Below are 72089 nucleotides of genomic sequence, written 5' to 3'. Positions count from 1 at the left end.
GGATAAAAGCCTTTCAGATTATGTGTACTCACACTACTTCTAGGGCTGATGTCCCCCTTCACTAGAATATCTCTTAAGCTTTTTCCCTTTCTATAGGTTACAGAAGGTCGGTCCCCTATCTTTGGACCTATGATATTATCACTTTTCAGAACACTCCAGTTATCAACCAACACTTTACTCACTTTTCTTCATTAAAAGTGGTAATTAGTCTTGTGATTGATTCTGTCTCTGTTTTGAGAATTCTAGGTTCTAGGGTACTTTCTCTTGTTCTTTCACTGACTTTAATGACTGCCTTGGTAAGAACCCATTCCGAATAGCCTCTCTCTCGGAATCTATTGAGCATGGTGGTTTTTTCTAACTCATAAAGGTTCTCATCGCTACAATTGCGTTTTGCTCTTATGAGCTCCCCATAGGGTATGCTCCATTTGAGACTTTCAGGGTGGGCACTTTGGGCGTGTAGGAGGCTGTTACCAGCAGTCTCTTTCCTGTACAATCTGGTTGTGAGACGACCATCTTGTACTATTACTTTGGTGTCCAAAAATTCTATACTTTCAGTGCTGGTATTCAGAGTGAGTTTGATGTTATATGGGTTCTCATTGAGTTTCTTGACAAAATTCTGGGCTTCCGCCTGGGACCCGTTCCACACTATGAATAAATCATCTATGTAACGGATCCATGTCCTGACCTTACTAAATTCTAAACTGAGCAGGTTGTCTTTACGAATCTCCTCCTCCCTCTTACCGAGAAACAGATTTGCCAAGCTCGGCGCAAAGCTAGAACCCATGGCGGTCCCACGCACCTGCTTGTAGAGATCACCATTAAACATAAAGATGTTACTATTTAAACACATCCTCAGCATCTCTACAAGCATGTGCGTGTGTTCTAGATACAATATATCCCTCGCCTGCATATAGTGGAGGCATGCTGTTATACCCTGCTGGTGGTCAATTATAGTATAGAGTGAGCTCACATCCATGGTCATGAGTGTGAGCCCCTCCTCCCATGTTATGGTAGAGATTTTATTCAAAAAATCCTTAGTGTCCTCAATATGTGAAGGCAGCGCATTGACGTAATCTCGTAAAAAATGGTCAATGTATTTAGAGATATTTTCATTGACACTGCCTATTGAGGAAACTATAGGTCTTCCTGGTGGTCAGTTAGTCAAAGGGGAGATCCCTGGAGTCGACTAATCGACTGATCACTATTGGCCTTTCCTGTTAGAGGAGAAAAGGTCACAATATGCCGTGGGTGTTTGGACAAACATAAAAATAGGTTTCCACAAAGAAAAAGTCTCGTTTACAATCTAAATTTATTAAAATTACAATCGATTAAACAATAAAAAACAGAATGAATTCATACACTTTTTACAATACAGTTTTAAAATCCAAGATAAGGTACCTTGGAAAGATAAAAAAATTATTTAGCAATGTTACACAAACACAATATTACGGTACACGATAAATGAGGAAACAGTCAAAATATGTTCACAGAAAATAGACAACAAACTAAACATAATCACAAAAAACCCCTCATGTATAAGTGGCCCTCTCGATATCTATGCCACTGTATTTCACCAGATCCAATGGCCTTAAACAATTTAGTTACTATAAAGCTTTAGTGGAAAGATGAAATACCCATCTAAAGTTTTACCCGGCCCTAACTGGATTCTTTTAAACAAAACAAACAGTGCGTCGACGCGTTTCGGTGCTTTTCACTTGATTTTGTGGCACCTTCCTCAGGACTTCGTTTTTTCTGGGGTTTCGGTGACGGATGGGTACACCGTATCTGTGGATATATTAGGAGAGATGTACGAAATCAGTTATCGTGCATAAAACCTGTTTCTCATTCTCTATGTGGGGTAAAGTGCTAAATTAACAAATACCCAGTCTGACTTCGCATTCTTAGTTCTAACTGCCATTGTTGTCTAGACAATAAGTAATGCCTGGCGCCGATCGGCTTAGTCAGAAAATACATTTGGTCACTCATTGGTACATACAACGGCTCAATTTTGTTCGCATTGTCCACTGCTATTCCTGTGGGACAATCCCTTTTGCCAAGAAACAATCAGGCAACTCACATATGAATCCCTCCGATTCTTTTTCATTGTGGAAAACCTTCTGATGCAGTGGGGATTGATAAGCCCTGGGACCTAGGGAGGTAGATCAATATCACTTCTCACCCTTGCAGTCGTGTGGGGAACTTTCCACAGTGGGGTCTGTTTGAAGATTTACTTCAGCTTCCACAGATATTGTTCTTGGAGCCTTCTGTCAAATAACCAAAACTTCTATTAGGGATAAGATGGAATCTCCTATACCATACTAACTAGGAGGTTCTCTACGTTCTCATATTTACCTCTCTCCTACATATGGAGCTCCTTGTTATGGGGTTCCTTAATTTTGAGGTTGTCAGGCGTTTGCTCACTTGTCGTGTATCTGTAGTATTAAAGTACATTACATCTTTTTACTATACTATTACTTAAATACACCTTTGCTCTAATCCAAACGTTTTATAATGATAGTATCTTACCTCATATATTTTTAAAACGTTCTTAGAACGGGCATACAAAGTCGTTGGTCTACTCCAGAACTGGATGTGTTCTGTTGAATAAAGACAAGTATCATATCGTCATGTGTTTTTTATGCTTTGGATACTGCAAGATATTCTGCTCTTAGCTTTGTTGGTAACCCTGTGATTTGACTGGCACCTTTCTGTTATTCATATCCTAGTACTTGCTTTTATTAATTTCCATCTCACCTACTTGGTACCCATAGTGCTCTTATTCCTATTTGGTACCCGTAGTACCCAAATTCCTATTTGTAGCCCCTAATTTCTGCTATTTGGATGGACCATATCTTTGTGAAAGTAATTAGCTCTTCCTGTCCCACTAGGGTTTGAGTCTATAACTCTAAGTGTTCAATAAGAAGAGGATTCCAAGCGATGTTCCCACTCCATGCCATTAAAATGTGTGGGGCTAAAGATATCCCCTGTTCAAGCTACCTACAGGGCATTATATCCTGTCTTTTAAGTTGTATTCTAAGTGGATCCCCCTACTCACAAGGACATAGGGGCTTGCTCTGCACTTACCGGATTAGCGCTGTTGTCGTGCTTCTGCCTCGTTCCTTCACTCGCTCTAGTGTGTGGTGTTTGGTGAGTGTATTTATATCTACCCTTAATTGATCAAGTGCTCGCACCTATCCAGAAAGAGCGCTGTTGACGCACTTCCTGGTGGTCTCCTAGGATCTTTGTGTACCTTCGGCAGAAGGTATAGAATGGGTAACTTGGGGTAATCTTTATTGAGAAAGCAGTACTCATGCCATGTAATAAGCCCTTCATTCTGCCATTTCTCTAAATTCTCCCATGTGTTGGTAATACATTGGTTATATTCAATAGTGTTACTTTTGCAGTAGTAGTTAACATCATTGAGTTGTTGGTGAGCTTCAGCAATATACATCTCACGTCCCCAAAGGACTATATTTCCCCCTTTATCAGAGGGTCTGATGACAATCGTATCATCTTCTGCTAATGATAAGATAAAATCTCTTTGTGACTTTGTGAGATTAAAATTGTGTTTGGTGCTATTGGCAGTTTTATGTTTCTGTTTTATAAGCTCTTTAGTCACTACCTCATGAAAGGTATCTATACTGTCATGAGGCATGATGGGACAAAAGACAGATTTTGGTCTGAAGTTTGTATGGGCTGCCATATCCGTTCTCAATCCATCTGGAGTATGTGATCCCAAGTTACTACTATCTTCTCTCGGTACATCTCCTATGTCAAATACAGTATGTAGCATCCCGTTATCACCCACTGTGAGTTGTATTGGTTCAGACAACTCAGCCCCCCTATCTGGTGGTTTTCTATTGTACATTGAGTGCCATTTTTTTAATTTCAATTTTCTTACGAATTAAAAAATGTCCACTCGAGTATTGGAATAGTTAAACAGCTCAGTCGGACAAAATGACAATCCTAAGCATAGTGTACTTTTATCAGAGTCACTTAAGAGTCTATCAGAGAGATTAATTATGGTTCTGTTTACCGTATTAATATCCATCATTGTTTTCCCTTTTTGGAGCCACCACGTTTGTTTCCCACGGGCTTTTTGTTTGCTGTTTCTTTGCTTTGCTTTGAGGCGTCTCCTTTTGGAACGCCCTGCCTCTTGGTCTTCCTCTTGCTCAACCTCGTTTTTGCATCCTCTGTGGTGTGGTGTTCCTGACTTGAGTTTGTTCCTTGATTCGACGGGACCTGAGGACCCTGAATTCGTCTAAAAAAGTGGCCTGTTTTTTAGTGACCACTATGTCAGATACTGAACTTGTTCTTTGAATAGACCCATCCGTATCAGAATTAGTAGCTGATAATTGTTCTTGTTGATCTTCTCCATTTGCTGCTGGGGATACTTCCTCATTTTTGTCTGTTTGTTGTCTATATAAATGATCGTATTTTGGGCTATACGTAAGGATCCTGCCACTCTCATAGTCTCCACAGTCTCTGTGTAGTTTTCTTTGTTTTCTGTACTTTATGTCATCTTCATATTTTTTCAGTCTACCTTTCAGTTTTTCCCGAAATTTGGTAATCGTGTCTCCTTCCAAGCTTCTTTGTAATTCTTCTTCTATTTCTTTTAGTTCCAATAGAATTTTTTCTCGGTCCTCCCACGCATATTTTATTAAGATACAAAGCATATTTTTTGACCTGTTTGATGAATTAGCTGCCCAATCTTGTAGCATTTGCGTATTCATTGCTTCATGTGAGGGGGTGATATAAATTTGCAGGCCCCGTGGGACCATTTCTTTGTCCACATAGTCCTGTAATGAAATGGCCTCCCACCATTTTGATGTTTCTTGCTTTTTTAATTTCTCATATCTTTTGAATAACACACTCAATGTATCACTTTCTGGTTTTTCTGTTGTAACTTTCACTCCTGTTACTTTGCCAGGGGCTCTGGCAAATAACGTTAATGCCTCTTTGCATCTGGCACCCTCTTCTTCCATGTTATTGTTTGATCTTTGAAGTCTGTACTAAAGCTCGTGTTGCTATTGTTTGCACGTTTGCGGAGCACTACGATCAGCTGCAGCAAGCTCGCAGCTAGATCTTTGTCTTTTTGGTGTTATTACCCTCTTTCCCCACTTAATGTAAGTGGTTCCTGATGCCACAATGATGTTAGTTGGGACGCTGGTTTGTAGAGCTTAAAAGGGGTTACGGGAAACTGAAAGTTTAATTCACAGCGGGACACTCCCTCGCTTTTGCGCGTTGCTGTTCACTTTTCCCGGGTACATCAAGTCGCAGCCCTAAGCACACGGAAAAGGTTTGCCTCACCACCCGGCACAACCGCGCTGAGAGATTAGCGAGAACCATGAAGTTCATCCGTTTCCCTCTGCAGCCGTGCCCGATATAGAGCTTACCTTGGTGCTGTCTGGGTGCTTCAGGCTCCACTCGTATTTCCAAATGTCCCGTTAGAAATCCACCAATATTATGTGGCCGGCATCTCATTCATCCGAAATTGTCCATAAACAGAAAGGGATCATTCTTGAATGATTCCCGTTGTCAGGTGGTGCATGTGCCGGCAGAACCCCAACGCCGGTAACGTTTGCACAAAATTCCAAAGTTCCTCAAAAGGATTTAATGCACACTCAGAGAGAGGGTAGAAAACACCAAGTTTTTTCTTTGGTAATCGCTACGGGTTTCGAGACCCACTGGTCTCTTGATCACACGATATTTTTTGTCTACCGCTTTGTGAATAAATAACGTTTTCATACATACCAAGTGATTGATTGAGTAAACACAAAAGAGGCATTGCATAAACCTACTGTGACTGAAAGGAAAGTGGCCATCTTGGAATGGAGTCTCTAAAGCACAAAGCATATTGTAGCATACATTCTTTAACAATATATTATGTGTTGTATAGTTTCATGTTGTATTTGTTTCATACTTGAAGAAAATTATACATAAGAGTGCAAGAAAAAACGAGTTTCCTCATTTTTTACATTTTTGCATATTATATACAACAGTTACGGGAAAAACATTTTTTAAGGATGTTTGACCCCCTTGTGTCCCTATAAATTAGGTAATATAGCCATATATATATGTGTGTGTGTGTACCAATAACATAAAATCTAATGATAAAAACATTCTATTATAAATTAAAACATTAAACAATTTAAAAATCTTCAAACTTAAATTTCCCACTCCAGTGAGTGCAACTAGGGAAAGTGTTGGATATCGGAGGGTTATATATTACAATTCCCCCTCGAGTGAGTGCAGCAGTAGGGAATAGCGGAGGGGTAAAAATTACTATTTCCACTCTAGTGGGTGCAACAGTAGTGAAAGTGTTGCATAGTGGCGGGTTAAATTTTACTATTCCCTCTCCAATAAATGTAAAAGTAAGAAAAGTGTGGATAGCGAAGGGGTAAAATTACTATTCCCACTCCAGTGAGTGCAACATTAGGAAAAGTGTTAGATAGCGGAGGGGTAAAAATTACTATTCCCACTCCAGTGAGTGCAACAGTAGAGAAAGTGTTGGATGGTGGAAGGGTAAAATTACTATTCCCACTCCAGTGAGTGTAACAGTAGGGAAAGTGTTGGATAGTGGCGGAATAACATTTACTATTCCCACTCCAATAATTGTAAAAGTAGGGAAAATGTTGGATAGCGGTGGGGTAAAAATTAATATTCCCAATCCAGTGAGGGAACCAGAAGGGAAAGTGCTGGATTTCAGAGTAGTAACAATTAATATTCTCACTCCAGTCAGGTCAAAATTAAAAACAAACAAAATGTTAACAATAAAAATATTAAAAAAACAAAATAAATAAAAAAATATATACATGTTTTAGAAAGTTCAAATACAAATATATTTAATATTAACGAAATCAAAACAAATATTATAATGTTAAATATTTATAACAAATACCTACAAATATTATATTAAATAAAATAAAAAACAATTTCCAAACAAATAAATATGTTTTATTAAAAATTATTTCGAAACAAAAACAATAATTATTACATAAATAATGTTTTCTATTTCCTACTCTATAACACCACACAATTCAAAACATACATGTACATTTAAAAAAAAATTACTTCCTCAACTAACTTAATTAATTACTAATTAAAGAAATATTAATAATAAATAAGACTCGTAAAATGTATTTACATTCCCACACTTTACCCCTACAATCCCCACAACCTACAGTTAAAATGACACTATAAAAAACTAATTACACAATTAAAACATATTTACAATTAAAAAACTAATAATATTTTGTAAATAATTCAATATAAATGAGTTAATTAATATTACAGGTCAACTAATTTTTAATTAATTAAACAAAAATTACTTACCAAACTTTACTCCTATAAACCCCACAACCCATACCTAAAATTGAATACAAAAATTCCACATTTAATTTTAAATGAAATATTTAATATTAATTAACGACCAAGTATTAATTAAACACAAATTACTTCCCACCCGTTACACCATAAACACCACAACACACACGTAAAAAGAATAACATAATTACCATAATTAATCATCAATTAATTAGTTAATATAAATTAACAACTAATTATTAATTAATTAAACATAAAATGCTTCCCACCCTTTACCCCTCTAAACCCCACAACCCGTACCTAAAGATAATTACACAATTTCTGTAATTCATTTTCTATCAAATAAATAATAATCCATTAAAAATAAATGACTTCCCACCCTTTACCCCTATGAACCCTGCAACCCGCTCCTAAAATTCATAACACAATTTCCATAATTCATTTTCAATTAATTAATATTAATTAACAACCAATTACTAATTATTACAAATAAATTACTTCCCACAATTAATGCTATAAAATCTAAATTAAATAAATAAAATAAATCCTTAATGTATTATAATTATAATTAAATTACTTCACACCCTGTTTCCCTATAAACCCACAACCCGCAACGGAACTAAAAAATGCAAAATATAACTGAAATAAAATTCATAACTACTTACAATTTAACACACATATTAAAAACATGAACAATACTTATACAAAAAGCATGCATCACATACATTTAACATATAAACTAAAATACATACCAATAATAAAAAATCGATATTTGAAACATCTATGTTTTTGCAAATAATATTAATGACATCTATATTTTTTTAATGATGATTGTTACCTAAAATGTGATATTCTTGACAACGATATTCTTGCTGTTGATGTTTCTGAATTACAATATTTCCAACTCGATATTCTGTCTCAGCACCCAACCACATGCTTTGGCTGTGTGCAGGAGGTGATTGGATGCCCCTTGATGGTAGGTATGGTAATACTATCTTGCTTTACATTATAGGGAAAAAAAGAAATTTACTGAAAAGGCCAAAGGTTAAAGTAAATGAATAATTAGATTTGGTAATAATATCTAATTTCACTTTATATAAAAAAAAATCACTGACAATTTCTTTTTAAAGTGACACTGTTAAGTGAAAATGTCAATCATGTTATCATGTTTTAAATGCAAAAAAAACACTGAAATTCACCACTTATAGTTTATTGAGTTGACTATAACTTGTGCATCACAATGCCCTGTTATGAAGTAGAGTATTTCAGAAACAGTATTAAGTACAAAGTGGTGAAGAACCATATAAACCATAAATTACTATTTATACAAAAAGGCTCCCAGAATTAAACTAAGGGGAATATTTAACAGTTTTGTGATGCAGGGCAGCGCAGCGTGTCACCATGTTGTGCTGCCCTGTGCCAAATTGAAAGGATAGGAATGTGCGGCATTTATCCAAAACGGTGCATTTCTGTCCTTTTCCCTGGCTCTGCCGCCTTTTTGGCAGCCTAGTGCCAACACAGGCACTCTTGCACCATGGTACAAGGGTGCCTGTGTTGTAGGTATGATTTGTTTGTGCAGGAAGGGGCACCTTCGTGGACAAAAACAATCCTGAGAGGCTTTTTCCTCTTTTTATGTGTGTTGCATTCTGCAGGACATATAGACAGAGGGAACGAGGAAAAATAAACCTATTTCTCCTTGTCACACAGCGCCTGGGGAAGCATATATTTTTGCCTCATTGTGAGGTTTACCAGGTTTTGTAAATCTGCAAATGCATCAAAAACCAATGGAGTTGTGTGGGAACACCCTTGCAACTTTGATGGAATGCCTCCCTTGCACAGAGTAATGTATCACAGCGATGTGCACTCTGATGCATTACTACAGATTTTTTAAGCCATCCAGAGCCACAAAAAGTGGCTTTGCATGCCTTTAAAAATATGACAAGGTTTTCATTGCTCATAAACGAGAATGCGTAGTGCAAGAGCGATGCAAACTGGGTCATAAAACATGGCCCTAAGGGTCTTCTATACGCAGCTTTCAGGCTGTACTGACGACTGTGTAGAGAGCCAAACTCATGTGGCAATTAACCAAACATGAGTTGCCAAGCCAGTGCTGCTGACAGCCTTTGCCCTGTTATATGTGCGGTCATAAGCAGAGAATGGCAGGGCCAAGAATGTGCTTCTGTGGTTGTTCGGTCACCAAAAGAAGTTCAGCAACTTTTTCAAAACTTTTGATCCAGTGTGCCAGACTTTCAATGGAGCCAACTGCAAAAAGTATCCGCCTGGCCGTTCCAGGAGGTTGGGTTGAATTTCAGGCTTGTCTCACACATTGAAGAGTTTTTCCTCAGAAAAACGACAAAGCCAATTTTCATATTGGGATGTAGAAACTTTTTCAAACTTTCCTACTTTCAGGCGCTAGAATGGCCATTCTATCTGATGTAGTTGATCTGCTATCCATCGCTGTCGGCCTCATATTGCACCTAGGTCCCGGTCTGCCGCGACCATTGACCACAATATGGCTTTGTTTTACTTGCCATTATTGTCACTTAGATCTGTAAAAAATCCTATCTAAAGTTTCCCTAAATTAATTTTTGTCATATTGTTGTTGTTTTGTTTATTCAATGTGTTTCTACTTTTGGAAATTGGAGTTGTCTTTTTATTGTGTTGTGCTTTCAACTTGATAGATAGTCACATTATTACTTGTGGGGGACGTCAGTCCACCTCACTTAATAAACTACTTTCTCACACTAAGACTAATTCAGGCCTCATCACATAATTATGTTTCATCCTACCTATGACACTCAGTGAAAAAGAAACTGCTGGTTTTTTCAAGTGACTTTTTTGATGCTTTTGCCATTCATGACGAACAACGTTTGCAAGCAATTTTTGTTTTTCCAGCAGAGCAACAGCTCAAATGCCTCCTCTGTAAGTAGCTTAGTTATACTAGGACTCATGTCAATCAAGGGCAAGGGAGATTAATGGGTTCAGACACACTCCTACACAGTCTCGTATAACTGTTAACCCTGAAAATAGGTGATGGAGCTGCTGTCACCACAGAGAAGAAGGGCAAAATATGAACAACTGGAAAAATGTCTCCTGTTTTGGCGTTTACTGAGGTTCAACGGTGATAATTTATATCTGCCCTGCATGTAATGTTGTAAGTGTTTTTTTCTGATAGCAATGCAGACTTGGTCAAACGTCAAAATCCTCTGGGGAAGCCTCCTATTTCTGTGTAACAGAGATAGATAATTGCAGACAATTGGGTTCAACTTTATATTCATCATTTAAGATAACATTTGAACTCAGTGGGCTTATTCAAATGATGGTGATTGAATGTATTTTATTGTCAATGAAGGCTGAATGGCTCACACGAAACGTGATGCATATTATTTGGCTTGCCTTGTAAACAGATAGTGCTGATTAGAGATGCAAAAACATGACATTTATGATTCCTTTTCCTATTTGATTAATTAGCAGTTATACAGAACCTGCAACTATACAAACAAAAAAACAATAAAGGCAGCAGCATGAGTCCTCCCAATATCTCTGCAATTATGGAACCCATATGCTCAGAGCCATAAAGTGAATCGTAGCATAACATATGGAGTACAAAGGCAAAAGCACATTGGGGGCTTTGGACGAGAACTAACATAGAAGGCAAGATTTCCAAGTGAAACATAAAATGGGAGGCTCCAAGAACTCCCAGCGTGCGCGTGGCTCTTGCATATTATATGCAAAGCACCACTATAACCTTCGGAGTATTTCGGTTTTACCAGCAATGAATGTTATTCAGGACCCCTTCATGCATTGACTAAGCTACAGCAAACCCGACAACCGACACCACACACACCTCAAAAACCCTCTGCATGTCAGGGTCATTTGTGTATAGTTTTTCACAAACAAACTCTTTTTTAGGAATAATAGAATATAGAAATCTGGTGCATTAGAAACATGGTCCACCCTTGACATTCAAAGCAGATTTTTCAAAATATCATGCTAGGAAGCCCAGCAAGACATTTTGCTGCACTGCACTGCATTGCATGAAACGGAGAGGGCAGGAATGCGCCATATTAAAAAATATATGGTGCATTCCTGTGTTCTCCTAGCCCTGCACCACTATATGCTGGCAACTGCCAATGCAGCCAGGAGCCTGCGTTGTAGGCAGGATAGTTTTTGTCCAGGCAAGGACACTTTCCTGCACAAAAACAATCCTCTGAGGTTTTTTCTTCTTTCTGTTTGTGCTGTAAAATACAGCACACATAGAGAAGGAAATGAGGAAAAATAAACAAATTTCTTCTCATTACTCATCCCCTAGTAAGGCATAGCATTTCTTACTGGTAATGCACCAATATCTATCTGTGGATGCCAGTAGCAGTCGGCAGTAGGTGTTTCTGTAGGGCGGTGACGTGGGCAGGGGCAGGGGTGGGTGGGTGGTAGTAATGTATTGATTACAGAGTTTTACAGGTAAGTAAACATTTAAATAAATAAAACAAATTTCGTTGCGCGCACTGCATCACATTTGGTGATGCAGTGCACGCAACAAAATTCGTTCTATTTATTTAAATGTTTACTTACCTGTAAAACTCAGTAATCCATACATTACTACCCCCCACCCTGCCTCTCCCCCTGCCCACGTCACCGCCCTACGGAAACACCTACTGCCGACCGCTACTGGTGGATGCATTGGAACATCCAGGCTCCACCCATGGAATGCCTTCCTGAGGCAGAGTAACATAAGGCAGCAACTTGCACTGCTTTGCGTTACGCCATATTTATCAAGTCACGTGATGCCACACATGGTGGACCTGCGTGGCTTGGTAAATCTCATTCTAGGTTTTGTGTTTCTCTGTATCCCCCTTCTGTGGCGCAAGGGAGGTGAAAAACCTTTAATAAATATATCCCTCAGCTCTACAGAAAAAGTAATCTGTTACTTTAAGGGGCAAATTTTCAGCCTAGAGCTGACCACCAGGCAGTCACAGATCTCTAAACACAGCAGGGCAGTCCTCCACCATAGAGAGACAGAGGCCACAGCCGCCAGCAACAAAAGCTGGGATACTTGCTTAAACTTTAATGACATCTATATCCAAATCCTCATGTGAGACTTTTAGACACATGCAAAAAAAAAACTTGATCCATTTCAACCCAATTGCAACTGTGCTTTAAATGTGTGGGATTGGGTTTCCATGAGGAGATATGCTCAAGACAACATTTTGTTTTTGATGATCGACTTCCAACTTGCAAGAAAAAATCAAAATGCACAATGTTTACATTTTGCATCGTCCTGCCTCACAGAGCCACTTCAGTATACTTAACACCTTTTTGTCTGCAAACAGTTCTTGACCTTCATCTGTGCACAACTAACACTCCCTTATCGTGTCTCATTGACTAAAGGAGCCCTGTGCTGTAAACAAACACCCCAAGACGATGCACTTATCCATTCTGCACAATGACAGGAATCCTTCGGTGGCCTGTCGTTGTTAGTGCTTCTAGGCTAAAAATAAAAATCACGTGGCAACACTGAAATGAGTTTCCTTTTACTTGTTTTTTACTTTGCAAATGTTAACAGCTCCATAGTTGCTAATGCACAGGAATACATGAGCCAGACAAATGGATGTATTTCCTATGGTGCCTTGAGTTAAATAATATTTGACATGTTTACATTTATTTCTGAAGCACTAGACGGCATCAGGGAGCACTACGTTTTGTGTAGGAAATCCTCTCCAGTGCTTTGATCAAGAAAAATATGTGACTATTCCATTATTCTGCATAACCGATCTACACTCATCACCCATATCCACATGCATATTGTCAAATACAAATAGTTGCTTCAAGGCACTTTTATGGCTTACTATTATTATATATGCCAAGAAGGTGGTGCTTCCCTCGCCTCAAATTGCATTAACCAAAAAAAAGGGTCACTAAGCAACACTTTCAAAGTACCTAACCTTTTTTGACATAGACACATTGTGATGTAAGTAAGGGAATTACATTTCTAAGAAATCGAAAACAATCACGGGTATAAAGAGATCCGATGAGAGTTATTTCAGAAAAAAAACATATGAGTGTCCCAGAGCACTTCTATCAATTTTCAGTATTTGAGGGAAGGCATCCTATTAGGGGACCACAGCTAGGGGTCATAGTTCAGTAGAGGGGATGACTCGTCCCCTCATGTATAGGTGAGCAAAGCACATCTGGTAAATATTCAGACAGCTCTACTAGTAGAAATCCTTAACCCGACAGACTGCCCACCAGTGGGACACCAAAAGTGATGGGTCCTTACCAGCGGGTTCATTGCTCTACCCTGCCTCCCGTGAGGTACCACTTGCTGACAGTTACCTCTGCTGTTAATGATTTAGCTGAGAGGTGTTCATGAAAACACAACTTTTGTGTTTTCATGAAAAATGCCAGTGTGCAGCTCAGCCCACTCTTCCTCGTCTTAAGCTCAGCCCTCTCTGCCTCGTCTTCACACTCCTGATGACAGGTGGAGGATGGGGGCTAAGGGAGCTGAGGCAAAATCATCAAGCTACAGAGTGTCGCTTACAAAGATTACTCTGTGGGTGTATGACTGGATTGTGCATGTGAGAGGTGTAGTTCAACGATGATCCCCTCACACATACACAATCCATTTAATTTAGCTGACATACTGCGGAACAGTATGTCTGCTAAAATGTGACTGTCAGGGCTTACATCAGTTTATCCCTGAGGCAGGAGACACACAATATAATTCTGGGCTTATGGCTGCACCGAAGGTAACATGCTGATGTTGGCCTATTGAAGATAATGGGAAGGAATCATTCTTGGTAGGGGGCCCCAGTGAAAAAATGCTTCATACTGGAGGATATTCTTGGCATGGAGGACCCGTGGCAAAATGCTGGCACTCGGACATTTGAGGTAATTCTTGGCATAAGGGTGGGCACCTAAAAAAGAAAATGGTGACCTTGAAATAGTGGAAGTATTCCAGGGTATACTGGGGCACCTACAGGAAAATGATGGGGATGGCATACTAGAGGTAATTATTTGCCTTACAGGGGGCAGCCATGGCATGTTGGAAGTAGCAAACCCCGGTAAAATCCTGGCTCTGGAAAAAAGTAGTAAAAAAATCCGTTTATTTAAGCCAATTGTTTACGAAACAATACTATACACACAATACATAGCCATAAAACGATTTACACATTAAAACCCCCACCACTCCACAAAGCCGATAAACATCTATGGAGTGGAGTGGTGTGGCTCACTGGTTAGAGGCAGCAGACCCGTAAGCAGAGAACGGCCAGGGACCAGGGTTCAATTCCCAATGCGGCAGGGTTGTGGACCAGGGTCAAAACTGACTCGATAATTCTCACCTCGGTGCCTACTCTAACCAGGGAACACACTCGGCAACTCTGGGCATTAAGCTTGCCTCATCTCTACAACGGCCCCCCACAGACGCCGGGGATGCCTGGTTTCACCTTGGAGATACCCAGAAAGGGACCATCTCACAGGGAAAACCAAGACGGGGTCTTCAGCGCCAGGATACTCCATGGAGTCGCAGTGCGCTTTACAAGTACATCCACATTTACATTTACATCTACCCACAGTACACGTGACATCCCAAAAAATCATATTATATACAAGTCTCATTGCCTCGGCCCTTGTGATAGTTCCATGTTTTCTCAAAATAAAATTTAAAAATACAACATTTTAAGGATAAGGGGGCAGATTTACAAGCCCCTTGCGCCTCATTTACGCCGGCGTTGCGTCACTTTTGTGACGCAGCGGCAGCGCAAATCCTGCTCCATGGTGCAGGGGTACTTACAACGTGACGCATCTGGGAGATGCGTCACGTTGTAATGCCCTGCGCCACATGTAGGCGTTCCAGTGCAGGGGGGGCGTTCCGGCGCAGGAACGCCTCCTAAAAGTGGCTGAGTCAAATCTACAAGATTTCACTAAGTCACTTTTAGGCCCATGCTGCGTCAAAACCCTGCGCCTGCCTGAAGCAGGCATAAGGATTGATGCAGCATTAACTAGATAGGGCCCCCAGAGCATTGCTGGAGCTGCGTTGCGCTTGCGACGCAACTCCAGCAATGCGTCACTTTTACGGCACAGATGCGTCACGCATCTGTGCCGTTTTTGCACCATGGTGCGCCGCATTATAAATGCGGCGCATCCATGATGGCGGAGCTGTGGCGCACAATAACTGGCGCATCCCTGCTGATTTGCAGGGATGCGCCAGTTATTGTAAATATGCCCCGTAGTACCTAGATACCAACCTACCCCTTTCCCTGCGATCTCTTTTTGAAAGTGGCAGTGGTTCCCCCACTTTATAGCTCTGCATTTTAAATAGGCCTGTCTGTTTTACTAGCTGACCGCCTACCCACCTTGCCCAGCTCAGCTAGCTGATGCCTTTTTCATTGGCTCACAGCATCAACACTTTTGTGTTGTTTGTTTCCCCTCCGTTTGTGCCAGAAACGTAGTCAAAGTGTCGATACTATAATATTCCAAGATATTTGCTTGATATCCAATCTAATAGCCTGGAGCATGGAGGACAAAGGGAGATCAAGGAATTTTGTAAGACAAACTCCTTCCAGTTTCTCCCAGTCTTGCCTGTAGCAAAGGCTCTGAAATAATGGAGTAATTTTTGACATACTCACCACTCATGAGATACCCGTGGCTAAGTGCTGACATTGAGCATATTGCAAGTAATTCTTAACATACGGGAAAAGCTCAAGCCAAATCTTGAAAAACAAATGGGGTGAACTCCTGGCAAGTATTACGCCCTCACCAATTTCAAAGATCACCCGCCGTACACGGGCACCAGGTCATAGCAGTAGTTCTACGTAGAGTAGGGTGGATGTCTTCAGATTTCCCTGCCTGGGACCATATTGCAAGACAAGAGGATGCCAGTTCAGGAACCCAGTGGCACTCGAGCAATTTGAGAAATCCCCCTACATTTCAGGGCCATCGATTCATTTTTTTTACATAAGCAAACTCCAACTTTGGGAGGTTGTCAGTGTAAAACAATCAAAAATGCAGAGCAAGTACAAATCTGGCAACCAATACCACTGAGCCTGGAGCTACCTGTGTGGCTGGGGGATGGTGTCTCAGGGCTTTGGGGATACGCCCCTCCCTTTTTGTGATCTTCCAATTTAAACATTTACCAAAACAAACTCTAGAATACAACTTTTTTTACAGCTTTTTCCCTGCTCCTAAACCAATTAAAATGCAAGCACTTTCGCAAGCCCTCCCCTGCACCTGCATCAGCATCTGAGCTTGTGGCTGACACTGGACTGCAGTAAGGTTTATTGTGGTTCAGAGAGGAGCAAAACACACACAATTAACTATTTATTCCCGTTTTTGAACTTCAAAACTGAGAGTGGTGAGGCATTTGGGCACCTTTTAATACTGTACCCCACCATACTGCCAATTGAGGGAACAGATTTGCACCTGAATTGTAATGGGTTGCCCTACTAAATATTGACCTGCAGAATATCTCAGTACAAGAATATCAAGGTGACAAAATATGGAATGGTAAGTGCATTTAGGGAAGTACATATTTACTAATATTAACTCCACATCCACATTTCTTGGAGATTTATATATCACCAAGGTACATATGTGTAGAGTTTGGAATAGACAATCTATACTTATCTATCAATATTTTGGCTTTTATATTTTTCAATCGATATTCTGGTTTCGATATTCAGAGTGCACATCAAGGGCAACACTAACTCCAGGTCAGTGGTAAATACTCCACAAGTACATCACGTGACTTGGGGTGAATATTGATACCATAGCTATGATGATCAATAAAGCTGGAATCAATTAAATACTACACATCCTGATTGCTGCCTCCTAACCATTGCATCAGGGTATTACCCCTTGTTACCAAGGACCAATAAATGAGTGCTTTGGAACAGGCTAGGCACAGGTAAGAGCAGTGTAGCGGGGTGGGGGGAAGTCGACAGATGACGGGGTGGGGGGGAGTCGACAGATGGCGGGATCGGTAAAATTAGATTAAATAAATAAAACCACTTACCTTGCTCTTGCTGCATCATCGCTCTTACGTGTTACGGGCCACGCCTGCTTTGGAAGCGAAAACAATATGACCAAAGTCGGCTATCCTCAATATTACCCAAAAGTTCAGCCTGTCGCCACACTCTACAATTAAATATATCTTTCCTGTTTCAACTGAGGAGGGAATATTAAATACAATTACTGCATATCAATTATTTGCGCCAATATGACATGACGCGTGCACCTGAAGAGAAAGCATGCAAACCATTGAAGACATTGCTAAGTGTTTCTGCCAAAAAGCTGCCGCAGGTGCTCGCAGCCGGGAGTGTGTTTGCAATAATATGATCACGCAGTTACTCTTGTATAATTATTCTGTTCTGTACATTGAGACGGCTGTGTCCAATCAATTTTTCAAAAACGCGTCAAGCTATTATAACAATTAGGCTCACCTGAAACAACCCTCATGAAGTACAAAAGTTCATCTATCTTCCAAAGCTGTACCAGGAATTTTACTTGTCACATGGAAAAGTAAAGAGAAATGACATGAAACTGAACAGCAGCTTTGACTTATTGTCCTTTTATGCTGAATATCCCTTTCCTTTTACTTTGCTTCGGCGATGCACAAATCCATCTCTCAGCATTAAGGTGACATGAAATCAAAGCACGAGTGTTAGAGTTTAAATCAGAGTGACAGGCCGAGAGAGGGGGAGGAGAGATGGAGGCGAAATCTTAGTTAATGCATGACATAGCTTTGCAGATCATTAAATTACTATGAACTAGGCAGGCACACACAATGCCCTGGAAAGATATTAATGCAGCAGGAGGGATCCAGAAAAATCAGCATGGATGTAATCCAAGTATCCCAGGTTTACTAGAATGAGGATTTTTGTAGCTAGAGTCAACAAAGGGCAGAATGCCAAAAATACTCAGGGTATATTTGTGCAAAGGCTTTCTGTACCCTAGCGCCATGCAAGGGGACGCAGTGCACTGCAAAATCTAGAATGAGATTTACCAAGCCCCACATGGCCACCTTGCGTGGCACTGCATGACTTGTTAAATCAGTACTTCGTCCCAGGGAGGCGTTCAATGGGTAAGCGTGGGTGTTCTCACACATCCACACGTGGAATTTGGTGGATTCCCAGATTTACCAAGTGTGGTAGACCTGGTAATGCTTCACAATGGTACAGTTTCCCGGAGGAGGCACAACAAAGAGAAATATCTTTATTTCTCCACTTTATTCCCTATTTCTATGTGTGCTGTATGCGGCACACATAAAAAGAGGAAAAAGTCTCCAAAGATTTTTTTGGTGCAGAAAGGTGTCCCTTCCTTAACAAAAACAATCCTGCCTACAACACAGGCACCCTTACACCATGGCGCATGGATGTGTACATTAACCCTATGATTCGCATAGTGCAGCAGCGCAAGGGCAAGAAAGAAATGCGCCATTTAATTTTAAATATGGACCATTCCTGCCCTCTTCCTGTCATGCAATGCAGCACAGAATGGTGTCTTGCAGCATTGCATTACAAGTCATTTTGAAAAATCTGTCCCTCTGTGTCAAACTAATAAGTTTTATTTGCCCTCTGCCTGAGATGCTGAGCAATATGCAGAAAGGTGAGCATATCTTTCGTAAGTTAGGGTCTGGTGGCAACTTTTCGTTATGGTAAAAATCTTACCTTCCTGCTTTGCAAACAATTCCAACCATGTACAACTATTGCAGGATCAAAAGAGCCACAGGAGAATTGTCTTGTTACAATCAGTTGGCAAGTGCCAGTACAAAAATTCAGTTGTGTACGTGCTCACATAATTCAAGCTAAGAAGAAAAATCCTGAATATTGATGCCATCAAAGTTCTACAAACACCTACTTGTCCTACAGATAGTAAGTTGCACCCAAAATAAGGAGGCTGATTTACATGAGTAAGTTACACTTCTGCGTAAGTGTACACTGTGTTGTCAGTTCACTACTTTCAGTAGACACAAAATCCAAAGACCCATTTCACAAAGGCAAACTTCAACTTTTGTGTAAGTTTACAACTGTTTGCTATTCACAAAGGGATTTATGAGTAGTATCTTTGAGAGTGTGGAGTCCCCACACATTAAAAGTCCTATCTGTTTTGTGCAGAGACTTCCCACTCGTAAATGTACTACTCATGAAGTCCCTTTATAAAAAGCAAGCAATCATTAACTTACACAAAATGTAAGTTTACATTTTTAAATCAGGCCCTGAATCTAAACTTACTACAAAAGTAAAGTGTAAGTTACATGTCTCCACCCCTAGATAATGCAATTGGATATCTCTTGTGTGAGTGGGTGATGCCCCTCCCTACACCTCTCCCTAAACTCTGTTACTCTGCTAATCCATTCCCCTTTAGTAATAAGCCTGCCTCTTTTCCGGCCCACTCCTTCCAGTCCCTCCAACATTTACTATTAAAACGTATAGTTGTTGTTAAAAATTGGGTTGTTGGTTGACTGGGGTGTGAACCTTAGTCAAACAGCAGCCACAATCCTAATCAGGGTAAGTGTCAGGCAACCTTACTTTAACCTTTGCTCACCCACTGGTAGCTTGGCACAGAGTAGTCAGGCTTAATTTGGAGGCAATATGTAAAGCATTTTTGCAAAACTTCGAACAGTAAAACAGTGAAAACACCCCACAAAAAGATTCCACACCTTTCAAAATATTATCTCATTTTTTTTTTTTTTTTAAAACAAGACCACAACTACAAAAGTTAAATTGATAGAACTCAAGATATTGAATTTCAAAGTTTTTAGGTGAAAATAGTGTAAAGAAGCAAAAAACACTATTTTGGATATCTGGTCAAGCTGAATTGGGAAAAAGTCAAAAGTTCAGGCCGACCACGATAGAGCATGGACTGGATACCGGGCCCCAGCGAGGCCCGCTGAACAAAAGGTCCTTAATCCTGGGTGTATTGACTCCGAGGATGGGCGATACAGTTGAGGTGATGTGTGGGCTATGATCCTCACAGTGACGACGATGCACTGGTCCTTAGTCACACAGCAGTGGCAGTGCTTCAGCTCTGATGAGCTAGGATTCAGAGGCTTTATTGCCATCATCGAGTCTGTTGCCAATGTAGATGCAAGGACAGTGGTGGTTGTGAAGGCGATGCGTTTGTGCCGATCCATGCAGCAGAGGTGATGCATCAGTTCTGATCCACGCAGCAGAGGCAATGCATCAGTTCTGATCTACACAGTGACAGCAATGTGTCAGTTTGCCAGTTTGACATCGGTTGCATCTGTTCCACTGGAACAAGCATCTCAGGCCCACTTTCAAGGGTCCAGGACTATGGTGGAGCCACTTGGCAGGCAATAAGCGGTACAAAAGGGGGTGGCGATGGATGGAGCATCTGAATCAATCAAACACTCACACCCAGTCAAAAGATCTGGGTTTAATCCATCACCGTTCTTTAGCCCACTCTGCCACCCCAGTTCAGACATGGCTATATGCAAATCAGTCTGACCCTGTGCCTCATGGGAACAGTCCAGCCCGAACTGCCAAGCCATGCCTTCCCTGGACCAGAAACAAGCTTCCGAGGACCGGTTTCTGGCATTCCACCCGTCTTCAGCCCGGCTTGCTTGAATCCAGTGGCAAAGTGAGCAAGGGACTCATGTCTGAGCATACCCTGCCACACTTATGGCGGCCAAAAGCGGTACAAAAGGGGGTGGTGATGGACAGAGCATCTGAATCAATCAAACACTCACACCCAGTCAAAAGATCTGGGTTTAATCCATCACTGTTCTTTAGCCCACTCTGCCACCCCAGTTCAGACATGGCTATATGCAAATCAGTCTGACCCTGTGCCTCATGGGAACAGTCCAGCCCGAACTGCCAAGCTATGCCTTCTCTGGACCGGAAACAAGCTTCCGAGGACAGGTTTCTGGCATTCCAGCCGTCTTCAGCCCGGCTTGCTTGAATCCAGTGGCAAAGTGAGCAAGGGACTCATGTCTGAGCATACCCTGCCACACTTATGGCGGCCAAAAGCGGTACAAAAGGGGGTGGTGATGGACGGAGCATCTGAATCAATCAAACATTCACACCCAGTCAAAAGATCCGGGTTTAATCTATCACCGTTCTTTAGCCCACTCTGCCACCCCAGTTCAGACATGGCTATATGCAAATCAGTCTGACCCTGTGCCTCTTTGGAACAGTCCAGCCTGAACTGCCATGCCATGCCTTCCCTGGACCGGAAACAAGCTTCCGAGGACCGGTTTCTGGCATTCCAGCCGTCTTCAGCCCGGCTTGCTTGAATCCAGTGGCAAAGTGGGCAAGGGACTCACATCTGAGCATACCCTGCCACACTTATGGCGGCCAAAAGCGGTACAAAAGGGTGTGGTGATGGACGGAGCATCTGAATCAATCAAACACTCACACCCAGTCAAAAGATCTGGGTTTAATCCATCACCGTTCTTTAGCCCACTCTGTCACCCCAGTTCAGACATGGCTATATGCAAATCAGTCTGACCCGGTGCCTCATGGGAACAGTCCAGCCCGAACTGCCAAGCCATGCCTTCCCTGGACCGGAAACAAGCTTCCAAGGACCGGTTTCTGGCATTCCAGCTGTCTTCAGCCCGGCTTGCTTGAATCCAGTGGCAAAGTGAGCAAGGGACTCATGTCTGAGCATACCCTGTCACACTTATGGTGGCCAAAAGCGGTATAAAAGGGGGTGGTGATGGACGGAGCATCTGAATCAATCAAACACTCACACCCAGTCAAAAGATCTTGGCAGGCAATACTCACAGGTGGCAGAGTCTAAGTGCAGAAGCAGGGTGATTGGAAGTCTTTTTTGTTCCTGTGAGCTCAGATCAGGAGGCCAGCTAGTTAGGCCATGGAGTCTCTTTGGCTTCAAGTGATGCAGATACACTTCTTTTCACCCAGGCAGAGGATAAGCTGGAAGTGCAGCAGCAGCAGTCCAGCACAGTGGCAGTCCTTCGGCAGCCAGCAGTCCTTCTTCCTGGCAGAGTATTCACAGGGCCCAAAGTGTACTGAAGTGGTGGTGTAAGATGTTCAGTATTTATACTCAGTTGTGACTTTGAACTGTGGGATACTTCAAAGACATACCTTTGATGTGCCCAGAGGTCCTCCATTCCTGCCCTGGCTCCAGTCTCACTACATGGGGGTATGAACCTATTTGTGTGGTAACAGGAACCCTGGCTATTTAGGTATAAGGGAGGCTGAGTCCAGCTCCTCCCTCCCATCAGGTCACATCTAAGCTCCCATTGTGTGTGGCTGTCTAGGGGAAATACACTAAGCCCAACTGTCACACACCCCAGACATGTGATCAGAGACAGGCAGCAGACATCAAATGGCCAAAGTAAGAAATTGCTAACTTTCTGAAAGTTAAGTAACCGAAGGAGGTTTGGGCCAATTGTTTGTCAGCAAGGCTAGGCCATAATTATGAAACAACTAAGAAAATGCCAGAACTGACATCACTACTTGACAAGAAATTATTTGTGATTATGTGGTGCCGAAACCTAATCAGCGTGATCAAGGTTTTTTTTTCACTAATAGTCAAAACATTTTGATCTTTTGTTTGTGATACTGCCATAAACATTCAAACATCAAAGACAAATCACATCAACACATGGTGGAAATTTTTTACCTAAAGCACATTCTAACACAAAGTGAAATACAAACAACAATATAAACAATAAAAACTAAGGAATACATCAATATGCCCCAGTTCTAAAATTTAACAGTACCAACAAGGCTCAATTGATTGAGCTAATAATCTGGGCTCACTTTGAAAATCTATGCACCGGGGGTTTAATCATTCCATAATACTTATTGCCTTGAAAAGAGAAGGGGACCCAAACAAGTGCCTCAAATTACACTAAAGGGATCCTTATAAGACTCCCAATATTTTTTTTTGAAGGAGGACTCCCTGGTGATTTGATAATTGTCAATGCATTTCGAATCCTAGTAGATTTAAGGGTTCTTGTCAGGACATCCAACTGTAGGACATCTTTTTTCTTCAATTCCGTCATCGCTGGCTAAATTATACCTGATTCATTAGAGGGACTTTTCGTTTGTAAAACATATGCTGTTTTTTTTAGAAATCAGCAACAACTTTAGCTTTTATTGTCCAAATAGCGGATTGAAATTAGTTTCCTATTTCCGAGACGGCAACTTTTCTTTTTGCTCATTTTGTAAACATTTACACCCATTAGCTGGACATAGTCTGTAAAATAATTTAGGTAGAGAAGTACTATGGTAGTTACTCGCCACTATGTAAACTACAAAGCAAAGTAACACACCAATTGAATGAAGCCATCAGTGATGTCATTAACAATGTCATTTGAGATGTTATGAGTGGTGTCATGAATGATGTTATAGAACAGGAGTGATGTAATATGTGAGGTCATAAGCAGTGCCATGCGGGGGCGCAAACTATAATTAGCACTGCTAACTACAACTGTTGAATTGCTGTGTTTTTTCAATCAAAACGTTAATATTGTCACTGACATATTCACCGAACTATAATGTCACTTTAAAGTTCTTTTTTTTGTCAATTTACAAGTTTTTTTAAAATCAAAAACAGATCTTTTTATCACATCTAACTATAATGTTACTTTAACCTTTGGTTTTTGTAGTGAATTTGTATGTTTTTTTAACTTAAAGTAATATTTTATTACCATATGGAAAGCCAATCCACTCTTTGCACAGCCTTTGGCCAGAGGACCATATATTTTTTAAAGGGAAGGGGTCCATGTGCCCCCTTCCCCAAACCTTTTTAGGCCCTGGGGACCCCATCCCCCAAGACCACTACATAATTTACAGGGGAGGGGCCTGCATGGCCCCCTTCCCTGAGACTTCATATGCCCTAGGTGACCCCACCCCCCACAGCCTTTTTAAATGAAAGGGGAGCTTTGTTAGGGCCTGGGATCCCATTCCCCAGGGCCCTTTTCTGAAAATGAGCAATGTAAGGCCCTGATGACTTCATATCCTCGTGGGACGGTTATTTTAATTGAAGAAGAGTTGGCCATGTGTCCCATATCCTTGAGCCTTCTTAAACCTTGGGTACCCTATCACCAAGGTCCCTTTTTTAAGTGAAAGGGATAGGGTCATGTGGCTCTACTTCCCAAGCCTTGTTAGGCCCTAGGGACCCCATCCCCCAGGGCCCTTTTTTAAAATGAAACAGGAGGGGGCCATGCGGCCCCCCCATGAGCCTTGTTAGGCCCTGTGGCACCCTTCCTCCAGGGCTTGTTGTTTGAGTTAAAGTGGAGGGGCAACATTTGGCCCCTCTCCCAAGCCTTTTTAAAACCCAGGGACCCTATACACCAGGGACAGCACTGTAAAACCTAGGTGTGCTGGTGTCCACCCAGGGCACCCATCATATACTCATTGGGGGCTTTGGAGGAAGCCCCAAGTGTCCACGGCCCCAGCTGGCTCACATCATGCAGCAGAAGCTGGCATTGCGCCAACCCGGTGGGAGCAGCTACTAATGCTGCTCCCTCTCGACAAGAGCCATATTCTGATATGTTTGCCTGCACCCATCAGTGTGGGCAGGAAAATGGATAAAAAGTCCCTTTGCTCCCAGTCGTTGGGAGCATTTTTAAAGCTCCCGCCAGCTAGGTGCAGACTTTGTGTTTACTCCTGTTTGGTGGGCGATGTAAAAAATGCGCCTGCCAAGTGGGAGCAAAAGCAGGGTTTCCGGTCCATGCCAATGCAGTCAGTGAAACCACAGTCTCCAGGGAGTGGGATCCCTGGGACCCAGCATATTAACTTGCCTTTGGGATGGGGTCCACAAAGCCATTGATGGACTATGGAAGGGGTTTGCAGTTTAGGCTGTAGCTGTGTCTAAAGTTGCTAGGGGAAAATGGATGGGGAAAAGACGTTTTAGGACCTTCTTTTTCTCTCTCTGCCCCTGCTTGATGGATCACAATGAAACATTCCTTGTGCCAACTAGGATTAGAACATTTTGGAAAGTTTCTGGGAGATTCGTCAAACGGTCCCAAAGTTATTAGCAACACAAACATTTCAGGCCCAGGGACCCCATCCCCTTAGGCCCAGCGTGGGCTGGGAAACATGTGTTTACTCTTGCTTAGTGGGAGCAATTTCAAAGCTCCCTCCAAGTGAGAGCAAACATGAAGTCCACTCCCAGCTGGCAGGATCTGTAAAAATGCTCCCGCCAATGGTGAAAAGACTTCAGATCTGCTTTGCTGCCTTTAGTGATGCAGGCAGGGAAACATATCTGAATATTGCTCCGGGCTGCAGTGAGAAGCATTTTTACCTGCTTCCTGGAGCAGAAGCAATACAGCTTCCGTTGGATGTAGGGAGGCAGCTGGGGCAGTGGGGTCCTTGGAGCACCCACCATAGCCCCCTACCAGGATATGATGGGTACCAGGGCACCCAAACCTTTGTTGTCTGGGCCCTGGGGGCTGGGGTCCCTGGTGTAGATATTGGTCTGGGGAGGAGGGGGCAAGGGGAGCGGCAGAGAGAAGCAGCACCCTCTTGTGCTGCACGTGGTGGTGTTTGCACTGATTTTAGTGTGAGACAAACACCTGGCCCTAAAAAAAACTGAGTGAACGGCATGTCATAATGCACTCCACTGCTTGCGGTACTCTGCGTAGCGCAGTGTATTTTTTTGTCACTTTGCAGAATTTAGCCTAGTGGACTCTGCAAACTCCGTCCAGGCCCAATCTCTACAAGCCAGTTTGGTTGAGGGTAGTAGGGTGTGATGAACTTGTAGGTTACATTATATTCATCCCACATGGACTTCATGTACACTGACATGAAGTTGGTGCCTTTGTCAGACACAATTTCTTTGGGGAACCACACTGAGGTAAAAATCCTCATCAGGGCCCTGGCCACAGCAGGTGCAGTCATCAGTCTCAGAGGGATGGCTTCTGTTTACCGTGTGGTGAGACCAGGAGGAACCTGTTGTCTAAAGCTGTCTTGAGGTCCAAGGAACCAACAATTTTGATGCCTACCCTTTCAAAGAGAATGCCAGTGAGAAGCAAGGAAACCAGGGGAGCCTTAAGCTTTCCCCATACGTTCCCGCTGACCTGGCAGTTGGGACAGGACCTACAGAACGTGTATGAGGCTGTCTTCATCCATGTAAAGAGCCAACCCCAGTAGGAAGGCCCTGTAACAGTAAGAGACCACCAGACCATGGGCTGCCCCATGTCCAGGAACCTTAGGCTCACTCTATAGGAGGTCAATCTCCCAATTGATAAGGTGACCTCCAGTGGTATCACCTGCTTGCTGGGGCCTGATCTTGCCACCTCAAGCCCTCTATAGTTGGACACTCTTTCTGCACCATGCAGAATTTCTCCCTGGTGGACCCCCTCTCAACTCGGTAACCAGCAAACTCAGGTAAATCCCCCTGGGTTGGCAGTTTCCTCCATGATAGGTTTAGGGGACGTCTGCCACAGGCACACCATAAAATTGGACTGCGGGAACTTCAGAGGCTGGTTTCCCGCTCCCCTTTCCTTTCCACTTCTTGGCAACTGCCTGGACCATTTTTCCCAGATTCAGGCTTAATTGAGTCCCCTCTTGAACAGTCGTGGAGCTTGTTGTCATACAGACCCATTCCGACAGCCTAACATCACCAAGTGTGACCAGAACTCCAATACCTTCCAAACAGTGTGCTGTAGGTCATTGGCCAACAGACAATCTACAGACATGGCAACGCTCAAAATTACTTTTAGAGAAACTAAGACCACCCACTCAAAGGGAAACAGAGCCACTAGGTAGTGACTCTCTTAGTTGTCTGTACTATGACCTCATGGAATGTATTAGGGAGGAATTGCTCTGAAGACACCAGATGATGCCTCACAGTAGTCAGGCTGGCTCCTGCGTCTCTCAGAGCCTCCACCCTGTGCCCGTTGTCATGACCCATTGCCTATACATAGAAGTATTTGAAAAAAATTGGCTTTTGCTACAATCCCTCTATCCCCTAGGGACACTACGGTAACTTCTGCTCACTCTTTAAAGCTGACTGCGACCACCTTCTCCCCAAGCACTGCATTAGCGATCACAGGAGTCTTCCGACCAGTGTGGGGCTGTGCCCTCCTGGGACATTTGTTGGCACATTTGTGAGAGGCTTGTATCGCAATTTCACCACGCAATGTGGTAAATGTGCATCGCAAACCTCTAAGGCAGATTTATGAAGCCATGCAAAACCACTTTGTGTGGCTCTGAGCGGTCTCATAAATCTGGAGTAACGTAACACAGAGCAAATCACTTCATTGTGGTACTCTGCCCAGGGTAGGCATTCTATTCTCAGTCTGGTGGGTGTTCCCATGCATCTCACATGGACTTTGACACATTCCCAGAAGGACTTGTTGGGAACCTGGGAATGGCCAGAATCTTACTCCTTCCCAGGAGAGGCATAACAAGGAGAAATATCTTTATTTTTCCTGTTTTTTTCTCTGCCTATGTGTGCTGCATTTGGCATAGATGAAAAAACCTGTCAAGATTGTTGTTGGGCAGGAAGGTGCCCCTCCTTCCTGCACTAAAACAATCCTGCCTACAACACAGGCACACTTGCACCATGGTGCAAGGTTGCCTGCATTGGAGATACGCTGCCAAACTGGCACCAGCACAAGGGAAAAGGACATGAATGCGCTGTATTAGATACAAATTGTGCAATCCTGCACTTTTCCTCTGAAACAGGGCAATGCAGCAATGTGAGTTGCTGCGCTGCACCACAAAAGTTATAAATATGCCCCTTGGTGTCTTTCTTGGAGTGCCGATATTTGTAAAACTCAGTACTCTGGAGGAACTAAACTCACTGCCACTGTCTATTTCTCATAAATCCCTTTTCTTTAAGGCTCAGACTGGGACAGGTTGCTGTTGTTCCCATGGGACCCTTAGAGAGCTCCTTATTTTTACGTTTTTCTCCTCCCTCTTTCTTGTAATTGGACTCCTGACCACCCTTCTGGTAATTCCCCACAGATACCTTTTTGGACACTCTGGTCCTGACCCAGAGGTCCTCCTCCTCACCAAGCTTCCTGAAATCAATAAGCTTACTATCAATCAGGTGCTGCCACATTTCTGTAAAACAGATATTGAATATGTGCTCTTTCTGTTTCAAATTAAACAACCCAATAAAATCATCAACTTTGCTGCCCACACCCAAACATTCAGTGCCTTTCTGGCATAATAAGGCATCACTATCCTGGTTCTCCATCGTTTGGTTATTTCCAAATCTATCCTTGTACTTCCAAACTTGAAGACAATGATTGTTGTTTTTGTTAGAATGTACATCATCTGGTCCACAACCTCCATGGTAAACAAGGTAAATATCCTCACTATAGGCATGTGTTTCCAACGAGATTCCCGCCAACACTCTTCTGGGATCCTGTACATCTTAAGGGCCACCCCAGAGCAAAAAACCTTTCGCCAGTGCCATTCCCTACCACATAGCTGGTCATCAGATCAGTGGGTTTGTGAACCTTCTTGAGCCCTCTAGATGTTGCGGGTAGGCAGCTATCATTGTTGCTGGACTCTGCTTGCTTAGCTCTTATGTCCAGCACTCTCGTACTCAATTCATGAGCCAGAAGGAAGTTCTTCTCTCTATTTCTCTTTTTGCCTCAACCTTCTCCTTCTGTGCTTCCCATTTGAGCCTGGCCATTTACATTTCAAATTCCCCTTCAGCTTTCCTCTCTGCCAGCTCCTTTGGGGACAGACCCCGTGGAGACACATTGCTCTCCACTCTGGCAGGGAGTTCCAATTCGGGAGACAAGTCACAACCGCCTCCCCCAAATGCGGCATCTCATGGCTAGCATCCATGTCCTGCTCCTCCATTTCACCATCTCCATCCTGGCCTTCTGTTACTGTCAGAAACTGGTAAGCCTCTGCCCAGGCTGTTAGAGCTGACTGAAGCTCCAATAGTTTGGTGTCTTTCTTGGTTGAAAGTCTCTTTTCCTTACAGAACTGATTAAGCTCAACTACATTATAGCTCTCAAGCTCATGAGATCGAATACCCAAGGGGTCAGTTAATTGTATTAAAATGGAAGGTTTGGGCATGGCAAAAGGGTTATTTTGCCAGGTCAAATGGCAGTTTAAATATGCACACAGGCGGCAATGGCAGGCTTGAGACATGTTCATAAAGCTTCTTCAGTGGGTGGCATAATAAGGGCAGCAGGCCCACTAATAGCATTTAATTTACAGGGTCTGGGTACAGTCTTTACCACTTCACTAGGGATTTGCAAGTACATTGAAGTACATTCCATGCCCTGCATCGCAAAATGCGATGCAGTGCGTGCTACGAAATTTGTTTTATTAATTAAATTGTTTACTTACCTGCAATCATCCAGATTCCGGTGTTTATCACCCCCCACCCTGTCCCTCCCCCACCCCGCCTGCCTGCCCCACCGCAACTCCCTCCCCGGGCCGCGTCTGGGAATTTGTAATATGCTCAGCAGCACTGCACTAGTCCCTCTCTGAATATTGCAATGCCCTTCCGCCGTGCCACCGCCAGGAAATCGCTATTCCTTGTTGCAGCCAGTGGGCCACAGAGAGTGTTAATCCGGGTGTCAGACCACCGCCACCGTGCGTCTGGAGGCCCATCGACCACCATACTCATAATCAGGCTTAAGTTCTTCTCGACAGCTGGTATGAGGAGGTGATGTTTTAGGTCTCGGCCAGATGAAGCGCATGCGCTGGTCTGGCCGAGACATTTAGTAGGGCTTTTAAAAGTGAAACATTCCCAGCGATCAGCTTGCTAGAATGCGCACAAGAGTGCACGTGCATGCACGTAATAGGAAGCTGGTCGCCGGCAAGGTAGCACTTGCGGTGACGCGCATGAACACCACTCGCATCATTCCTGCCATGACACGCGATGCTGCGCGCGCATCCCTTGTTACTCATGTGAGTGTTCCTTCCTGTGTGCCCTCTCTATCTAGGCAACCCAGAGCCATTGCCCTCCATATTTTACATAATTTTTTCTACTTCCTGCCATTCTTTTTGCGCTGCCTGTATACCAATGTGAGTCTTTCCCCATCGTTTGCGCGCCCCTTCTATACACGCATCCTGTAGTTAGTGTACTCCCTGCCCAGGAGCCACGAGGGGTCTGGACTTCCCCACTCGCCATGTTCATCAATGACTGCATTTGGGGAGCCCGTACCTGAACAACCTACTCTATGGACTTCATTTACCTATGCCTCTGATTGGGCCCGAGTTACTTCGCTTTTTATGGGCCTCACTTTGTGTTAGGAAGCATATCCTGCCCCTTGCGGAGCCCGTATGAGAGCGACCCATCTCCTTCATATCCATACCCATTTACAGATGTCACGACTCATGGGCATGGCTGTTTTGAAGGAGTCATTCTTTCACACACACGGACAGCGGACCCAGTCACTTCCTTGTCTAAACTTAACACACACAGAAATGGAGCAAATGTCGAACGTTTTTAGCCTAGCTTCTGTGAATGAATACATTGGAGCTACAACCTTCCTCAGACTAGTAACAAACTCCAATAAAAGCATACTGACTGATGACTCCCCATAACTTAGGGCTTGCTCTCAAACAATGACATTCGGGACTTACTAGGTCGTTAGTGTGCTGGATTAGCTTAGTTGCATGGTCACACGTATTTCACCATAATTTTGTAAGTCCGCAATATCGGCATCTTTAGCAGAGAGCAGTATCTTCTCAGGAGAAGTTTTCGCTGTGCAGTCGCCCCTTGGCCAGTCAGTCATGTCGTGCAAGGGCGAGGCTCCCCCAGCATTTCGCATCCCTTTCTCCCGAAACTGCTGCATCCTACTTTTATTCCTTATGAACTTCCCAATCGCCAAGACGCGGCCAAGACTGCCTCGCTGCACCGGTGACTGTCCTTCCAGTACGGCATTGCCGTACATAACTCAGCTCCTCCCCGCCTAGACAGGATCGGACCAACCGTGCAGCTAACGTACAGGGCGATCTGCGGGCCATAAAGACAAGAGACTATGGCAGTGGTTCCCAATCTGTGCGCCGTGGCACCCCAGTGCGCCGTCAAAGCTAGTCTGGGGCGCCGCACACAGTTTGGGAAAGTACATGAGTTTGTCTGTTAATCTAAAGCACAGAGCTCTAGTTTCACTCCCTCAACTGAAAAACATTTCAGTCCGTAGTTTGCAGTTAAAATGTCAAAGCCAAGTTATTTATGATGCTCAGGGCTCACTTGTTTTCTCTGAAAAAAATGAATTAATTCACAAATACAAGTTTCATGCTAAGTTATAAAAACATACACAGGCTATCTGAAGTGTTCAAAATTCATAAAAGGGAGGTATGACATCTGTAGTAATCAATGAAAGTTGATGTTCAAGTTCATTGAGATTGCAGAAGAAGAAGTGAATATTTTGGTTGTTATTTCTCTAAAAATAAATGAACATTTCCATAAGCAACTGTCACAGATAAGAAGTAGAAGACCAAAGCAAATTGAATTGGTTGGAAGCAGAAGTTCAAACTCAAAGGTCAGAAACTAAAGTGCAAAAACCATGAACCAAAGGTCAGAACAAATGCCCATAAATAAACTAATGTCACTGATAAAACAGAACAGTCCTAAACCAAAAGAATCAAATTCCAAAAATGTGGCCAAACCAAGGTGACAGGAAAAACATTGGTAAAGACAGTGTGTGGTGGGAGATGCCTGGGAGGGACACATCTGGGACCCAGGGAGGAGCTGGCACAGCACTGATATTATCGTCATCTTGGAGCTGAGAGAGAGGCTCAAGCAGCATGCTCCCAGCATCGCAGAGCCCAGAAAGATTCTGAGAGTGCATTACTGGAAAGTAGGAGCAGCCTGCGGTGCATCAATGGGAGCCCTGAGCTCTGAGCCCTGAGCTCTCCTGGCAGGTACCAGGCCCTCTCCAGGGGGCATGGACACACAGTCAGAAGGCATGATGATAACGCAGAGGAGACCAGAACACATAGTCAGGAGGCTAGGACACACAGGCAGTAGGCAAAAACAGCCTGAGGCATGAGGACAGAGACAAGATGCAAGTACACACAGACAGAAGACATGAGATAGAAAGCATGCATGAGAACACAAAGTCTAGAGTTAGGAAGGAGCAGACAGGTGAAGTCCACAAAACACACTCCTAAAGAGGACAGAGTGAAAAGGTAGCAAGCCAGACAAGGGTTTACCTGGGGTCATCAGACTGGAGGCAATAATATGCAAAAACAGAAAAAACTAGACAGCAGATGCACCGAGGGTCTGAAATAACATTCCTGTACCTATCAGGGCCTCACAAACCCTGCTCAGGAATTACCTGTCCTAAAGACACACCTCTTCAAAGAGCACTACATAACAATGCAGTAACAGTTCACTTCTCCAACAACCAAGTGTCCCTCCAATCAGTTGTTGATATTGCATGGGGCTCAGTAGTGGAGTGGATATGATTGCATCTATGATTCTAATACATTCATCAGCTTCATCCCAGTCATTTTCAGGGAGAAAAATGAAAATACTCCTGAGGCTGGGCTTACATCCCCCACCCGTCCCCAAAAATGTAAAAGAATGGGGAGCCGTGGCCAATGCCCAATAGGTCAAGGGAGCCGCAGGTCGAAGAAGTTTGGGAACCACTGGACTATGGTATTGGAGCTGCACGATTACTGGGCATTTAGGTGAGTTCCAGATCACGGTTATGCTGCCAATCACACATCTTACTGGCCACCGCCGCCCGATAGTTCTCTCCGGCACCCCACTCCATTATTGTACACAGGTGGTTATTGGGTTATCGTGTGTTCATGTTATCAGCAATATAGTAAACATGTTTTTTGTGCACCTATACCAGTTTTTTTCTGCATGGCACTCGCTTGTTTTAGAACTTCTACCAGAACTTTGCAGTCAGCCTGCCCGCTCCCCGCCCTCGTTTCCACCCCCGCAGCCACCCTCCGTGGTCTTGCTGCCTCTTCCCGAGTCCCACCTCGTTGCTTGCTCCCTTCCCATTGCAAAAAACACAGTTGATGGACAGAATGTAGAACAATGTCATACATTCACCCCATGTCATTCGCTGTCCCCTTCCTGTGTAGTTCATTTCCCAGTCCATACTTGATTGTTTATCTAAAAAATGAACGAAAAGATAAGCGTATAAACGCTACTTTTGGACACAATAAATATCAGAGGTACAGATTTTATTTTTGGGAACTCCAACCAGTGCATTGCAGTTAGTCTTCCCTCTCCCTGTTTGCCCTGCTCCTCCCTCCCTCCCTCTGTGGTATTGTTTTTCTGCACGGCGCCTGCTCGTTTTAATATGCCCTTAGATTACGCTGAAATTAGTAGAAGGTTGCTCGTGGCTGTCGGCAATCACCGTGCAAGCACACTTACTTCAAAAAAGGCTGGGCTGACAGATACTTGCGCTTTCTGCAGCGCCAATGCTGAGAACTTTTATCAACTTTAAAAGCCTAGTGAAGCACAAAGACGTCTAAGAAATGAAGGGCACACAAGATTGGCGCACTCCTTAAATTTAAATTAAATGTGTTTCCTTCCAAGGCCTCAAAGGTGAAATGTGAAAAGGGCCGTATGCAAGAACGTGAAATATTCATCCACTTTTTATTAAAGTGTAAACCCTTTATGCTTGTATAGTGCATAAACATCTTTAAAAAGACATGTTTACTGTACCTAGCGTACCTGGAAGTTGTAATGTTATACTTGCTGTTTTTGGAAAGGGATAATACAGAAAGGGTTAATAATTATATAGATGTTACTATGTAATGGTACTATGGGCCTAGAGGCCCATAGGACTGAATGGAAAGACATTCTTAATTTGCAATTCACCATTAGAAATTCGCAAATTAAGAATGCAATTTCAAGGGTGCAGGGGTGTCCAAAGGACACCCTGTTGCACCCCTGAAATCTGCTTAGAAGTACATTTTGCACACTCACATGCCCCAAGGGCATGTGTGTGTGTAAAATGGAACTTTGAAAAATGCACTTTAGTGCATTTTTCAAAGTGTTCGCAAATTACCATGAAGGTCAACTTCATGGTAATTTGCTCCCCTTATTTGCGAATTCGCACATTTTTAAAGTATGATGCATTGCATTTAAGGAATCTCAATTTGAGATTCTTTAAATGCAATCGCAATTTAAGGAATCGTAATTTTGCGATTTCTTAAATTGTGAAAATTACAAAAATGTTAATGCATCCCAAAAATTGGAATTGCATTCGCAAACGGCCGAATTTTGTGATTCGCACTATTTGCGAATGCAATCTCCAATGATGCATGTGCCCCTTGGTCTCTTAAGTGTGCAAGTTATGACTAAGTAAGAAAACCATTTGCCATTATCATTTAAGAATACAGTATTTCTAGTAACCGTGACATCATGGCAAATGATAGATAGCCAGTAGCGTAAAGACTCCCCTTGAAGAAACTGTCTCACGCACCAATGATAACTCATTCAGTCACAGCACTCAACCAAGTTGTTCCTCAATGCACTACAGACCCTCTTCCCCTCAGCAAGTACCACCAAGGTTAAAAGTTCTACAAAGCTTTAAGGTCATATATGTGTACCAACAATTGCATCAAATCAACATGGAGCATATCAGACTTTCATGTCTCAATACGGTAAAAACTATTACATATCACATAAACATAAAAAGTAGTTCATTGCTTAAACCCCGCCCCCCCCAATACGGCGCAACAGAGGACCCACAAATTGTATTTTAAACATTTTGAGCGCTGCCATTTAATGTTCTCCCTTCTAACAGACTGTACCTCTCTAGCGCTCCAAAGTGGTCAGCCAATGGAGTATTAGTGATATACTGATCTGTAATTAAACTTGAATGCAGCCTTCAAGTCTCGTGATCAAATCCTGGAGGGATCGCATATCATTTATTTTGTTCTGAGATGATTAAAGAGGGCCATTGAGTTGGCATTGTGTGCAATAACAGGTTTTTAATAATCCTTTAATAAAATAATTTATCTGCGTATTCGGTTATTTTGTAAACCGCCAACATCCCGTCTTCCAGCCACTTCAAGCACTTGAACATCCGTGTTCAATAACTACGTAAGCTCAGACCAGAAAGTAATTTGGTTAGAAATTCACTGACCTCGCAGCCTCGAAGTGGCCACATTATCTTTTTTATTTGTTCTATTGTATGCACTTATTGTTTTTTTATTGCTGTGGTGAACACGTCCATTTGACGTATGAGGTCAAACGGGACAGCTTATGATGTCCATCGTAGGGCGCACTCAACTTAACTCTATCTAATGGTACACGAACAGGGAATGCTTCTCCCGGCTCCCCATCTTTGCTCGCACAAACTCAACTCACTACTTCCTTGTGTCACCTTAGCAAGACACGCCCCCTCCTAAATATGCAACTGTAAACATGTCACCACATCACAAACTGCATCTTTCACTATGTTTACGTTTGCACTGAGAGGCTGGTTACTGATAAAGCCAATAATATCTCATTGTTTTCATGATCATGGTCGGCATTATCAGCTTGGTTTAGCTGCTGGGATAATTACTCCTGCACAATTGGTATCATGTGCTCACCCCATACACAAAACACACCGTGTAAATAGTGTATTGTGAGCCCAGTGCAGCCAGACACAGCTTGTAAACAGTGCATTATCATAGGGTGATCTTAGTGCTGTCAGGCTTAGGCAACACACACTGGAATAGTGCACCCTGACACACGCACACACTGTAAAACAAGCATTGGCATAGCCAATAGGTCGCGCCTTTCGGACCTTATAAGTGTTTAGCCATGGAACAGTTGATGTTGTTGCACCAAGGATATTGTGCTGGTTAACAAAACACTTGTAAGGTCCCAAAGACGAGACCTATTGGCTATGCCAATGCTTGTTTATTTTGGACCACCCTCTCTATGCTAGATACACATGATCATGGGTGTACATTTGTATGTACCCATGTGTAGGCTGAGTGAATGAGACTACTGTATGAATCAACCAGGTATCTACACATGGGTAGTCTGTCTCAGATGGGACCTTTAATTAACTTATTATTGCCTCTGCAGGACTTGAATTTCAACTGGTCATCCAAAAAGAGATATCATTTTTTTTTACTATAGTGTGAGTCGGTGGTGGTTTTATGTATTAACAATGTTGGTGTAAACTGAGCCAACCTATTAACTTTGAATTGGTTCAACACAGCGAAAAGGTTTAGATTTCATTATGTTCTAATATATTATTATTTTGGCCATATTTTCACTCATTCATGGACTTTGGTGGTTGCATTATTTTACTGAGCGACCCCTAAATGAGATTAATGCTTCGAAGTACCCTACTGGGACAAGGTATTGCTCTCTTGTCAGAACCTGGATCAAAGCGTCCCCAAGAAATTAGGCCAATATGGAAAGAATGACCCTCCTCTCAGGAGAGAAAGATTTATTTATTTATTTATTTATTTATTTAAAAGGTTTTATATAGCGCTACTGGACCCAAGAGTATCAGAGCGCTTTACAGACAGATAAACAAGATAAACATCTTGAAACAAAATAAAACAAAATTACTGAGTGAATAAAAACTAGCATGGGATAAGGCATTTCAGTTAGACGAGGTAATTGAGGAAAGAGAGTAATTAAGGGATGGGTAAGGGAGATGGGGACGGTTAAGAGATATGAGAGAAAATGAGGACTGAATCAATATAGAGACGCTAGGTACCCCAATATTTGTTGAGAAGAAGCACCTTGAGTCTTTTTTTGAAGAGAGGGTAGGAGGGGTTGCAGCGAAGATCTTTCGGGAGAGAGTTCCAAATCGTAGGGGCATTACCAGAGAATGCACGTGATTGAGTCTTTGTACATTTGAGTCTCGGGGGAATGAGGACGAGGGCGTTAGTACTTGGAGAAGTGTGGCTCAATGGTTAGAGCGGCAGACCCTGATGCAGAGGTCTGGCCCGGGACCAGGGTTCGATTCCCGCCTCGGCGGGTCTTGGGCTCAATTTCCCCGGACCTGATATTTCTCGCCTCGGTGCCTAGTCTAATCATGGGTCCCACTCTGTGACTCTGGGCAATAGCTTGCTTAATCTCCACAACGGCCCCAGCAGCGCTGTGGATGCCTGGCTTCACCTTGGGGGTGCCCAGGAGTGGACATTTCACAGGAAAGCCAGGATGGGTTCCGCAGCGGTATGAATACAGCGCTACGAGGCCTCCGGGTAGAAGTGCGCTATATAAAAAAAAAATACAAACTTCTCAAGGACCTGGAGCAACCAGCTTTTTGCAGTTTGTCTGAGAGGTAAGAAGGGGTGTTTTGGTGAAGGGCTTTGTGAGTAATACATGCCATCTTGAAGGTGGATCTACCTTCGTTTGGGAGCCAGTTAAGGTTTTTGAGGATAGGAGAAATGTGATCAAATTGTTTACAATCAGAGATAAGTCTGGCAGCCAGGTTGAGGACCGATTTAATCGGGGCAAGGTGGATTGTTGGGGTGCCTACAAGGGTGGCGTTGCCATAGTCAATTCTGGAAAGTACAAGAGATTGGACAACAATTTTGAAGTCCTCCGCAGGAATGAAAGGTTTGATTTTTTTAAGGTGGAGAAGGGAGAATAGAGCACCTTTAGCAGCATTTTTAATGTGAGGGATGAGAGTAAGATTCTTATCAATGCTGATGCCCAAGGATTTGACAGAGTTAGAGGTGGAGAGGGAGCAGTTGAGAGCATTGATATCATTGATCCAGAGTTGAATAGGCAGAGAACTGTTTTTGGGAGTGAAAATGATGACTTCAGTTTTTTTGGGATTCAGTTTGAGATGATTAAGATGGAACCAGACTTGGACTTTATTCAAGGCATCATTGAGGAGAAGGATGTCATGGTGGGATTTGATCTTGTAGTATAGTTGTGTGTTGTCAGCATAGAGGTGGTAACTGATATTAGCTTGTTTAAGAATAATGGTGAGTGGTTCCATGAATAGATTAAATAGGGCTGGGGAAAGGATAGAGCCTTGAGGGACCCCAAGTGAGACAGGTTGGGTTTGGAGAGGCAGTGACTGAGTTTAATTTGTTGGTATCTGTGTTGGAGATATGCGGTGAACCATTGGTGTACAATGCCCTCGAACCCAAACCGTTCTTTGAGAGTATTAAGAAGGGTGGGATGGTGGACAGTATCGAACGCAGCAGAGAGGTCGAGGAGAATAAGGAGGGAGGATTTACCTTTGTCAAGAGAGCGATGAATATAATCAGTGATACTGGCCATGGCAGTTTCATTGCTGCATCCTTTTCTAAAGCCAGATTGGAAAACGTCGAGGAGATTGAAGGAAGTAATATGTTTGTCTAACTGGGAAAGAACACATTTTTCAAGGGCTTTGGAGAGGAAGGGAAGATGAGAGGGCGTAGGTTGTTCAAGTCTTTAGGATCAGCGGTGGGGTTTTTGAGGATGGGAGAGATTTGACCTAGTTGAAGGGATGCTGGGACACAACCAGTGGCAAGGGAGGAGTTGATGATACTGGTCCAGGTGGGGGCAATGATGTGTTTGAGTTCCTGAACCAACTGGGCAGGGAGAGGGTCATTGGTGTGTGAAGATGGTTTGAGTTTAGACATGATATTAAGGACAGTAGATTCAGATACTGGGCAAAATTCCTTCCAGGAGGCATTGTTTTTGGTAAAGGTGCCCATAAAGATAGAGTCAGGGTGGAGTAGAGTAGGGAGGGGTAGAGAGGGATGGAGTAGAGTAGGGAGGGGTAGAGAGGGGTCGTGGCATGGAGGGGCAGAGGAGCAAGGTGAAGTAGGAATGTTAGGGAGGTGTTGTTGGCTAAGGGAAGATTGGGATGGGAGAGGAGGAGAAGAGAAGGATAGTTCAATCGAGTTTACTTTATTCGAAAAGAAGCTGGCGATTTCCTCGCATCTTTCAACAGTGGCTGTTATTCTAGGGGGGCCAGAGGAAGTTTGTTTTTTCACAATGCTGAAGAGTTCTCTGGGACAGTTTTTAGCCTGGTCAAGTTGTGAGCGGAGGAAGGAGGCTTTTTCAGCGAAGATGTGCTTCTTGTATTTGGATCTGGCGTTTCTAAGGAGTAACAGGTTATCAGGAGAGGGGTGATTCCTCCATGAGCGTTCAGACTGTCTGAGGGCCCGTCTTTCATTATTAAGGTCGGAATTAAACCAGGATTTGGGAGGTATTTTTTTTTTGTGTTTAAGTTCGATTGGGGCGATTTGGTCAAGCGCTTGAAGGATAGAATTATTGTAATGTTCAGTAAGGTCATTGGTGCTGTGAGAGGTGGGGGGGAGGAGTAAACAGGTTTTGATAGCGGATTCCAACTCGCCAGGAGGAATAAGGTGAAGATTACCAGTATGTTTCAAGGGTAAAGTGCCGGTAGGGGTGGGGAGAGTAATAGAGCAGTTCAAAGTGAAGAGGATAAGGTGATGATCAGACCAATCGACTGGAAGAATCGTTGAGAGAGAGGCCAGATCCTTGCTTGTCATAATAGCATCAAGGGTGGCGCCTTTAGAGTGAGTCGGGGATTGGCAGAGTTGAGTCAGGTCAGTAATGTCCATGATATCTTTAAAGCGGATGACAGACGGGTCGTCGTTATTATTCCAGTGGATGTTATAGTCGCCAAGAAAGAGGTTCTTGGAGTGAGTGAACAAAGATTGAGTGATAAGATCAGACAGCTCATCGGTGAAGGGGATGGGATTGCCGGGGGGATGATAGATAGTATGTAAACGGATGGTGGGGGAGCCAGGGGCAGTGAGATCAACACAAAGGTATTCAAAAGAAGAAGGATCCTGGAAATGAACTAGCATGAGATTAAGTTCCTTTTTGAAAATTAGGGCAAGGCCACCTCCTATTTGCTTTACTCTGTCTTTTCTAATGATGGAGTATCCAGGAGGAATGAGCAAATCAAGGATAGGAGTCGAGTGGGGGTTGAGCCAGGTTTCCGTAAGGAATGCAATGTCTATGTTTTCATTGAGAATGGTTTCTGTAATATCAGTCGCATGGCAAGATGCGGATCGGCAGTTAATCAACATGCAATAGAGGGGCGAGGAGTCAGGGTATTGAGTGGGGGGATCAGGGAGGATAGAGGTTAGTTGTTGAGGGGGTCTAGGTGATGTCGGGAAAAGGGGGAGTCGACTCGTTCCTAGGAGGACAGGAATAGTAGACTGCGGGAAAGGGGGCCTAGAGGACGAAGAGGGAAGGGGGGATACAGGAAGGTTCGGGGATAAGTTAACCTCCAGGCATATTGGGTATGCAACATGTTGAGCAGAGGATATCTTGGAGGCCGTGTAGGGTTTAGGTGTATTGGAAGGGTCAATGGGTTTGGGTGGGGTCAGGGAGTTTGTAGGGAGGAGGGCTCCAAGAGAGAAGTACTCGGTGTTACCAGTACTAGGGGAGCTGATGTGTGAAGATACGCTGTTTAATGAAGGGACAGATGTACGTGCATGATCAGAAGAGTGGGCTTTAGTAAGGAGTGAGACTTCAGATCTGAGGGAGGAGAGTTCTAAAACAAGGGACGAAAGGAGAAGTTCAACATTAAGGAGTGATAGTGTAAGAAGAGAGGATTGGAGTGGGTCAAACGTTTTTGGGAGGAGTGAGGAGTAGGTGTTTGGATTAGGGAGAGGAAGGGGGGGTAAACAGGGGGGGGAGAAGGGGGTTATGATGGGAGGGAGGTTTCGTATTGGGGAGGGGAGGGATCGAGGAGATAGGAGTGGTTAGGGCATTGGGTTCAGTAAGATCGTTAGTTAAATGAGGGGGAGGGATAGTACAGGATGTGGATGTAGATGTATTGAGGGTTGCAGGAGAGGTCAAGGGCGTGTGAGAGGGAGTGGTCAGCGGAGGAGATGTGAGAGATACTATGGGAGTATGGGGGGTGATTACATGAGGGGGGAGAGGATATAGAGCATCCAAGGGCTGGGTGTTACTGGAGTCAGAAGTGGAGAGGTATATGGACAAAGGTGTATTGATGAGAAGAGGGGGTGTAGGGGGGTCCGTCAGAGAGGTTGGAGGAGGCGAGAGAGAGTTGTAAAAAGAGGAGGATGGAGGCGTTTTGTTCAGTGGGAGATCACAAGGAATGTGGTGTTCGGTAGAGCTTAAAGACTGCGGGGTAGTAGGGGAAACAGGAGAGGGCATGCAGGTAACAGGAGTATCAAGCAGGTTTGAAGGTTTAAGAGAAGTGAGTGGAGTAGACCTAATTTGAGAGAGGCAGAGGTAGGGTGTAGGGGTGGGGGGCAAGGAAGGAAGAGGGTGGTGCAGGGGGATTGAGGGGAGGGGGAGCGGAGAAGTAGGGTAGGGAGTCAATGATGGAAGAGGGCAGTGCTGGGGGATGGAGGGGTGGGGGAGCAGAGAAGTAGGGTTGGGAGTCAAGGATGTAGGATGGAGGGGAAGGGACAGTGGGGGGTAGGGGGTGAGAGGGGCAGAAAAACTAGGTGATTGGGAGATAAGGGTGTTGATATCGTTTATATAGTTAGGAGTCGGGGTGGTTAGTAGTGATTGAGAGAGAACATCAAGGATAGTGGAAGAAGTGGGGGAGGCAGTAAGTAGAGATAAGGGGAAGCGAGGGTATAGGGAGTCAGAGCTGGTGATAAAGCAGTCAACTAGGGGGGACAATTGCGGTTGAGTGAGGGCAACAGGGCTGGGTGGAAGAATGGGTGAGTTAGAGAGGAGGGAACGTGAGGGTGGGGGGAGTATGGTGTCGAAACTAGTACCGGTATTGAGAGTTCGAGTAGACAGTATAGGTTGGGAGTAGGGGTCACTATAGAGAGAGGTTGAAGGAAGATCATAGAGAAGAGTTAGTGGGGTAGGAGACAGGGGGGAGATAATGGAACTGGGGGATGGGGGGAGGGAGGGGGGGGTTCAGGGACTGATCGAGGGATTGTGATAAGGCACTAAAGTGGAGTTCGAAGATTTAGAGGTGATTTTCTGACGCTTGGATGAGAATCTTACCAGTTTTGAAGATGGAAATATCAATATGCATCAAGACATGGCTTTTCCCGTAACCTTGTTCACTTGATCGCCCCCTTAACCTCGTCTAGACCACTGTTTCGTCCTCGTTCTTACCTCTCTATATTTCCCCCTGTGGAGCTACTCTCTGTTTAGCGCCAGGATGCCTGCAAGGCGACAGCCGCGATCTATAAATGTTTTAAATAAATAAATAAATAAATAAAAATAAATATTTCCAGGAAAGGAAGAGGAGGGGTGGTGGAGAGTTTTATACCGTACGGAATATTGCGAGAGTTAGTGATAGGGAGGTGCTGAAGAAATAGGCTTTTCCATTTCGAAGGGCGTTTAGAGAAGAAGATGTAGTTGGTGATTGAGGAGGAGTTAAGTGTGTTGTGGTAATCGGCAAATAAGGTTTCAGGGTTATAGACTGAGGAGCTTGTGTTTGAAGTTTTTCTTACCATGTTTGGTGAGATGGGAAGGGTAGAGGATAGACCAGGAATTGGGGCCAATTTTCGAGATAGGTGATACTGAGGAAGAGGGGGAAAGAGAGAGGGGAGGCATGATTAGGAGAGAATGGAGAGAGCAAGGAAGCACACAGATTAAAACATAAGATAAGTCAGAACAGGAAAAAGGAAAGGCGGAAAAAGGAAGAGATATATTAAGCCAAATCAACAGTTACAGGGAAATGGGGGAGAGCACAAAAAGAGAACAATAAATGGGGCGACAACAAAACAGCTCAAATAAACAACAACAAAAGACAGCAAAGTAATAAGAAATAAACAACAATAATAATATAACACATAAAAAAAAGTGCATTCAAGGACAAATAATAGGATTGAGAAGTATGTGCAATAAACTAAACTGTGAAGTATGTGAATTGACTAAAGAGAATCAACAACCGTGAAAAAATAGTAATAGCTGCATAAATATCACACCAAGGTTACGTTAATTTATAGGTCATTGGTCAACCACTGCTGAGTTTATATAATGAAAACGTATTTCCTGGGAAATGGGGGTGCACCATGCACAGGCTGTGAATCGGCTGTGAAACGGATGAGGAGAATCGAACACTAGCGGAATACAGTATAAGTTGTATAGATCTCGCAATAAGGTTATGTTATTCTGAGTTAATGGTAATCCCACCGTTGTGTTTAGACACAGTACAAGTAACATGTGGACATCCTGCTTCCAAACCATTGGGTGTATAGTGGGCCCCCAGTAATTCCCTAGACCCTAGGTCAGCTGTCTAATTCAGATGGGGTTCTTCTATCCTTATTTTATTATATGATTAGAGAGGCCCCTAGGGCAAGGCTGTAATTGGGCAACTAAATGTAAGTTAATTGTGAATCCTGCAATGTACTTTTGCCCTTTGCCTCATAAAGAGTGCAGAGGGGTAGTCTTTAGAATAAATACATGTAGATAAGATCTAAGCCTTGTGTGGTGTCTTATTCATTTGGTATTCAAGGAATATACATAGTAAAAACAAAACACATTGCTTCACAAGCACTTAGAAGTCTTAGCCTATGGATTGCTGGTGTAGGCTACACTAGGATAGCTGTCTATAAGGTTGGCTTTACAGCCATCATCCAGAAGGGTTGGGTTAGACTGATGCAAGGTGCCCACTAGCGTTAGTGGACATCATATGTCAAACGAACTTCTCACAAGTACTATTCTGGGGTGTTCCTGTGATAGTGACATCCTCTTTGATGTAAATTGCGATCCCCTGCTTTATCAAAATCCAACAGGTCAGTCATTGTCTGCTGTTTCGGGTCAGAGCCTGTCAAAGATGGCCGCCACTTTGTCAAGCCTGGCTCATGGAGTTGCTGTCGACCCTTGTTTGTTTTTCTGGTACATCCTGTTTCAATTACCATTACCTGTTGCTGCCAATATCGTGGGGAATAAGCCAGAGGCGGAAAGGGGGAGCAATTCCTTGATCAAAAATGGTTGAGGACAACAAAATTGCAACAACACTGCAGTGGGGGAGTAATGCAATTACGTGGTCAAAAGGCTAGGGACACCAAAACAGCTACAAAACAGCTACAAAAATGCAGTGCCACCGACCAACTGCTGCACTGTACACTCATAGATCCCGAAGCTTGACCCATTCCTGGTGCCAGGATGTCGAGGAATCACCCATCCACCATCTTGATGGGGCACTCTGCTGGGGCGTAGTAGCGACGCTGAATCAAATCCCCGGGAGCGGGCGCGATCGGCGAATGGCGCTGGAGAAAGGGCTCTCAGCATGGCTCCGGTCGGGCTCTGTATTATACAGCCTGCGTCCCGGCGAACGGCTGAAATGTGAAACCGCGTCCAGATGGGACCACCGGGAGCTTTCAGTGGTCTCAGCCGATGCAGTCGGGTGTGGGCAGAGTGGCATGCTCGACGCGATCAGGCCCGGACCATTGTCGGTACCGGGCTCCGCGTCACCAGAAAAAGTTTGGGGGTAAGGTTAAGCCTCAGAGCTCCGGTATAGGCACAGGTCAGAGCGGGCTCAGGTAAAGGGCAGTGCCGCTGGAGACTGGCCTCCGGTATGTGGAAGGGGCCCGCAGATCAACTCAGCAGATTCGGGTTCGGACCAACGGGAGCTCTCAGCATGACTCCGGTCAGCACCCAGCATCAGAAGACTCCGCGTCCCTAGAAAGAAACACAGGCTCCAGGAGGCTCGGAGATCGGAGACCCGAGCGCGCCTTCACGTTCCAAGGCTATGTCTCAGCGCTCTGCGATAGGCTAAGGAGGCATGGAGCTCCGAGATCGGAGTGGACTCGTCTGCCCAGACCTCGAGACCGATGTCTCCCAGGGTCCGGTCTGCGATCGTTGGCACCGCCACAAACAGGGACCGCTTCGTCACTGCAGCCAGGGCATGAAGCCAGGTCCGAGGTGGCTTGCTCACCGCAAGCTCGGGGCCTCGCGTCCAATTCAGCCGGCAGCTCAGGGTCCAGGGCAGACCAAGGGGATAGTCGTCACGTCGAGAGCATCAAGGTAGGAAATCCATCGGTAAACACTGTTTTGGAGTGCTTAACCGGGATGATGGTGTTGCCGCCGTAAACTTCTTATTAACGAGGCTGGTCACGGGGTGGATGAGGGGGCATAAACAGGGATTTTCACCAGGAAGGTGATCCCAAGCCTGGGAGCTTCTTCCAGCTGGAAAAACCTGCATGAGCTTACTAACCAGCATTTACTAGCAAGCTTGTGCATGTCATTTCTCCAAGAAGTAGTGCGAGGTGGCCAAATCACTGGTGTCACTCATAGAAGGGTCTTTCTTCTGAAGTTTTGAATTGAAGGGCCTACTTGCTGTATCTGTTAGGGGGGAGGGTTTAGCTCTGGAAGAGCTGTGACTGACAAAAGCTTGAATTCCCAAAAGTATGTACACAGGATGGATTGGGGTATTTGGAGGGATGATGAGCACCTTCTAGAACCCTCTACCTACAATTTAATCCCCTTCGAAAGGGAAAACTCTTAAAAGCACTGGAAACTACAGAAAACAAGGAAGATGGACCCTGTGTGAATGAAACCCTGACTGGAGTGGTGGGAGATTTTGGACATGTGTGTTCACTAGCACTCTATAGGACCTGTGGCTCCTGGAGCACTGCTCTCCCCGATCCCTTAGGGGGACAGTAGAGGGTAAAATTGCTGGGGACCCTGGATATGAGAGTTCCACTGGAATGCCTGTGAATTATTACTGGCTAAAGGTGTCATAGCAGGGGCACCCAGACTACTGCAAAACGCAGAGGTGCTCTGCACTGGGAGTGGTAGGAGGCCTTGGGAGCAGATGAGTGCTAGCAGTCAGTGTGGTTTGTCTTGAAAGACTGAGGGTGCTGTTGCTGAGAGACCCTGGTAACAGGAGAATTCTGGAGGATCACAAGAGACAGGAGGGCGTTATTCTGAGCTTTGCTGTGTGCCGTGGGTGAGAAGGTTTAATAAAGGTTCCAAAAGATTCCCAAAAAGTAGAGGTAAGGAATTGCACACAAACTCTCCTGGTGACTGGAGCACACAACCAGGAGCAACTGTCATGTGTTTTTTATTCAGGGCCTAATATGACAGGGCTTTAGTTAATATACAGTTTATTGACAACGTTGATGGTATTTTCGCTAGGCAGTTGTTTTCTGATTGTGGCACATATACTGCATTCTAGAGCATGATAGTTTAAATACACATTTACATCTTCCTTTGCGTCTCTTTCATACGTTATTGTGGATGAGTACGAGAGTGTGAGTGAAAGGGAGTGCCATGTCACTGTGATTGGGTTGGGAGTGTTGTGTTCTGGGGTGTTATTTCACTTTTTCCTCTGGTTATGAGTACAAGGGCAAGTGAGAAACTATAGCTAGTCATACTCAGGCTCATGGTACTGATGGGGTATGGTGTCCCAGTCCCTATCTACTACCTGCAACACAACAGACTACAAACCTCATGCAAATCCATGCACTGGTGTCAGAGGTAGCACAATTTCTTCTGGTTGTGAGTGTATAGCCTGCCCAGTAGTTCCCCTGTGCCGCTGGGCTGAGGAAGATCTAACCAGTTCAAGTGGTGGTGTCTATCCACATTTGCTGAGACATCCTCTTTACTGTGAATTCCCCTCACATAGTGATCTGACTAGCTTGTAAGTTTATACTTCTGCACTTGGATTACAATTGAAGTTATGGAGGTACTTTCAAGTATATTAGTGACAAGTTTTTTCACAGACTATCTCAGATGACTTTCCCTCATCTGAGGTATCTACATATATCCAACACGTGCTATAGCATAAGATCTTGAATAAGCTGTGGAGAAGCTCAGCTCCTATTCCCAGTACTAATCATATTACACAATGGCTCACAACAGTCATTCTTGGATAAATAGCATACTTAGTGATTATGAATATCCAAAGGCCTACTTTAGACGTTTTGAGCATCAAATATGCTGTATCTGGGTATTAAGAAATTGATTTGTAAATCAACATGTGAATACCCAGGTATAAAGTAGGTCTCTGCGTCCTCGAAGATTGTGGACTATGAAGCCTTTAAATGCTATATGTGTGGCTTTTGCATTCTGGGAGAATATCTGCATTTAGACATTATCTGAAAAAAATATCAGACTATGCATAAGGTCTGAAGCTGTCTTTCCTTATGATAACTTCAAATGTCAGTGGAAGGAATATAGAGCTGTTCAGGTCCTGGCTTGTCTTTTCCAAGGCAATAATTGCCTCCCTCCAATTCATAGCATAACACCACCACCACAGTTTCTGCCTGCTGTATCATATAGCTCCATTAATGGCACTTTCCTTGCCATCTGTGAGACTTTGTGGTATTGGTTGGCCCTAAAATTGGATTTTGGACAAAATATCAGACAAAAATATCATGATACAAAAATAGTGTGTCAAGAATATCACAACCAGTTAGTGTGCTTGCCAAGAGTTAGATCAGTGAGCATTATGTTACTTGTTTGAGGATTTATGCATCGTATACTTGACTTTTGCAGAATACTTATACAGGCAGATTGTTCTATGCCAGTTTTGGTTGATGAGTTTGGAATCACGACTTGGGTTTGGTGGTTGACTTGGATGAGATTAAACCACAGATATTGGACTGTTGATTGTTGCCACTCAATTTTGGTAAGTTGGAGTAGAGTGAGGCCACTTCTCATAAGGAAACACTAAGAATTTAGTGGAAATATATTCACTAAGAGCTTTGGTTTCTTTTTGCAGGGACTAAGTCAGACGACAATTATCCTGAGGAGACCCCGAAACTCAACAGGGGTTGAAACGTCGACATTTGTTTCACTTGGTTGCTTTGACTATTGATTAGTTGACATGCTGTGATGTGATACCCACATTTCTTTATCATCCATACATGGAACCAGTGAACATTTTATTTTGTGTCTTTTGTGTATATATTGTATATGCTCTTCACACTAGAGCACTGCGTTGCCTGCCCTTATGTTATTAATTATACTGTCACCTGCAAATGAGAATAAATATGTTCTGACAAATAATACAGAAAAATAGCCACAGAAACCACTGTCATCATATATTGTTTTTAAAGAAATTGGTTTCATTACCTTTTACATTAGAAAACCCAAAGTGTGTAGATACCACTTGGAATTTATGAGTGAATACATTGAGTGTGATCTTCCACAAACGGAGGTAGAGGGTGGCTCATGGTTTTCAAAAGAGTCCCACAGCGGACTTTGTTTGCATATAAGTTCAAGAATATCAACAGCAGGAATATCAAAGGTAAAATATCTTTTTAACTGTTGTTTTTAATATTGTAAAAAATATGTATTTGTAAAGTATTGTTGTATGTAATATCACTAAGTATTAATTAGTATGTATTTTATTGTAGTGTGTTTCATTCCATATGTTTATTATGTTTTTATTTGTGTTTTATTATAATCATATCTTAATTATGACATTGTTGAAATTACCATTTTTAGTTGTATTAATGTATACAAATAATGGATTTTAATATTTAGCAGTGGGATGTCAGGTTTGTAGGGGATAGGATTGGGGAGATTTAAAAAAAATATATATTTTAAAGTAAATGTTATGGTAATTATTTTAATGATATACAAATTAATATTGTAAAATGTTTATATTATTTTTTTGCATTAATCACTGTAGTAAATTATAATTTATAATTAATTAGATATTTGTAGTACATTTAAAAAACATATTACAATGAATATTTAAATTACAAAATAAATTTGAAGATTAGAAATATATGAACATTTAATTTAATATAGTAAAATATTTGGACATTTTCTTAAATAAAAGGTTTACATTTAGCACATTTATGAATTATTATTTTCTTGAAAAAATATATTGAAAATGTTTCAAATTTAAAAACTGGTTTTACATATATATATGATGTTAATTTTGGATTATGATTTTAGGTTTTTTTATGGTTTGAAGTCGATGAAAGGTAGTAAATATTTTTAAAACATATTCATTATTAATAGTGATAAAAACATTCTTTCATATGTTCAATGTTTAAATCTGAATATATACGTTTTTAGTTTTGGTTAGTATTTTTTTTTAATTGCATTTTAGTGTATGTTATAGAAAAACACTGTGGGAAGTATGAAGTTTTGATTGTGTATATAAAATGCTTAGCTTGTAGCACCGTATATGAAATGCTTAGTTTGTAGCACCCTGTATATAATGTTTTAGATTACAGTGGAAATAGTAACTTTCACCCCTTTCGTCTCCAGCACCTTCTCCAAATTGACTTAGATTAGAGTTGAGATAGTGAATGTCACCCTTTAGGACCCGGGTACGACCTCGCTATGAAAGCCCTACCTACGACTCGGATCTGGAGGGCGTTCCTAGTGAATTGTGGTCTGCATTTTTAACACTTTCTAATTTGTTTTATATGCGTATGCTCAACTTCATTTTACCTTTTTTCAGCATATATATTATGTCATTGTAAATATTTTATACCTTTATTTAATTTATAGTTTATAATCTTAACATTTTCTACAACATTTTCTGGTGTTTTCTGTTTTTAATAATGTTTTACATTTTTTCATACATTTATTCATATTATATCTCCTATGCATTTCTATGGGAAGATAATCTTCTTTTTAGTTTAATTTAGCAGCCATTTGTTTTTTCACTGCTACTGTTTATTTTGTAATCTATTTGTGTCATTTTTAGTCTATTTTTCCGGATCCAGCTCCTTGTAAGGATTTGTCAGAACAGGTTAGGCCTTTTTTAACGATTTCTAAAGGGTTTTGAGGGTAGAGGGTTATAGAGGGGAGGTTTAGATTAGATGTATTAATAGTAGTGTTTTTACTAGTTTTTGTTGGGGGTTTTTGTGCACTGTTTTATTAATGAATGTTAACTTATGTGAAATTGTGTTACGTTACTTAAAGTATGATGATTAAATCTCTTATTTCGATGTCGGTCGGAAACGGTACCGACCGATCTCCGGTCTCCGGTTGGAGGACCCGACCGCCTAATCAAGATGTGACCGCACATGGGGCCTCATTACGATGTCGATCAGAAATCATTCTGACCGACTCCTTGTCGGAATGGTTTCCGGCTGACTTGGATTCAGGGATTCCGACCAACCGATTATAATGGTTCTAAACACTGTTCGGTCGGATTCCTATTTACTTCAGTGAGAGCCTCTGCTCCGTCCAACAACACAGGCTCACATTAAAAAAAGGGGTGGATCCGGATAACCTTTCACCCTGTGGCAGGCATCCCATGGTGGTTGCCACACGGTGCATATTTGTACAGAGGGGTCCCATGGGTACCACCATAGGCCCCAACGGCCTGCTACGGGCCCCCAAAGACAGTTTCCAACAGCCCTTTTGTGTCAGACAGACCGATTCGGAAAGACTATCAGAATCCGACATTGTAATAGGCCAGTCGCTAACGCGGTCCATTGATCTGTATGATTCGGCTCCAACCAACTCGCAGTCTCCTAATGGTGGTTGGAACCGAGTCGGAGAGACCGAATGGCTACTATCTATTGTAATCGGTCGGTCAGAAATGTTTCCGAGCTGATGGGAAACATGGGCTCCGAAACGGGTTAGGATATTCCAAATGCCATTCAGAGCCTTTCCAACCGACATCCTAATGAGGACCCTGGTGGGGTCGCACACTTCCTTTCCTCTATGGGAGCTCCTTTTTATTGCTGTAAACCAGCCGTACCACAAGTTCTGATAGAAGAATGGGAGTCTGTGTTCATCCCTGCACCCCGTGGCAGAGCCTTGGTGCCCAACTGGACGCCAACAAAAGAAGGCGGCCCTGCTAGGGGCCCCCAAACATGCTTTTCGACAGGGTTTCCATGTTAGAAAGGCTGGCATGAAAATCCTGATGGAAACCATGTATCGTAATCCAGAAGGTGGAACTACCGTTCATTTGTATTACAGGCTGGTCTCCAACTGGCAGGCGGGCTCCTGGAACCCATCAGAAGCCAGCAGGAATTACCGGCCAGTTTAACTTCCGACTGGCTGTAACTTAATCAACCAATCAGAACTGAAACCGATGATGAGTTTTGGAAAGTTATATGTATTTTTGGGGAATGTAATGTGTTTTGTGGGTGGGTTTTCTTGTTTATTTTATAGGTTTTTGTCTATGAACGTATCCTAAGGGCACTGGGATTCATATTTTTTCTTTGAATGGAAATCCATTTTGGTTCATAATAAACCAATATTTTTTACTTTGATTTCCTTTTTTTCTCAGGTTTCCTTGCGCGTTTTGTTTTTAAACAATGTTTTGCTTTTTTATGGTTCCTAGATACCTTTGATATTTTTGAGAGATGTGTAGTGGATATGTTTTATTTTTGCATTTCATTTTGGACATTGTGAACAATATTTTCTTGTTTTGGGGAATTATAGTTTTTGAGTGCATGAATAGGGAGGAAGATCTACAGCAACAGAACATTAAGTCTAATTATTTCATTTCATTTCGGAGAAAAATTATACATTTTATTGTTAGTGTAAATATTACGTGATTTTTATTCGAATTGTGTGGTTTATGTGTTGTATTATTTTCATGTAATGGATTGACTTTGTACTTTGAGCTTTTTGGTTAGTGCAGTTTACAGCATGGGCCCGATTATGCAGCCTGAAACGGCTCCGACTATCGGTTTGAGCCGTTCAGACCGCATCGTAATTGGCCATTCAGATTCCTTTTTGAGCGACCCATTTTGATAGGTCGATCAGAAGGGAACCTGAATCAGATTATGGAATGGCTTCAGATGAGCTCAGAGAACCCATCCGCCATTCGGAAAGCCTTCAGTAATCCCTTGGCTGGCTCTTTCCAGCCGAGGGATTATGATGGCAGATTCCCACAGACTTTCTGTTCTCGCCTTTCCGACACAGAAAGGCTTTGGAAATCAGACTTTGGGGGTCCCCAGACAGACCCCATAGGTGCAAGGTCGCCAAATTACAGCCCCCTATTGATCCCTACACCCGGTGGTGCAGGAATGAACTGCACCCCTGCTCTTTACAATGAGAGCATGCATTCTGTTTGAAATGCATCCTCCCATTGTAAGGTATAGGATTGCAACCGGACAGGGTTCGGTCACATCCTACTTGCTGGGCTGGAACCAATGACAGGAGGTCGTTTGGTTCCAACTATGTCCCGACATCGTAATTGGGCCCTAAATGTGTGAATAGTTTAGATAATATTTTATTATCTAAGTATTAATTGACATTTGAGTTTAATTTAACTTTTAGACTGGTTGGATGTTTATTATTTATATAAAAATGATTTGTCAGGTTGATCTAGATTTTGTGACAGCTTTCCCACACTTTGGTAGGTTACTACTTATTTTATAATACATTTTTACTATTATTTCCAAGTAATCCAGTCTTGTGTTGTTTATGAAGAGTATGACTTTAAATTGTAGCATGTCATACATTATTTTGGTTTGTTTACATTTTTTAGGTAGAATTTGGATAACAGTTTGCTACATTCATAGATTCAATTTATATAGAGTAGGGTTCAGCCGCGGCTTTCGTAGCGCAGGGCATGGAACGAAATTTGTTTTTATTAATTTAATTGTTTACTTACCTGCAATCATCCATGTTCCGGTGTTTATCACCCCCCACCCTGCCCCTCCCCCTCCTCGCCTGCCTGCCCCACCGGAACTTCCTCCACGGGCCGCGGCTGGTAGGGTTGGTTCCACCTAGTATGAATTGGAAGGCATTGTGCCATTTTCCACTGAGTTGTTTGTTTTGGCTTCATGTGCCAAGGTGCTGACAATCAATCAATCAGGACATTTGTTAAGCACGCTACATACCGGTGAGGGTCTCAAGGCGCTGGGGGGCAGGGGTGCTGCTACTGATCGAAGAGCCAGGTCTTGAGAAGTCGTCTGAAGGCCAGGAGGTCTTGGGTCTGCCGTAGGTTGGTGGGGAGGGTGTTCCAGGTCTTGGCGGCGAGGTGGGAGAAGGATCTGCCACCGGCAGTTGTTTTTCGAATGTGTGGCACTGTGGCAAGGGTGAGGTCGGCGGAGCGGAGCTTGCGGGTAGGAGCGTAGAAGCTGAGTCATTTGTTGAGGTAGGCTGGGGTGGCGTTGTGGAGGGCCATGTGTGCGTGGATGAGGAGCTTGAAGGTTATCCTCTTGTTGATGGGGAGCCAACGGAGGTCTCTCAGGTGGGGTGTGATGTGGCTGCGGCGGGGTATGTCGAGGATCAGTCGTGCCAAGGCGTTCTGGATGCGTTGCAGCTGTTTCAGGAGTTTGTTCGACATTCCTGTTGTGGTAAATAAATAATTAATTACCGGTACTATTTTTGAATACATTGAATAAAACAGATAGCTCAATAAATAAGAGACAGGATTCGAGGTATCTGAGTCTAACAGGCTTTAATCAGGCATAAGGGAAGGGACAGGAACGGGATAGCCTGCACGGAAATAGAATGGATGGCAGCTGCAACGTCTAAGTAACAGTACAAGGTATATATACATTACAATTACATTCAATACAGTAGGCGTAGCAGTAGGCGTAGCAGTAGGCGTAGCAGTCGCGAAAGATAAGGACACATTGGTGGAAGAAGAAGGCGTGTACAAGGCGTATACATGGACATGTGATGTAGACGTCACAGAAGTGTCATAAGATAGGCGGAAACATGGAGGGGGCTACCTGAGAGCAGCTGGAACCTTTAACCTAGTGGTGCGCGCAAACGGGCTATGACGTGTGACTAGGGAGAACTGGGGGCTATGACTTCTGCACTAGAAGAGGAGACTAAAGTCTACGGTGTCAGGACGACATGTACCTATGGCATATCTGGTATCTTGTGTTTAGAAGTACATGTTGATAGAAACTAAAAGCTATCAGGGCAGAGGCTACTTGACTCTAAGGCTGGTGCATGCATATATTCTTCGTGTAATGCGTGTGCTATGAATCTTCTATGAATATTAATACAGTAATTCTCTTGCATGGAGACATAAAGACTAGAGTATAGCTGAACTGTTTATACGGTTCAGTAGCTTAGGAATGCAAAGACGAGGAGCTGAACTGATAACTAGAAGCATAACATACTCTTGGCAGACAGGCAGACAGAGCCAGGCCGGGCCGGGCACCGCGCGGCAGGAAGTAAGTGAAGGGTCAGGGATGCAGGTGGGGGCTGCATCGCTCCTCGGAGAGGGTTCAGAAGACTGGAGCTTGAATCTAGTGTCCGGGCCCTTTTGAGGCCTAGAAACGGGGACAATGCGGTGAATTAACGTGTACACTGTAAATCGTGGTAACATAGGCCTAATACTCGTTGCTTTCACGAGAACTGGAAACTGACATACTAGAGTTGGACACAACTATAATTGCGTCTTTAATCGATCATAGGGGGATACATATGCATATTAATCATGTACATATAACATAGGATGGGGAACACGTAGGGACATAGAACAAGGCAAAATATAATTTTCCTCATTCCCTCCTTGACCCTACGTTTCCATCAGGAAACATCAATATTCATGATACCATCTATCTGTTCATATAGCATCATTTGCTCGTCTCGAATTGTCTTGGAACGGGACTTAGGACTAGGAATACAGGATGTAGCACACAAGCCGCAAATCGCAGGGCCACATTGTAAACAGAGACAGCAACTGAATATGATCATTACTGCTATACCTAAGAATGACAATACCTTCCATCCCCAGGCAGATATGATACTCCAGAGCCAACCGGACCATGTCCAGGTGCCTGGATCTTGGTGTAACTGATGGGCAATTTTATGAAGTCTGGTTATAGCTGAATAAACAGACGGCGCGTTATTAGGAATGAAAATGCAGCAACTAGATCCGATGACTCTACAAGCTCCTCCTCTATCGGCCAGTATGACGTCAAGGACGAGACGATTTTGGAGCACGACAAATCTCATAGCAGATTGCTCATCGGTTAAATTACCTAGAGCGGAAGTAGTCTCATTCACTACTGCTTCAAGGGTTCTGGTTAACCTACGTATTAACTTACTATTCTGGACAGGACCTATGAAGAAAAAGAAACCTTTATTGAAGTCTTGATACTGTTCTAGAGCAGTTTCAGTTTGATCGACAATTGGGGACTCAGTCTCCCTTCTATGTCTAACGTGTACTAGATGTGTGTTTCTGTGATAATCGGGTGGGGCTAGATAAACTGGTGGCAGTAGGAAGGCAATATAACATGTTCCATCCCAATCGAGGGGCAGACATATATATGCGGTCTGACCACACACAAAATAAGAATGACGTGAGGCTTTGAAAATAGATTTCCCACTGTCGCTATACTCGACCACAGTAGTACAATCACTATGTCCTACATGTGTGGAACCATTCTTTCTGACACATAATTCGCCTTTGACGGGTAGTACTGAAATAGCAGGCAAATCTGGAGTAGTATCGGACTGAACATTCAAAACCATGAAATTCGAGGAATAATTACCTAAATCATATACTTCATTTTCTAGATCAGAACCTGTTCTGTGGGAAAGACCTTCCTTGTCTGGGAAACATGTTCTATTCAGAAGGGACATATCAGTTAGGGATGACGTTAATGTGGACCATGCTCCACACGAACCATTATGTGAAAACGGATAAGGAAAAAGTGGCAGAACTCCCTTAGGTGTCTGGAAAGGGGGAAGTCGACCACACACCCAACAATTAGTGGCATTGCTGGTCTGGTGTGAATAGTGTAACATTCTGATAAATGTGTTATTACGCATAGCAAGACGATAGGATAACTCGTGAGGAGGCAGGTCACTAAATGTGTGCTCTACTGTAACATTAGGAAACATATGTACATGTGAAATAGGAAAACATAAATGAAAAGCATAACTTATGCAGGTAATCATAAGACTCAGAAACATAAAAAATAACAGAGTAACGATGCATCTACTGCAAATATTCTTTTGATAACGTATTCTCTTAGAGTTTTGACTAACTCTCTCACTATGTGGGTCTATCTCATACATGTCAGGAACCTGTCTAACCGCTTCACCCGAGAGGGACTTAAACAATTAAACTGTCTGACTTGCTAGACCTCAACTTGGCTTTATACTCCTGCTGCGGAGTTTTCTCTAACAGGGGAAGTTTAGATTCATTTTCGGGACAGTCCTTGAGAACGGGGCAGTCTTTGATAAATGTCTTTGGTCGTAATCCATGGAATTTCTTGATGTGGCTGGTATGTACCCAGCCCTTGCGTCCCTCGAGCTTGACTGCGGTCCTTGTTGTTAATAACACCAACTTGGGCTCCTTCCAGCGGGGCTCCAGCGGACTTGAACGATCAAAATTTCTCACGAGGACGAAGTCGCCTGGTATGACTTCGTGCGGTTTCACTTCGGTGTTGTCTGGAAATGCAGCGGCGACCTGTGAACGACAAGAGTGTAGGGCAGACATCAAGGAAGCTAGGTAATCTGTCAGCATATTACTGGAAACGTCTGTAATCTTTCGGGGCATAGGTGTACCCCACATATTTGGAGGACGGCCGAATACGACCTCGTACGGGGACAGACCTGATCTAGAGTGTGCAACCATTCTCATATAAAAAAGGGCAACTGGCAGTGCTACCAACCAATCTACACCTTTCTCTGCGCATACTTTTGCAATGCGGATTTTCAATGTCTGATTATGTCTCTCTACGAGACCGGCTGCTTCGGGGTGCCGTACGCAGTGGAACTTCCACTGGTACCCTAACAGAAGGGAAACTTGTTTCATGAGTTCAGACGAGAATGGCTGGCCGTTATCTGAATACACGACCCTTGGCAAACCATAGCGGGGAAAATACTCACGAACCAACTGCCTGGCAGTGGTCGCGGCAGTGTAATCTGGAACTGGATATGCTTCTGTCCATCTGGACAAAGCACATACAACTACGAGGACATACTTGAAACCTCGACATCGCTCCATCTGAATATAATCCATCTGGAGGACTTCAAAAGGGTGGTCAGGAGGATGGAATCCACCTTGTTCCACCGGGACACTTTTACCTGGGTTGAACTGACAACAGATCATGCAGGTACGCACTTTCTGCTTGGCTGCTGCTCGTAAATGCTTGTTGAACCAAATGTTCTGGATACTGTCTAACATGGTCTTTTCTCCTCGGTGTACTGGACTATGTGCGGTATTAATAATGACTTGAACCATTGAGTCGGGGAGAAACCATGTGGCTTTTCCCTTCGTCAACCATCCTTGATCTGTCTGGACCCCTCCTTGTTCGGACCATTTCTTGATTTCATCAGAGGTAGCATGCGACTGGATATCTAGTACATCTTGTGTAGGGTCCTTAACTGTCATACAAGTTGTCTGATCTGGAATGTGTGTCTGTGTCGTGTTAACTGGAATGTCTGGAGTCTGAGTTGTAAGCTTGGCTGTACGATCTGCCAGGTCGTTACCCTGGGAAATGATGTCAGTAACTTTCGTATGTGCTTTGCACTTCATAATGGCAATAGCTGTCGGTAAATGTATTGCATCTAACAGAGCTTGAATGAGGAGGCCATGCTGAATCTTGGTTCCATGAGAAGTCATAAAACCTCTTTCTTGCCAGAGCACTCCAAAGTCGTGTACGACTCCGAATGCATAACGTGAATCTGTGTATATGTTAACTTTCAGGTTCTTGGCACGTATACAGGCTTGGGTCAGAGCGACTAGCTCTGCTGCTTGAGCAGACAGGGTATCAATACGGTGTGTTTCTATAACTTCGGTTTCAGTAGTCACTGCATACGTGGCTACTAGTTCTCCTGTACTTGTTCTCATACATGAACCATCCACATAAAGTGTCAGGTCAGGATCAGGTAATGCAATGTCTGTCAAGTCTTGTCTTGGCTTTGTCATGGTGTTAACAACTTCCACACAGTCATGTGTGGCAGGACTTGAAGTAACTGAGGGTAACAGTGTAGCGGGATTTAAAACGTTGCAGCGTCTGATTTCTATGTGTGGCTGAAACAGTGTCAGTTCATAACCTGTTAAACGTGCAATTGTCAAGTGCTGGGTCTGTGTTCGGTTCAAAAGAACTTCCACGGAGTGTGGAACTTGTACTGTCAGGGAATGTCCTAACACTATGGAATCACTTTGTCTGATAGCTAGAGCTGTGGCTGCAACTGACTTGAGGCACGCAGGCAGAGCCTGGGCCACCGGATCTAATGTGCTAGAAAAATAAGCACAGGGCTTGTATTGTCCTGCTTGATCTTGTGTGAGAACAGATAATGCAGTACCATCACGTTCAGTGACAAAAAGTGTAAAAGGCTTACTGTAGTTCGGTGTTGCTAGAACAGGTGCTTGGCATAAAGCTTTCTTTAACTCATTAAAAACAAGTGTATGTTCCTGGGTCCAAGGGAGGGCAGTCGATTAGGCTGCCTCCTGTGTCGTTAACTGTATCAGTGGTTTGGCTAGATATGCGTACTGAGGAATCCATTGTCTACAGTAAGAAGTGAGGCCGATAAAAGCTTGTACCTCCTTCTGAGTCTTGGGCTGTGGAAGATGCGCTATTAACTGGATACGGTCAGGTGTCAACTGCCTACCCCTCTTGGACAGTAAGTGTCCCAAGTAGACCACTTGCTGGACACAGAATTGAAGCTTGGAAGGGGACACCTTGTGCCCCATCTCGGCCAGGAAATACAAGACTGTCAGTGACGCACGTTCGCAGTCACGTTCTGTACGGTCTGTGATCAATAGATCATCGACATACTGGAGCAGGGCAGTGTCAGTTGGCATGTGAATATTGTCTAGTTGTCTTTTAAGTGCTTGACTGTAAATGCTAGGACTTTCTGTGAAACCTTGAGGAGCTCGTGTAAATTTATAGCTTCTTCCATTTAAACAGAATCCGAAAAGAAACTGGCTGTCTGGATGAATGGGGACACTAAAGAATGCGTTCTTGAGATCAATTACAGTAAAGAACGTAGCTTCGGAATCAATGGCAGTCAAGAGTGAGGAAATATCAGGGACCACTGGGTACTGTGGTATGATACATTTATTAAGTTCTTGAAGGTCGATCACTAATCGATAAACTGGAGGTGCATTCGGATCAGTACGTTTCAGAATCGGAATGATAGGAGAATTACATACATTGGAGTCAGTTTCTACAACTACTCCTTGAACAATAAGTTTGTCAATAATTTTGGATAAGGCTGCTACAGCCTCAGGTGGCAATTTGTACTGTCTGATTCGTGGTAATACAACACCTTGCTTCAGAGTCACACGATGGGGTGTGATATGCATACAACCTACATCAGTTGGACCTTGCGCCCATAAATGCTGTGGTACATTCAATAATCTTGGATCAAAATCACGTAATACATAATGACCTTTAAAATCTCGCAGGAACAGTCTTACTCCCTCTGGGGAGCAACAAATTATGGCACCTAATTCTTTCAGTGTCTTAATGCCTAATAAATTTTCTGGACATGACTTCGTAAGTAACAAATCAGTAGTTCGGGACAGTGGACCAACTTCTAGAGTAACTGGTTTCGATATTTCATTAACAATAGGCTTTCCTGAAAATCCAAGGGAAACATTTCTAGAGCCTGAGAGCGGAGCCCCTGGAACCTCGTCATGACTGATGGTAGTCCTACTTGCCCCTGTATCAATCAGAAACTTTCTGTCTTTCCCTAATACTTGACTATGTACATAGGGACCCTCTTGATCTACAGGAATCTCGATGAGAGGCAAGCCAACCTCCCTCTCTAAGCTGTTTCATGAATACGGCTGATAATCTGGATACTCTGACTGTGCATACTGGTACATCTGCTGTGTAACGTGCTGTGTTGCAGCTATAGGCTGCGGTACTGTAACTGTCTGTTGTGCGTTCTGCGGTGGCTGGGAAGTCTGTAAAACTTGTTCTTGTCTAGGCGGACGCGGTCTCTCTTTAGTCTTACCAGTAGCTATGTTATGTTTCAGAACTGCACATTCGTTTATAAAATGACCTTGTTGTTTACAATAATTGCATGTCCCTTTAACGGGAGCTGTAGGATGACTGGCTTGATTCGGACCCCTCTTCTGACTGTCTTGTGGAACAGATTGTGCAACTAATACTTTCATTTTCGTGTCTTTCATACGTCTCTTTTCATGTTCCTGCTCTTCCCTGATTCTGTTCTGGTGATACTGGAGCATCTGTGACGGAGTATTAGCTTGCCAAGAACTCTCGACTTTCAGTACTCGATTTTTAACTTGTGGACTTGAATTCTCGACTAGTTTGGTAACAAAAAGATGTGGATACGATTCACTACTTGTTTTCAGACCACTATTAATAATGAAACATTTCTCGAATCTAGAATAAAAGTCACTAGTATCTTCATCTTGTTTCTGTTTACAGGCTGAGATGGCATCCCAGTCTTCCTTTTTCGTGGCTAGTAATCTTGGCAAGACTTGTATTAACAGTTCGGGCAAAGCTTTAGCTTTATCCCCAAGACCGGTACCTGGTACTCGTGTATTATCTTCAGCTTCTAATGCGGACCAATCTATCTTATTCTCTCCCACCTCCCATTCTTTTTCTTTGAGTTTTTCATATATGCCCGCAGGCAACAGGACCTTTAACATTTTAATGATATCAGGATACGTGTATTCTCCCATACGGAGCATGTCTTTTAGTTCACGGTGGAACCCTGCTGGATCTTTATCATGACAGGGGATTAACTTTTTCATCTCCAAAAGTTCTATTTTCGTGATGGGGGTGTAAACAAATACTCGTTCTAGAGCACCCCCCGTTGTCCTAACTGGATGTACTTCTCGTAACGGATTCTGTCTATTTATGTAGAATGACTTCCTTACTGGGGGTGGAACGGGAACAAAATGCGGAGTCAGGAACGTACTGTATTTGTGGCGCTGTTCTAGAATGACATTAATTAAATCGGTACCTAGACCTTTCCATCTGTACTGGAGTAACTCGTTCAATACATCATGTAAAGGACCTGGATCAGAATGCTGAACCTCATACAGTGTGATAAGGTGCTGGATCATATACATACCCACCAGACGCTGCTCGGCTGGGGGCAGTTTCAGGAACATTTGTGCCACGATTTCATCTGGAAACGTGGTAGAATCACTAGTCCATCGGACTGCTGATCGGGCTAGTTCTTGTTCATACATGGTATTAAGTTCACTATAACCTATTCGTGATTTCAGAATATGATCGGTAGCTTGGAATACTTGCTCAAGAGAACATTGTTCTGGCACTGGAGGAGGAAAACTTTTCTTGTAATCTGGACGTGAATGTCTGTCGGAAAGTCTAGTTCTACCTACATACGCTATTCTGTCGGGATTCTCGCTGTCTACCTCTTCACTTGAAGAGTCATTCTCTTTCTCGGCTATTTTCCTTGCTTTCTCTTTTTCGTGTATGTCTAGAATTTCCTTACGGATTTTCCTGTACATAGCGTCTATACAATTCTGTGTCTTGTGTTTTCCCTCGGCTATATTATCACTCCACTTTGTCAGGACTTTCATCTTATCTTTATCTTTCTCAGGATAGTCTTGTTCTCTTATTAAACAGTTAATCAAAAACTGTAAAATCAGATGTTGAGTCTCGACTTTTCTGTGTGCCATAGCTTCGTGAATACTTTCTGGATCCTCCCCTGTACGGATAAAACGATATATTCTATCTAGATGGTCCTTCATGTCTGGCAGAGTAACCAGAAAGGTGGTAACTCGTCGTAAACGTACTGAATACAGTATCATGTAATCTTCACCTGGTACTGAATCATATACGCAATCAGTAAGGTATTTCTTGAGGGCTGCGTAAGTAGAGACTTTCGGTGTACGTTGTAACGCTGCTTCTCTCAGCGTCATTCGTTTCGTTTGAGGCGGGGTGGTAGGAGCGCCTCCCGCCGCCCCTCCTGGGCTAGAGTCGTCAGGTAATACCGGACGTGCGGGTGCTGGTAACGTGACTGGTAAAACGGGTGCATTTACTGTAGGCTGGGCCGGGGGTACATTAACTTGGTCCCCGGGACCAGTGGCTGGAGGAACAGGGATTACATTATTAACAGGGTGCTGAGGTTGAACAGGCGGAATATGATTTGCATATTCTGGAACTGTATCGTCCAAATAGGACGAAAGAAAAATTTCAGCTGCGGTCGGTTTATGACGTAGCCTAGTCGGGACTAATGGTGGCGGAAAATTACTGGATGCTTCCGGGGTTGCCTTCGGCAAGCCCTCGGCAAGAAGAGGATACATGCCCCTTATAAGAGCATTTCTCTGTCTGTCTGACTGTTCTGCTCTAACTCGTTCACCTTCTTCTAGAAGTTCCCTTTCTTGGGCTCTCTCTGAGGATTCCCTACTTAACTCTGTTTTTCTGATTTCTTTTTCGGTTCTTCTATGAGATTCTTTGCGCCATAACTCGATGGCATCTTTCTGGGACTGTCGGGCTTTCTTTTTCCATAATGCCTCTTCTACTCGCATGATGCACTCGGCATCCCATGTACCTGATACAGGCCATCTATATTTCTCTTCTAGATCCTTGGTATAGTCGACCCATAAATCTAAATACAATATGGCACTTAAGCCATGCTTATGATACATAAAATGTCCTGGACTGTCCCTAGGCGGGACAGGAACTGATTCTTCGAGTAACCCTTTCCGGGTTCCTATCTGACGTAACTTGGAAAACAGAGGCATTCTAGACTTGAATCCAAACACAATACAATACACGATAAACACAGTAATGAATAGCAAAACAAATCACTCATACCACGACATTGAAAACACATTAAATAACATTAATAACAGTTCGAACAGAATATTACCTGATACACTGAAAACAGAACACATGAATTTCTCGAGAACGAAACTTACTAGAATTACTGGATGCACTGCTAAAACAGTACAGAACATACCGGTCCCATAAAGAGACACGTCGGACCCGTATCCACCTAGGTGAATACTTCGGACTGGATCTGTGTACCCAAACCCATCGGACCAGAGACAAATTAATTGACCCTGTCTAGATACTACCCCAGCAACGGTACTCACCGGGCAGCAAGAACTGAAGGCCTCGGACTGGACTGGACTGCTACGACGTCGGACTACGAACTTCGGACTTCAGTTACAGGTGGGCCTCCGGATACCTCGGACCTTGTACTCTCGGCTTGGGCTCTGGTCGGGACTCGCCGCATTCCTCACCGCCTCGTCTGGATGCTGGACCGCAGTCTCCGTCTCCTCCGTGGGCCTGAGGGATACTTGAAGCAGAAATATCTGCACGTGCACGGTATGGTTCCGTCACGGCTGCAGAGGGTCAGGGGGCCTGCGTGGCTTCGCCGGCGCGTGGGGAAAGGGCAAGTCCCTATTCGGGCGCCATTATGTGGTAAATAAATACCGGTACTATTTTTGAATACATTGAATAAAACAGATAGCTCAATAAATAAGAGACAGGATTCGAGGTATCTGAGTCTAACAGGCTTTAATCAGGCATAAGGGAAGGGACAGGAACGGGATAGCCTGCACGGAAGTAGAATGGATGGCAGCTGCAACGTCTAAGTAACAGTACAAGGTATATATACATTACAATTACATTCAATACAGTAGGCGTAGCAGTAGGCGTAGCAGTAGGCGTAGCAGTCGCGAAAGATAAGGACACATTGGTGGAAGAAGAAGGCGTGTACAAGGCGTATACATGGACATGTGATGTAGACGTCACAGAAGTGTCATAAGATAGGCGGAAACATGGAGGGGGCTACCTGAGAGCAGCTGGAACCTTTAACCTAGTGGTGCGCGCAAACGGGCTATGACGTGTGACTAGGGAGAACTGGGGGCTATGACTTCTGCACTAGAAGAGGAGACTAAAGTCTACGGTGTCAGGACGACATGTACCTATGGCATATCTGGTATCTTGTGTTTAGAAGTACATGTTGATAGAAACTAAAAGCTATCAGGGCAGAGGCTACTTGACTCTAAGGCTGGTGCATGCATATATTCTTCGTGTAATGCGTGTGCTATGAATCTTCTATGAATATTAATACAGTAATTCTCTTGCATGGAGACATAAAGACTAGACTATAGCTGAACTGTTTATACGGTTCAGTAGCTTAGGAATGCAAAGACGAGGAGCTGAACTGATAACTAGAAGCATAACATACTCTTGGCAGACAGGCAGGCAGAGCCAGGCCGGGCCGGGCACCGCGCGGCAGGAAGTAAGTGAAGGGTCAGGGATGCAGGTGGGGGCTGCATCGCTCCTCGGAGAGGGTTCAGAAGACTGGAGCTTGAATCTAGTGTCCGGGCCCTTTTGAGGCCTAGAAACGGGGACAATGCGGTGAATTAACGTGTACACTGTAAATCGTGGTAACATAGGCCTAATACTCGTTGCTTTCACGAGAACTGGAAACTGACATACTAGAGTTGGACACAACTATAATTGCGTCTTTAATCGATCATAGGGGGATACATATGCATATTAATCATGTACATATAACATAGGATGGGGAACACGTAGGGACATAGAACAAGGCAAAATATAATTTTCCTCACTGTGTAGAGGGCATTTCCGTAGTCCAGCCTACTGGAGACGAGGGCCTGTGTTACTGTTCTTCTCGTTTCCGTGGGGATCCACTTGAAGATTCGTTGGAGCATTCGTAGGGTGTTGAAGTAGGATGAGAAGACAGCGTTGACCTGTTTGGCCATGGAGAGGGTGGAGTCGAGGATGACCTCCAGGTTGCATGCGTGGTCCGTGGGTGTCGGGGCTGTTCCCAGCGATGTCGGCCACAAGGAGTGGTCCCATGCTGAAGGGGTGGAGCCAAGGATGAGGACCTCCGTCTTGTCCGAGTTCAGCTCCAGTCGGCTGTTCCTCATCCATTCGGCGACGGCCTTCATTCCTTCGTGGAGGTTGGTTTTGGCAGTGTGAGGGTCTTTGGTGAGGGAGATGATCAGCTGGGTGTCGTCGGCGTAGGAGATGATGTTGAGGTTGGGCTGGCGGGGGAGGTAGGCGAGGGGTGCCATGTATATGTTGAACAGTGTTGGGCTCAGGGAGGAGCCCTGGGGTATGCCGCAGATGATCTTGGTGGCAGTAGAACTGAAGGGGGGAGGTGGACGCTCTGTGTTCTGTCGGAGAGGAAGGATGTGGTCCAGTCCAAGGCCTTCTCTTGGATCCCGGCGTGGTGTAGGCGTGTTCGTAGTGTCTGGTGGCAGACCATGTCGAAGGTGGCTAAAAGGTCCAGGAGTATGAGGGATGCTGTTTCTCCGTTGTCGATTAGACATTCCACCATGGTATTTGAAAATTGTGTTTGCAACTGTGTCCAAAGTGCTGCAGTCTGCCAACCCAAGAGACTTCCAAATAATCCATTAGGGGTATTTGTTTGTCTTCATTTTGGTGGTTGAAAGGGCTTCTATCAGCAAATGTTAGTGGTTAGCTACCTCTGTGACAGGGACATAGGATAGTACTATCATATTTTTTATTTCAAAGGCAAATTGGCTGTTTCTTGAATATTCTATACTTAGCCCCTGATTATGAGTTGCTGGAACGTGGTGGTGGCAGTCCATCCACCGGCCCAATGGCAGACCGACTGAACTATTACGAGTTAGGTGATCGAACTGCCTGGGACCACCGCCACCGTCAAGGACCTGCCAATCCCTGGTGGTGTTGCTGTGGTTAGAGGCCCACCAGGCATATTAAGAGTTTCCTCTCCACCGTTGGTGTCATGGAGGTGCCTCATCCATGTATTCAGTGGTAGAGAGGAGACAGAGAGCCCCCTGTGCTTCCCCCACATGTGGATGCACACAGGGGGAATAACATGTGACCCCCTGTGTGGATACACACCAGTTCCTGCACAACATGGACTTCTGAGTCTATGTCATGCAGGAACCTTGTTGTGTGGTCGATTGCAGTGCCTTGATCAAAGTTGTTGGCCTGTGATATGTTTGGTGACTTTGTGAAGTTTATCTTTTAGGATTTTGGCTGTGATTTCCTGGGAGCTAGCACGTGCCTTTTTTCAGAAATGGACCTTTACGCAGGGTCACCCCCCGAATGCTTGCCTTCCTCCTTCCTTTTTTGCTAAATTCCTTTTTATTAGCTTTGAGACTGAGCACTTTACCACTGCTAATCATTTCTAAAGTGCATGTGCTCTCTCCCTAAACATGATTTGATTGGTATAAACCTAATTGGCATATTTAATTTACTTATAAGTTCCTAGTAATGTGAACGACATGTGCTTAGGGCCTGTAAATTATATGCTACCAGTGGACCTGCTGCACTGATTGTGCCACCCAATTAAGTAGCTCTTCAAACATGTCTCAGGCCTGCCATTGCAGAGCCTGTGCTTGCACTTTTAAACTGCCATGATTATCTGGTAGGTTAAACCACTTGCCAGGCCCAAACTATTTTTTTTAATACATATATCACCCATAAGGTAGGCCCAAAGGCAGAGTGCAGTGTATTTAAAAAGTAGGACATAAATATTTAAGCTTTACATATGCAAGTAGTGAAAAACTCTTAACTTTGCATTGCACTATTTTAAGGCCTATCTCTCCAACAGGACAACATTGGGATTACTATATTACATTTTATAGGTGTAATTTCCAGTTGGGAATTGATTTGACCCCTAAGTTTGGTGTCTCTGGAATCACAATTTAAAATCACAACTTATGGTCGAGGTAGATTTTAAATTGCAATTCCGAGAATGCCACTTTTAGAAAGTTAGCATTTTCTTACTTTTGCAATTTGGCGCCTGCTGCCTGTTTCTGCTCTCTTGTCTCTTGTCTGAGGTGGGTGACAAATGGGCTTTGAGTAGTCCCACTAGACAGTCACACATAATGGAAGCTTAGGTGTAAACTGATGGGTAATACTGGCAGGATGGGAGGGAGGAGCTGAGCACAGCCTCACTTACACCTGAATAGGTGGTGTCCTGTTCACACAACAAGGCCTGCGTACCCCCCTGTAGTGAGTCTGGAGCCAGTGCAGAAAAGGAGGACCTCTGTGCACTATAATGGCCCATCTTTGAAGTCTCCCCTACTTCAAAGGCGCAAATGGGCACAAGAACTGGACCTAGGACACCAACCATTCAGTACACTTCTGGACCTGTGGATACTCTGCCAAGGAGAAGGGCTGCTGTGCTGCAGAATAACTGTCACTATGCTGGACTACTGCTCTGGAGGAACTGCTTTCTTGCTGTGCTGACCTGCTGCCTGCTGCCCTCTTGCCTGGAGAGGAGGAACTAGACCTTGAACCCATCTGGAACCCGGTAACCCAGAATGACTCAAAGGTCTAGTCTGTTGGCCTCATGATCTGAGCCTCAGGGATGTAACACTCTCCCCACAGCTGTTGGACCCATCTTCAACAAGTTCCTGACCCCAAAGAGGCGCCCCTCAGATCTCTGGGCCAACGAGTCGATCTGCAGATCTTGAAATCAAGCTTTTGGGCTCTTTGTTAATGGGCCCTTTTGCACCTGAACTGCGCTGCTTGCCTGAAAAATCTGCATGAGCCACCGCAAGTTTGGCTCTTTGCACAGCAAGCAGCGTTCACCAGCGTGGATTGTCACTGCAAAGCTGCATCCCATCCCCCCACAATGCCAAGCCTGCTGTTTGCACGCTGCTCACCACAACTAGTGACATTCTCCCTCCTCCTGGAGAATATCTTCCCTATGAACGGGACTCTTGGGACAATTGCAAAGAAGGTAAAACTTCAGCAGGGCTTATCTTGCACTGTATCCGACCTGAGATCCATTGCGGTCAGCTTGAACTTTTGGATTTGACCCAGTCTTGCAAGACCAGATTTCCCTGGTTGGCGCTTTATGCTTTTAAGCACTATATTTCAGTTTATTCTTAAAAAGTTCATAATTACGGTTTTACCTATTGGATTTTTGTTATTTGGGTCTTGTTTTGTTCATTACATTCAGCTTATTTTTCTTAACTGGGGGAATCTTTTGAGTGGTGTTTTCACAAATTTACTGTTTGCAGTGTTGAACAAATAATTTATACATTGCTTCTTAAGTTAAACCTGCCTTCTCTGTGCTGATCTACCAGAAGGTGAGCACAGGTCAATTTAGGGTGTGTATGTGACTTATCATGCCTCTGCTTCCACCCCAGTCATCCAGGAACACAATTTCTAAAAACTCTCTTATATCCTGCAATACCTCTCTTACTTCTATTCTTGTCACATTCGGGTGTGGTTATGTTCTCTTAGATGAATGACAACATTGGTACATTTGCAATTTACATTTTCTGTTGATGCACCTTCTTTGTTGTAGGTGTACTACATGTGACTATAACAAGTTGGGAGGTCTTACCACCATCGGCCAGTTGCAGTCACCAGGGATCCACAATCCTCTGCGGTCTTGCAGTGGTATGAGGCCGCTAATATGCTGGTGGTGCCTTGGTCACTAACAAGTATATTAGGAGTTTCCACACCACCACAGTTTTCATGGCGTTGAGCCCACCATAAAAATGTGGCGGTGATGAAACAAAGGTGACTCTGCACCAGGGAATGCACTCCTGTCTGCATGCACTGTCAGTTCCTGCAGGGCATGGACTTGGCTGTCCATGCCCTGCAAGAATGTGCAATTGCATTCCCATTTATGAGCCTTAGCACTGCCCTGCCATAGGCCAGCTGCTGCAGAACTGCCCGATCTGTTGGAATTCGGCAGGCGATCGCATTATGTCTTTGGCAGTTTAGCCTGATACATCGCTAAAGTCATAATAATCCCCATATTGTTTTTTTTTAGGAAGTAGATGTAAGGAGATAGAAGTTGGTGAGTGTTGTATTAATTATTTGCTACTTTACAGTTGTAAGATTATTTACAATTATATTTTAGTTTAAATATAAGTTTTACTTACCTGGTTAGATGTATATATTTCTTCTTTGAGGGTATGGTCAGATAGTCCAACAGAATTTCCTTGTCTTTCAGCTTTTGCCATTTTTGAAGTATTTAGTTGATTAAAGTAGTATGCCTTTTATAGTGTTGATGTAATTGTTTGTGTGATTTTATAGGTTAAAGTTGTTTAATAGTTTAATTTTATTGGTTAGTTTCCTATTAGCTTGGATTTTTCTATCAATTGTGCCCTTCTATGGTAAAAATGAGTTTAGGTCTTATTTATTAATGTCGGGTGCTTGTAGGATGTTATAGTTAGAACCTAGTTTCCATACGATTTTTTCATTTGCCAATAACTTTGGCATTGTTTGACCAATCCTAGTTTGACGTGCACTCCAGCTGCTTTTTTGAAAATTTCAATGTGATCAGTGAATCAGGGGCGAGAAAAAGGGGGGACTGATACCTCCCCAGCGCAATATGTTATACATATATATTTATGTGGGGGGGCCCGAGCACCTTGGGGCAAAATACAACACTAATGCTGGGAGAAGCTTGCTCCCCCACAGCCTCGGGGACTGCAACCTTCCTGGGACTAAAAAGAAGTTAGTGCCGGGGGTCAGTGAGGCACCCCCGTAGCCCCGGGGATCACCACCTCCTCAGGGCTGTGTAGTCCACGGAGGGGGGTCGCATTTAACCCCTCCAGGAGCCATAGAAGATCCTAGGACCGCCTCCCACCCAGGGCTGTCTCCTGCTGTCTCCCGGGGTGCCCACCCTAGGACATTGCTGTTTGGAATGACTTGGAGGGAGTGTTACTGCCCCCACCAGGCCATAGCAAACTGTGTTTGCTTTCAGCAAGTGAGAGCACTGATGCTCGTGCTTACTGAAAGCAAGGCTCAATTGCTTTGATAGAGAGGAAGCTGCATGTTAGCTGCTTCCTCTTTGTCAAACAAATGCTGGCTCCCACAGGAGGCAGGGAGCCAGCAGGGACTGCGCGGGCCTTGAAGCTCCTCTTGAGGTCCCAAACATAGAGGGTGCCCTGGTCCCACCCAGGGCACCCTCTCTGTTTAGGACCTCAAGTGAAGCCGGACCTCAGGGGATGGGGTCCCAGGGGCTGAAATCGGCCCCTCCTTTAAAGTAATTTTTTTTTTTAAATAGAGTGGGCCACTAGGGTTGCATGGGGGCCTAAATTAGCCCAGGGAGGAGGGCCACATGGCTCTCTTCCCCAATAAAAATCTCTATCACAAGCCCTCCTGTTACCATCAGTAAGTCACATGGAGCATGATTGATGAGGGGACTTTGTAGGCCACGCCCACTTTCTCCACCACTCTGCAAATACACCTCCTGTCTCACTGCTGGTTGGTAAATGAAGTCCCCATGGATAATGAGGGAACTTGGGGACCAACAAGCTCTACTGTTACCTCCAGTAAGTTCCACAAAGCAGAATTGCTGGGAGTACTTCGGTGGCCACTCCCTCTTTCTCCACCACTCTGAAAATGCACATCCTCATGAACTACTGGTTGGGAGATTAAGTCCTCTTGGATGCTGAGGGTTTTAGGGGCCCAGAAGCCCTCCTGTTACCTCTGGTAAGTCTGAAACAGCAGGATTCCTGAGAGCTGGTCAGAGGTTCCTCCCCCTTTCGCCACCAATCTGCAAACTTGACTACTAGTTAAAAAGAAATTCAGTTAAAACATAAAGGTTTCAGGATCATTATAGAGAGCAAATGGAAATTAAAAAAACCTTAGAAACTCACTGAAAGAACCAAAGTTTCCAGGGATGTTATAGCTAGACTCAGATTTCACTAGTACAAATCCAGTGAAATATAGCAGTTAGTTACCTGAGCTAACTATAACTTATTCCCCCACAATGCACTACTTATCACCTGACATATTTATCCAACACTCTGCAAACATGTCTCTTGGAGCACTACTGGTTGGGGGAAGAAGTCTAGGTGAGTCCTGGGGCCCTCAGGAGTAAGGTAGAATTAATTCCCCAATCAGCAGCGTGCCAGGAGGCGGATTTATAGATTGGTAGAGAATGGAGGCGTGGCCTCCAAATCCTCTCAGCCATCCCGCCATCTGGGACTTACTGGAGGTAACAGAAGGGGCTCCTGGACCTCAAGGACCCTCAGCACATAAGGGGACTTAATCCCCAACCGGCAGTGGTTAAGGAGGTGAGTTTGCAGAGTGGAGGTGAAGGGGGCGTGGCCTCCAGAGACTTGCCAGAGGTTTCTATTCTTTCTTTTTTTATGCATGGCCCCCGTCCCTGGGCTACTTCCTGCCCAGGGGACCACAGCCCCCGAGGCCCAGCCTTTACTTTTATTTCATTATAATATATAGGGAGGGGGACAAGCACCCCCTCCTTGGCTGATTTTGGTCTCTTGGACCCAATCCCTTGGGGCCTCCCCCCTTTTATTAATTTTTTTTAAAAAGGGACGGGGCCTGGCCTCTCTACTGGGTACCCTCGGCCCACCCAGGGCAACCACTTTTTAAACGTTGGAGACTGTGAGGGGAGCCTGAAGGCCCCTGTGGTCCCTGCCAGCTCCCGCATCCTGTGCGAGCTGGCATTGCTTTCGGACAGAGGGAGCTGCTAATATGCAGCTCCCTCTGTCCAAAAGCAATTCTAATCTGCTTTGTGCATGCAAGAGCATTGTTCTGCTCTCGCTTGCACGAAGCGGAGCAGAGTTTGCTATGGCTTGGCGGGAGCAGTGCTCCCTCCAAGCCATAGCACACCTCAATGTCCTGTGTGTGGGCACTGTGGGACATTGCAGGTGCCGGTCCTGGGGCTGGTGGTCGCCAGGGCCATCTATGGATCCATGAGGGGGGCACCCTGCTTTAATTGTATTTGCCCCAGAGTGTAAGTACAGGGGGCCCCTCCATTTTTTTTAAATTAAAGCCACGGGGCCCCCGGGGCTGCAGGATGGGGGTCCATGCACCCCAACACTTTCTTAATACATAAACCCCCAGGGGGGTGGGGGTCCAAAAGGCCCCCCATTTATACAAATATAAGCCCTGAGGAAGTGGTGTTCCCCGGGACAACAGTAAGCTCCCCCTCCATTTTGAAAACTATGCCCCTGGGACCTGGCGCAACTCCACGCACCCCAACATTTTCTTAATACATAAAGCCCCAGGGAGGTGGTGGTCCAAAAGGCCCCCCATATATACAAATATAAGCCCTGAGGAAGTGATGTTTTCCGGGACAATAGTAAGCTCCCTCCATTATGAAAACTATGCCCCTGGGACCTGGCGCAACTGAGGGCGGATAATTAAGAAAGCCCGATGCCCGTGCTTCAGCAAACCCACTTGGGATTAAAATGAAATGTGCAGGACTACTTATACTTACATGCACTTGTTGTGATACTCACTCTAAGAGGGCCA

This window comes from Lissotriton helveticus, chromosome 5_1 (assembly GCF_964261635.1).
Source record: "Lissotriton helveticus chromosome 5_1, aLisHel1.1, whole genome shotgun sequence".
NCBI classification, from domain to species: domain Eukaryota; kingdom Metazoa; phylum Chordata; class Amphibia; order Caudata; family Salamandridae; genus Lissotriton; species Lissotriton helveticus.
The sequence above is the reverse complement of the archived record's forward strand: the minus strand, read 5'-3'. Positions refer to the sequence as shown.